This window comes from Nuphar pumila, chromosome 2 (assembly GCF_984573655.1).
Source record: "Nuphar pumila chromosome 2, dmNupPumi1.hap1.1, whole genome shotgun sequence".
Classification (NCBI taxonomy): domain Eukaryota; kingdom Viridiplantae; phylum Streptophyta; class Magnoliopsida; order Nymphaeales; family Nymphaeaceae; genus Nuphar; species Nuphar pumila.
Window position 1 is genome coordinate 101,519,634 of NC_143250.1, and position 70,008 is coordinate 101,589,641.

A 70,008-nucleotide genomic window follows, 5' to 3' on the forward strand; every position below is an offset into this window, starting at 1 on the left:
CTACAATTTTAGGGATGACTCATTTTCTCTTGCTAATTCGTCCCAAAATTACGATAGATTATTTTCGTCACCAATTTCCATTACTAATTGACTTTTTTCTTGTAGTGTTAACGACACATCAAAAGTGCCTCTAAAGCCTTTAGCGATGCTCAAAAACTGCCTCTAAAGCCTTTCACTACACTTCAAATGTTTATTGTATATGTGAATTTAAAACTAACTATTTTTAGAATTAATCACATTATATATTTGCTTTTAATTTCCTCAGTTTCAGCATTCTGCTATCATGGATTATACATATTGATTTTCATATACTTAAAAGTAGTATACTTTCGACATAATATTGTTATATAATTAAGAGTGTAATTAGATAAAAAAAAATCTTGCTTGTATTTTAATTGTAACTATTTATAACTTTTAATGTGATTTATTTCTGATGTTGTCGATGATACACGGTTTGCGATTTGTCGTTTAATCACGAATTGGTGAGGAGTTGACATTATGGTGTTGGACTGATTTTTCTCTTGATTAATCACAGGAGGAGAGTAAGCCCTGAGTAATTGCTGAGGACGAGTTTGGCTACTATGATCCACAACGTTTGCAGATTTCATTGTTGCTTTGCCAGCTTCCTCGGAGAGCTTTCCAATTATGTCAAAGGGACGCTCCATTTTTGTGGTATCCGATTTGACATGATTTCCTCTCGGATCAGGTTTGACATGATTTCCTCTCGGATTCCAATCCAAATGAATCCGAGTTCGAACATAGAAATTTAGTTAATTGGGTTGGGTCCCAAATATCTAACTATTGCATGTACTTGGATTTGATTTATATAATCTCATGCTAGACACAGGTCTGACTTGAGTCCGTGTTATGACCTGTTGTTTTTCATTGTAAAAAATTGTATTTAAGATTGTCCGGGTCTGGTATGCCTAAGCCAGGTCTGTTACTACTAGGATATGGACCCACACGCAAGCACATCTAAATCAATCAGACCCTGTCAATACCCACCCAAGTCAGGTACAAATCTGACTCCTTTACCACCTAGTGATGCAAACAGTATGAAGTTTCATCCAGGGCCTGAACCAGATCCGACCCATATCATTGGATCCTGATGCTATATATCTTAATCTGGGTAGGATCAAGAACGGATACCCCTGGGCACCTGGGTATAGGGGCCATAATCGGATAACAATACCGGAAAATGATCGTACTGTATGGATAATTTGACCTAATTTCCTAAAAACTCTACAATTTCTTATATTCTCCCGATATTCAAAATCACAAATATCCGATATCATTAGGATTTTTTACCCTTTGCAACTGTGAATTGATGGCTTATTCCGATAAAATTGTACCGCACTTCAGCTAGGTCCAACTCCCATCTAAATCCAGAATCGCAAGTTTTTTTGTGCCGACCTCACGAACTCGCATAAATTTATTTATGAATTTTATGTAAAACTAAAACCACCTAAATCGCAAATATCCTATACTTTCGTATACCTTTCAGGAAATCAAATAAATTTATGTGTAAGACTCTACTTAGCACTAAATTTACAAATATCCTACTGTTTCACATATACTTTTCGAAATCGCATAAATTTATCTGTGAAACTTGCCACTAAATTCATAAATATCCTAATTTTTTCATATACTTCCAGAAAACACATAAATTTATCTGCATAACTCCACTTATCATATACCACTAAATTCACAAATATCTTACTTATTCACATTTATTGCACGATCTCACATAAAGTAACTAAATTTATAAATTGCCTTACATCACAAATATTATATTTAAATATTTGCATAATTATGATAAATATATGATATTTCTTATTATTTATGAAATATTTTCTTGAATCATATATAAATTTGTTATAGTCCCCAACCTGATTGTTGTTGCATAATCTAGGATTTTTCTTGTCTTTTGTCCCCAACCAGCGGTCCCCAACCTTCCTTCCTTCTGACAATTATTTATAGGAGACACTTCATCGTTGATGAACCATCGACGACATACTTTTTCAATAAGCACAATGTTTCCTTTTGTTTAATGGTTGAATCAAACATTGTTCCCTTTTGTTTAACAATTGAATCAAATAGTGTTTTCTTTTGTTTTGTTTTTTGAAATTGAATACTTTTTTAATATTTTTGATAAGCACAATGTTCATTTTATATTAAATTGTTTTTAAAACACAAATAGTTTGTTTGTTTTTTGCAATGTTTGTTCAATATTCCTTTTTTGTTATTATAAAAAAAATTTAATATGTTTATTAATACAATATGGCTAATAAGAATAAGGCCACGAAGGGGTCCACACTGATATCAACTTCTATTGTTGTAGCACACGAAGACCAATGAGTTGGGTCATCCTGATAATTTGGAAGCACGATTTAATGTGCAAAAGTGGGTAGATAAGGCGCTACATCCAAAGCAAAAAATATGGGTGTTTGACGTACGTTTTTCATAAAAAATGCACCCTCGATAATCACATGCAGATGCATTCAAACAATGAGCGTTGAAAGAAAAACCTGAATTATCGTACAATGAATCTCTACAAATTTCAAAGTAGCTCGTATCTAAGGCAGAATGTGCAGAAAAAGTTGAGCAGTTTATAGGCACAATCTTGTGTTCCATCCCATAAGCATCTAAGGAGGAAAATGGTGACCCATTGACTAGCACTGAGGTTGTTGCTAACTTCAATACCCAAATAAATGAAGCTAGAGATGTGGCCACCTGTAATGGCAACAGCGAGAGGGTGTAGGAGGTACCTGACCAAGGGGATAAGTTTAATATGGACCATCCTCAAGAATTAAATGTAAGTGAGGGTCATGTGGTTGGATCAGATGTAAACAATGTTCATGAGTCTGATGTTGCTCTTCATGCGGAGGAGAAAGTGCTAGCTCCGATGAAGAGGTTACATGGGGGAGAAGGTCTCGTGCTCATAGACAAGTATTGCTACTAACCATGAATGCAATTGAAATTGAAATTGAAATTTCTACAATACATATATACATTCGATAATTGACTAGTTTAATGTTGCTATTAACCATGAATACAATTGATTATTTTGTCATGTATGTGTAAAACATGTAGAAATTCATTGAAATTGATTGATTTTATTGATTAAATTAAGATATATATTGCTACTATCCATGAATGCAATTGAAATTGCTACTATATATATATATATATTCAATCATTAATTAGTTTAATATTGCTATTGTCCATGAATGTAATTATTTAGTTTATCATGTATGTGTGAAACATATAAAATTTATTGAAATTGATTAATTTTATTGATTAAATTTGGATATATATATTGCTACTATCCATGAATGCAATTAAAATTGCTATTATACATATATACATTCAATTATTAAAATTCATTGATTTCAGTAAAATTAATTTGGATTACAGGATTCTCAGACAATTGATTTAGAGAACCAACATCCTCCATGCACTAGTTCTACTTGAACCAGGAATACCAATGGTTTTAATACTAATGGCAAAAGTGAAGGAGTTGTTGGATCAAATGCATTTTCGCAAATTTTTAGAGATCACACCATGAAACATAAATGACCTCTTCTTAAAGGTCGTTGTGCAATTTTAGAATTCGACAACCAACACATTCTAGTTCAAAAATTTTGACATGACCATCACATTAAAAGACGTAGTGTGAATCATCATACTAAATGTAACACCCCAAAATTTCTATCCTCAAAATCGTGTATAATTTTTTTTAAACGGTTTTAGAAATTACAACAAAAATTCGAATGTGATAAAAATTTTAGCATATTATAGATCTATCCTATCATTTATATATAAAATTTAAAATATAACATCTACAATTAATAAATGTCCATTACAAACTTTTAAATTAAATAATATCAAAGTCTTTGAACAATTGTGAATGCCAATCCAAAACACTATAAAAAAAGAGAAAAGATTTAGCTTGGTTCCCGCTGTAACCTCCCACCATCATATGGTCCTCTATTCGCTACCTGAAAAAAAAATTAATAATAATAAGGTGAGAATTAATAAGTCCTCAGAAGAAAAGCGTTGTTCAATACACATAAATTAAAACAAGTATGCAAGGGTATATTCTGACATTCACACACATTAATATCAAGCAACACATTAAACACAAGTATAATAAAATGCTCACAAGATTTTCAATCAATCATATTTACATATTTCTTTCAATTAGAAGTAGACAAATATTTAAACGTGCATAAATAGTTAATAATGCATGCACTTACCATTACAGAATTCTAATTGTATGCATAAGTAACTTTAACATTTTTAATTAAATTTTCTTTTTAAATGATGCATGTTATACCTAACTAAATGCATAGCCAATTTAAGTTTCAGTTCTTAGCCCTGTAAGTATTAACATGAACAGTAACTTGGATCAGAGCTATGGCACAAGCATTAGTTTTATACATTTGTGGTTTTAGCCTAGCTAGGCACCATTCACCAATGTCGGGTGAGGGATGACTAAATCGAGAGAAGCTCCTAACACCACCATCCCAATCCATCAAACTTTACTCATGAGATTTTGTCCACCATGTTGCAATTTATTATAGAAGGTTTTCCTATCTTCGTGGTTGGAGAGGAGCAACCTTTTGTTCTCAAATATAGTATAAACGAAGTTAGAAATACCGTTTACCCTCTCCTTGTCGGCATCAATGTTTAGTGTTACATGTTTAACTCTTTTTAGTTCGTTAATTCTATGAAATACACAATTTGAATAGATTTACAATATTCATGCCTCTTCAAGGCTCATGAATGCACATGTTTTAAATGCAAGATAACAACCATACATCAATGCACTTTTAACTTTAACATTCATTCATAAACATGCAGTGGTTCATAACAATTAAAGCATCCATAATCAATTTCAATTTGTACTCAGTTCATTAAGTTCAATAGCAAATGGTGATAAATGACAATTTGTGTATAATCACTTTATTCAATTTGTGCCCCATGTTGGGCACTTTTTTGGAGCTCCAAAAAACTAAATTGGGACCAATAAACACTACATAGCCTCCAGTAAATTTTCTGTTATTTGGGCAACCAACCCAATCAACATTGGTAAACACCGAGACATCAAGATTCATGGACTGAACCATGGTCAACCCATAATGAATAGTAGCTTTGAGATACCATAAAATCTGCTTCATGATTTGCTAATGCTCAATAGTGGGCTGGTGCATGAACTGACACACTTTATTAACAACAAATGAAACATATCGCCAAGTTAGAGTGAGGTATTATAAGGCATCAATGATGCTTCAATATAAAGTGGGGTACTCAAATTTAGAGTCAGCAATGGCCAACAAAGATATATTGGTGGCCATAGGAGTCCTAACTGACTTGGATCCCACCATTTGAACCTTGTTTAAGATATCCAAAATATACTTTTGATGACATAAAATGAGACCATTTTGCACTAGCGGAACTTCAATACCAAGAACAAAATGCAGTGAGCCCAAATCTTTAAGAGCAAACTCATGACCCATTTTAGTGATAAGAGAACAAACCCGAGAAATAGAGTTGTTTGTCTCTATGATGTGATCTAACATAGATCAATACAAAGATAATAATAGATGCATCATGATAAAGAAATAATGATGCGTTAACTTTTGAGCCTAAAAAACCAATGCCCAAGAGAAAGGAGTTGAGCCATTGAAACCATGATCTAGGGTTTTGTTTAAGTCCATACAATGCTCTTTGAAGTTTATAAACATAGGAGGAAAAATGTGGATCTTGAAAACCAAGTGGTTGAGACGTATAAACTTCTTCATGAAGAAGTCCATACAGAAAGGCATTCTAAACATCAAGCTAATGGATGGGCCAATTATTTCCAACTGTTAGGGCAAGAATATTTGAATGGTAGTGGATTTAACCACAAGGCTAAATGTTTTGAAGTAGTTGATGCCTTCTTGTTGACTGAATCCCTTGTTAACAAGACAAGCCTTAAATCATTTATTCAACCACAAGCTCACTAAATTAATGATAGAAATCCAATATGTAAAATCTGATCGATGAAAACTTGATCATTGAAAAAAGAATGCCATCGATTATCATCGATTGTAGATTTTGGAGACACACACACATGGGTAAATATTGGCTACTAATGAAGGTACAAAACTAATAAGCTAGAAATCATAGGTGTAAGTTGTATTGACTCAATCTAACCACATAGATGTGTTCAACATGATTTGTTTGCTAAGAATCAAGCCTTGAATTGTGCCTTTCTAATGTAAAAATGTGATCTTTTCTGTTATGAAATTTTGGTGTATTGTGAGCCATTGATTTTTTACCCCTTTAAAAACCTAATTACTTATCATAATCATATGATTCAAAACAAGTCTCTTACTAAACAAACCATGTAGATCACAAAAGTAACATTTGATCTACAAAAAAATGGAAATTTTGAAAGAAAAGAGTGATTTCTCCTCATTAGTTATATACCTTCATTAATAGCCAATTTGAATAGATTTACAATATTCATGCCTCTTCAAGGCTCATGAATGCACATGTTTTAAATGCAAGATAACAACCATACATCAATGCACTTTTAACTTTAACATTCATTCATAAACATGCAGTGGTTCATAACAATTAAAGCATCCATAATCAATTTCAATTTGTACTCAGTTCATTAAGTTCAATAGCAAATGGCGATAAATGACAATTTGTGTATAATCACTTTATTCAATTTGTGCCCCATGTTGGGCACTTTTTTGGAGCTCCAAAAAACTAAATTGGGACCAATAAACACTACATAGCCTCCAGTAAATTTTCTGTTATTTGGGCAACCAACCCAATCAACATTGGTAAACACCGAGACATCAAGATTCATGGACTGAACCATGGTCAACCCATAATGAATAGTAGCTTTGAGATACCATAAAATCTGCTTCATGATTTGCTAATGCTCAATAGTGGGCTGGTGCATGAACTGACACACTTTATTAACAACAAATGAAACATATCGCCAAGTTAGAGTGAGGTATTATAAGGCATCAATGATGCTTCAATATAAAGTGGGGTCCTCAAATTTAGAGCCAGCAATGGCCAACAAAGATATATTGGTGGCCATAGGAGTCCTAACTGACTTGGATCCCACCATTTGAACCTTGTTTAAGATATCCAAAATATACTTTTGATGACATAAAATGAGACCATTTTGCACTAGCGGAACTTCAATACCAAGAACAAAATGCAGTGAGCCCAAATCTTTAAGAGCAAACTCATGACCCATTTTAGTGATAAGAGAACAAACCCGAGAAATAGAGTTGTTTGTCTCTATGATGTGATCTAACATAGATCAATACAAAGATAATAATAGATGCATCATGATAAAGAAATAATGATGCGTTAACTTTTGAGCCTAAAAAACCAATGCCTAAGAGAAAGGAGTTGAGCCATTGAAACCATGATCTAGGGTTTTGTTTAAGTCCATACAATGCTCTTTGAAGTTTATAAACATAGGAGGAAAAATGTGGATCTTGAAAACCAAGTGGTTGAGGCGTATAAACTTCTTCATGAAGAAGTCCATATAGAAAGGCATTCTAAACATCAAGCTAATGGATGGGCCAATTATTTCCAACTGTTAGGGCAAGAATATTTGAATGGTAGTGGATTTAACCACAAATCTAAATGTTTTGAAGTAGTTGATGCCTTCTTGTTGACTGAATCCCTTGTTAACAAGACAAGCCTTAAATCATTTATTCAACCACAAGCTCACTAAATTAATGATAGAAATCCAATATGTAAAATCTGATTGATGAAAACTTGATCATTGAAAAAAGAATGCCATCGATTATCATCGATTGTAGATTTTGGAGACACACACACATGGGTAAATATTGGCTACTAATGAAGGTACAAAACTAATAATCTAGAAATCATAGGTGTAAGTTGTATTGACTCAATCTAACCACATAGATGTGTTCAACATGATTTGTTTGCTAAGAATCAAGCCTTGAATTGTGCCTTTCTAATGTAAAAATGTGATCTTTTCTGTTATGAAATTTTGGTGCATTGTGAGCCATTGATTTTTTACCCCTTTAAAAACCTAATTACTTATCATAATCATATGATTCAAAACAAGTCTCTTACTAAACAAACCATGTAGATCACAAAAGTAACATTTGATCTACAAAAAAATGGAAATTTTGAAAGAAAAGAGTGATTTCTCCTCATTAGTTATATACCTTCATTAATAGCCAATTTGAATAGATTTACAATATTCATGCCTCTTCAAGGCTCATGAATGCACATGTTTTAAATGCAAGATGACAACCATACATCAATGCACTTTTAACTTTAACATTCATTCATAAACATGCAGTGGTTCATAACAATTAAAGCATCCATAATCAATTTCAATTTGTACTCAGTTCATTAAGTTCAATAGCAAATGGCGATAAATGACAATTTGTGTATAATCACTTTATTCAATTTGTGCCCCATGTTGGGCACTTTTTTGGAGCTCCAAAAAACTAAATTGGGACCAATAAACACTACATAGCCTCCAGTAAATTTTCTGTTATTTGGGCAACCAACCCAATCAACATTGGTAAACACCGAGACATCAAGATTCATGGACTGAACCATGGTCAACCCATAATGAATAGTAGCTTTGAGATACCATAAAATCTGCTTCATGATTTGCTAATGCTCAATAGTGGGCTGGTGCATGAACTGACACACTTTATTAACAACAAATGAAACATATCGCCAAGTTAGAGTGAGGTATTATAAGGCATCAATGATGCTTCAATATAAAGTGGGGTCCTCAAATTTAGAGCCAGCAATGGCCAACAAAGATATATTGGTGGCCATAGGAGTCCTAACTGACTTGGATCCCACCATTTGAACCTTGTTTAAGATATCCAAAATATACTTTTGATGACATAAAATGAGACCATTTTGCACTAGCGGAACTTCAATACCAAGAACAAAATGCAGTGAGCCCAAATCTTTAAGAGCAAACTCATGACCCATTTTAGTGATAAGAGAACAAACCCGAGAAATAGAGTTGTTTGTCTCTATGATGTGATCTAACATAGATCAATACAAAGATAATAATAGATGCATCATGATAAAGAAATAATGATGCGTTAACTTTTGAGCCTAAAAAACCAATGCCCAAGAGAAAGGAGTTGAGCCATTGAAACCATGATCTAGGGTTTTGTTTAAGTCCATACAATGCTCTTTGAAGTTTATAAACATAGGAGGAAAAATGTGGATCTTGAAAACCAAGTGGTTGAGACGTATAAACTTCTTCATGAAGAAGTCCATATAGAAAGGCATTCTAAACATCAAGCTAATGGATGGGCCAATTATTTCCAACTGTTAGGGCAAGAATATTTGAATGGTAGTGGATTTAACCACAAGGCTAAATGTTTTGAAGTAGTTGATGCCTTCTTGTTGACTGAATCCCTTGTTAACAAGACAAGCCTTAAATCATTTATTCAACCACAAGCTCACTAAATTAATGATATAAATCCAATATGTAAAATCTGATCGATGAAAACTTGATCATTGAAAAAAGAATGCCATCGATTATCATCGATTGTAGATTTTGGAGACACACACACATGGGTAAATATTGGCTACTAATGAAGGTACAAAACTAATAAGCTAGAAATCATAGGTGTAAGTTGTATTGACTCAATCTAACCACATAGATGTGTTCAACATGATTTGTTTGCTAAGAATCAAGCCTTGAATTGTGCCTTTCTAATGTAAAAATGTGATCTTTTCTGTTATGAAATTTTGGTGCATTGTGAGCCATTGATTTTTTACCCCTTTAAAAACCTAATTACTTATCATAATCATATGATTCAAAACAAGTCTCTTACTAAACAAACCATGTAGATCACAAAAGTAACATTTGATCTACAAAAAAATGGAAATTTTGAAAGAAAAGAGTGATTTCTCCTCATTAGTTATATACCTTCATTAATAGCCAATATTTACCCTATACATATAATCACTAGAATACCAGAACTGAAATATGATAACCAAAATATGAGAACTGAAAATATGAGCATTTCCAACACATTTTTTGCAAATTCGACCATGTGGATGTGCTTGGCATAATGAATTTGCTAGTAATCAACCTTGTATTTTTTATGAAAAAATATGATTTTTGAAAGATTGAATATTTATGAAGAATATGAGCCATTGATTTTAAAGCCTTAAACAAATCTCATTTATTCATCAAAATAGTGTTCTCATAAAACCAAGCATGTAGATCACATCTATAGGATTAGATTCAAGAGAAAAGAATAAAAAAATCATGAAAATTATGGTTCACACATTAGTTCTCATATTTTAAGTTCTCATATTCTAGTGACTCATATATATATATATATATATATATATATATATATATATATATATATATATATATATAGTGAGTGGTAGCTACCTGACCACTTTTTGAGCCTACCACAAGCCTACTAGGCTTTGGAAGGATTATTCTTATTTTTTCTAAAATCTAACTATACAAATATGACCTACATGCTTGATTTTATAGGTGTCGACTCTTGGATGGTCTGACTAGGATACCCAGTTAAGCTTTTATAAGATTTAAAAATCAACTGTCTACAATTTTGAAAAATATTCAATGCTTAAAAAATCATCTTTTTTTATCAAAAAACATTATTCAAGTATCATTTCTTAGCAAATCAACCATGCCAAACACATCTGCAGGGTCAGATTTGCAAAAAAACATCCCCAAAACCCCAATTCACTAGTAAGAGCCTGACAGTTAGACTCAAAAGTGGCCAGGCAGCTACCACTATATATATATATATATATATATATGCCTTTATTTTTATTTTTATTTTTATTTTTTATTGTTTTTCATGAAACCAACCTTACAGTGAAATCTATGTGTTTTGTTTAGTGGGAATGGGCATTGAATCATCTGATTACTACATGTAGGCAGGTTTTTATATGGCTTAAAAAATCAATGGCCTACATAATGTGCGATACTGTCCCGGGTCATAAAATCATGTTTTTCATCAAAAAAAACATAATCCACTGGTTCCCACTATTTTTAACATGCTGAATCCATCCATAAGGTAGGATTAGATCAAAACAACTTGCGCATAGAGGTTCAAAGACGTTTGTGCGTAATAGCATCATTAATAAAGCTAGATTTTTTAATGCATGGCGAGATTTTCTCGATAAAGAAGTGTGCTGCTAGCATCAATAATTAGAACTGACGTGGTTAAGAAAAAAAATTACTTGATTACCACCTTGTTACATTTTTAGATCAAAGCCCCAATTGTTTTGATGGCATGTGTTCCGCTAGAAGCATGATATAACCTAACAAAGTAACAATATTTGTTTAAATCCTCATTTCCGTTGTGCCATTAATTGATTTTGTAGATGTGGAAGTACTTTCTTGATGGCTTGATTTTAAACGTTTTTATAGTTTCAAAATGGAACTCTCAAGCGGACTGGATACCCAGCTAAACCAAATCCGTTTACTCTCTCTCTCTCTCTCTCTCTAGATATCTCCCCCCCACCGAAATTTGTGGAAGAATTATTTCAAGTACTGCAATTTTATTAGAGTTTTACGTCACCACCATCACTTCTTCGCCCATTAATCTATCATTATATTGGATATCTAAAACATGTTTCTGTTTACTATTTTCAAGTTAGACTCTTAACATAATATTTTTTACCATCTGTGAGCCATCTTCATCATGAATTCTGAGCAGTTGATTTTCTTTTTACTATCTTGAAATTGAATCTTGTGGTACATTGGAGATGATTAAACTTACTACAGCACAAGTAAACCCTGCTAAACATATCTATACAGTTAGATCCAACATTTGGTGACTAGATCTGCACAAAAAAGTGTATAGCATCATATCGTATAGCAGTTCATAACCCGCCCCATCGATCTTGTAAGATTGGCGAATTACTGCTGTAAGATTGCGTTTGGAACACTTTAATATATTTTAGAAACTGTTCTTAGACATCATTATACAAAAGTTCAATCCTTCCTTTTGTCAAAAAAGAAGCTGTAAAACTAACATTTACAATAATTGCGCAAGTTTGCCAGTGCTCATTTCATGATCACTGTGTTTCCACCAGCTAACCTAGGAAATATGTGGATATGGTTAATGATACTCAGTGTTCCATTTATGCAGACCAATTCGGTCATTTTTATGAAGTTTTCAATATGATTAATATATAAAAGGACACGGTAGGGGCGCCAAAATGGATGATGGCTGATCAGGTGCAATCACATTGCACACTTTAGCATGCTCCTGCGCCTGATCTGCCCTCCATCTTCTGTTGAGGCCCACAACTGACAGGCTGCACCCCAGAGATGGAGGGCGGTCAGGTGCAGCCACACACTCAAAGTGTGCAATGCGATTGCGCCTGACCCACCGTCAAAATGGAGTATCCATGTGACATAGGTTCTAGTCTGTAAGCTACGTAATGTTTCATGTCATGCCCAAGTGCACCCTTCCTCTTTTTCTTTAGTCAAGCGTTTCATCTAACCTTGCTGTATTTCAGTTGAACTTTCAAAGAAAATCATCATTGCCTTGCCGTAGAAGCAGAAAAACTGTCAATGTTGTAAAAGGAACATAAGGTTACAAACCTATGACAGCAGATACAATAACAATAAGCCAAACAGATATCCCTTTGATAACAAACAGCGAACTCTGAAATTTCACTGCAAAGACATCCCTTATACTCTTTATGTCAAGCGTCCAAGCTTGCTAAGATAATACCATTGGTTGATTATTGATTGTAAAATTATGATAAATCATTCAATATTGTACATACTCTAATCGGGGTTGTCGAATCATGTCGTCTGCAAGAGTAAATCTGCACAAATAAGATCTCCTGGCCTTGCCGCCTCATTTCCTCGTATCAGTGATTCAGGTGAGCACTGAGCAGCAGTAGCCTGAATCATGAATCAACTTCAAACCGCTGTATCTTTGGATGGGCGACTGGATATTTCGCAAGAACTTGACCTATCAGACGTTCTTTTACGCAGCATGGGATCAGAAAAGTTCCTCTTGTGTGAGACCAGTGGAGAAGCAGATAGTCTTTTGCTCTGTGGTGTTCTTGAAAACTTTGAGCTGAAGCGATCATGAATTGGCATATCTGGGTGTACCAAATTCCGTTCTTCAGTTCGAAGCTTCTTGGCATTAAGTCTCAGTGATAATCCACCACGCAAACTTGACTTAAAATTAAAATCAGATTGGAAGAGCGTACGAGACCGTGATAACTGAGAATCCATTTCAGTTGGATATTTTCTGCCTGATCTGTATATTTTAGCTGCTTTGGCTTCAGTATCAGTATCAGCAAGCTGCCTCTGTCTGCTGCACATGGTTGATGTCATGAATCGAGGCACAGATACAGAACCATTTCTCACCGTTGCTCTATCAGAAGCTTTAGGACTCTCAAAAAGTTCTCTAGGAACAGTTAAAGGACATCTTGGAGACCCTGTTTGATCTTCTAGACCATATGCTATTGAAAACATTCTTTTGTTTTCTTGTAACTTGCTTTCAACTCTTCGGATATGGTCACTGACCTTTTGGCAATGTTGCTCTGCATCTTTCAACTCTTGATCGAATTCTGCAATCTTCTTTTTCCTTAGATTCTTCAATTCCTAACGGAAACACAAAATTTATTCATGTAATTGTACAAAATTCTATGTGATGGCTATGGAGCAAGAGGAATGAGCGTTGCTTCTTTTAATCACTTGGAACATTTCATAACAGCAAAAATGCTCGTGAACACCAGAATTACCTCAGAGAGCTCCTTATGGTACTCAATGCCCCGTGCCCTTTGCCCAAAATTCACAGAACATGTGGTCTCGTTGATGTCATCCTCCTTTGGACTTATATGAATGATCATGAGAGCCTTTGAATTATCTTCTATATTCAGAATAAAGTTCGTTACCAATGGTTTTATCATAATTAGGAAAGACAGGTTGTGACTGGTTAATGAACTTGCCAAAAGGGAAAAGAGACTAATGGGATCAGACCAACTTACCAAGTGAATCTTTAAGAATTTGAGTCAGCTTGCTATTCCTGCATGTAGTAGGAAAATCTAGTGACATATATACTATATGATCAACTACCAAGAACGATGAGCAGCTCCTAAACATTTTATATCCTAAACTGTCCTAAACACTTCCAAACACACAGTTACACATGTTTTTTGCTTAATCCTAACCTGTAGATGTGTTCATCAATGCTTATTCACTAGAAACCATGCTTTGGATCAAATCGATTCGATGAGAAACCTTGATTTCTATTTCACCAAGTTTTGGTGCAATATGAGCTATCAATTTTCGATAGCTCCCGTCACATGGATACAACTGAAGATATGGGGATACAAATATTTTTGTGAAGTTTTTAATGCAATTAAATACAAGAGGATACAGAACGGCAATCAAATGGAGTATCTGTGTGACACAGGATCGCTCTAAATATGCATCTAAACACAAAAAATGCTAATTTCATAAATGTTTTCTACCAAGTAAGCTACAGAGAGTACATATATGAGTTCAGATTAAGCAAACACCAGAAACTGTCGTTTGAAAACGATTAGGATGGTTTAGGAGATAAGATTGTTTAGGAGCTACTCATTACTCCAACTACCAAGCTGTAATAGGTATGGACCCACAATGATATAATGATGATTAAGATCCCAGTCATAACATGAATAGAACATAAATATGTCAAAGAATATACCTATATGGAATATGATTACGTTTTCGTCTTAATGCACAGATAACATCAGCAAGAGCTGAGAGAGACAAATTTATTGCTCTTCCTTCATCAAGAGTCTGTCCAGTAGCCTTTGTTTTCAACAGCCGCTCACTTCCTCCAAGATCAACCATCCACAATTTGCTTGATACTGTTTTGCCACCGTCATGGCGTGTAATGGTTATTCGAGTTAAGCTACACAAGTACGAATTGCGAAACATAAATGGCTGATAGAAGATATCTAAGCTCTAATTTGATAAAAATATGGATGAAAATTTGCAGCTGAATCAGGAATTACCAGTGAGATCTGCTGGATGCCTCATTGACGTTTGTCCAACATGTAGATCGGGCCTTCCTTCCCATAACATAATTCTTATTTGCTTGTGCAAAATCGGTTACCAATACTTCAGTGAGACCATCGATCTCCACAACACCATTTGAATCTGTTTGCATATTGAGACCACTGTATAACCAGCCAAGTTAAAATAAAATGAAAGGACAAAAAAATTTAAACCACATAACCGCTTGAAATATAGATCAGAGATTTCACCTTCTAGAGGTACAAGAGGACTCCACCATTCTTGTGGGTGACTTATGTGCAAGCAGATCCTTTAGATTCCCCATGTAAACCTCCACCATGCTGAGTGAGAACTTGAAAGAAACTGCATTGTCGAGCGAAGCTTGATGAAGAAGTGCCTTGATTGCCCGGGGAACGATGCCCGGGCAATCTGATGTCCCCTCCTGAAGAATTCCCCAGACCCAACTGTATCAGCTCAAAAGTTGACACACAAAAAATAGCACACAAATGCAAGGAAGCAAAACCAAATAATAGGAAGCTTGTATTATGTTCCTAACCATTGTGAATGTCTTGCCAGTTCCCGTCTGCCCGTAGGCGAAAATGCATACATTGTGGCCATCGAGTGCAGATCTGAGAATCAACTCAACCTCCACAAACACATCTTCTGCAAAAGTCAATTGCTAGCAATTATCAATTAGAACAGATTAGAGACTTCTAAAGCTTTTTGTTGGTTTACCTTGTGATGCCTCTTGAGGAAACACTCTGTCAAAGACATAAACTTTCTTCTTTCCCATTCCCTGAATCGAAACCTTCTTTGATCCAGGAGTAATGAGTGCAGGTTTGCTCCTCCTCTCTGCCTGCATGAACGGGCGAATTCGACAGAAAACCCTGATGCTGCCTGAAAACAAAAGCAGTGCAAATGCTGGTGCCTGAGAAAGATTTCTACAAGATCACAAGCATGGTCTGAAAATAGATCCCAACAATTCACCACCTTTGAGGTCCAATAACTTGTTCAATGCTTCTCGCCGCTTGCCATCAAAACACCTCAGTTGGGATCTCAATTCCTCTACCTCTCCTACAAAACCAATCAATGGTAAAACTCAGTCCACAGAAAGAAGTTCATGGTTTGAGATTTTGTGCATGAATTCCTTCCGAACTTGCCTTCAAGCTTTGATATAGTTTTTTCCAATTCCTTCCTCTCATGCTCAGGAACCACAACTACATCTGTGAATACAGGAGGAAAATCAGAAGACTCTGACCCGTCAAGCATTTCTGCTGCTTCTAATGCCTCCGGAGTATAAGGGGCACGTTGGGATGATTCCTCCATGGAAAATAACTTAACAAAGAGCTGATCTATGCTCAAAATACCACCGCCATGATGCTACAATCTCCACAAGTTAGGGACCACACCAGAGACCAACAAATCTGTCATAAGAATCACAAACATTCATCAAAAACTAGCACCAACATTATCTAGTTCAAAAAGCAAATAAAATGGTTTGAAAAGCAGGTTTGTCAAGAATCAAACCGTGTTCTCTCTACTTGCAAAACATTCTTTCTTCTGGCTCTGTAGAAATATGCAACTGATTCAACCCTTTGATATGCATTCAGTGCTAGTTAAAACTTAAATAGTTAAAACACCACCCTGCTCTGAAACTGTGCCTATTACCAGTTGAGACGGTCATTAAAGAAAACCTTCAGAAAAAATCACAAAAAGTAAATGAGACCAACAACCCAAATTGTACCGATAAGAATCCAATGAGCAGCCTGACACATACACCCGAGTAAAAAAAACACAAGATTTCAGTTTTAATTTCTTGTAAAAGTAAGGGAGTAAGAATAACAGAACCTTCAATAAAGTAACAATAAAATATCAGCTCATAGCTTCATACACCTCAAAGAAACATCAAAATAATAGTGTGGAAAAAAAAAAAAGCAGTCACTCCCCTGGATGTTCTGCCATCTACTCCAACAAATAAAAGAGAAAAGAAAACAAACAAGTCAAGAACACCAACATCAAAATTTTGCATCTCCTACCTTCTTAAAAACTACCCAAGTGAAAAAAATCAAGCAGAAAGTTGAAGGACAAGACCCCAAGTAAAAAAAACTTCTGACAGATCCACAGAAAGGTACCATTTTTATGAGAGGGTGACATTTCTATGAATTCAGAACAAGGACAATGGTACACCTCAGAAGCCGAGAAAAGGACCAAATAGAAAATTGGATGTTGGTGAATTTTTTTCAATAAAAGAAGGGCCACCTTGCTTCTGTTTCACTGCCATGAATGATACTCTTGAGACAATGAAAGGAGGCTTCTTAGAGTAAGCCGGAAACCCATCTCAACGAGATGCCAACGGCCGGAATCCAAACGGAAGCCTCGCCGGAATCTTGGTGGAGAAGGTTGGGAAAAAGAAGGGAGTGTTTGGTGTGTTAAAATGATTGTTGTTGTCAGGGTTACAAGAAAAAAATAGACAAAAACAGGATCTTTTTTTTAGAAAAAATAAAAACAGCAGGTAGTTTTTTTTTATTTGATTTAGATCCGTTACCGGATTTAGTTACCTTTTCTCCCCCTGAATTTAGAATAAAATTACCAAAGTAACATAGAAAGTTGGGCTTGAACCCTGAGAGGAGTAACTTGGTTCAGTAAAAAATTAGGGTCAACTGAAATATGGATGCCTGGTCAAGGCCATTTTGATTTAGAATCAGTGTAGACCAGCTCAAACCATTCCGAGTCGAGTCTCGGACCTCTCGGTCAACTCGACCATTAAAACTTGATCCCAAAAAAGACTATTAAGATTTGGCCTTGATTGCTCAACTTGTCCGAGCTGCTTGGTTTGTAGGTTCGAGAGTCAAATGCATCTTTTGAAGCATTGTCCTCTGGTGATGATACTGTAGTTGGTCCAAAGAACATGACCCACTTTTTTTGGATTTATAACCCAAAGAAACTGCACTCGGCACCAAGACCTGGTTCAGCCTGCCATACCTACTGTCGTCGTGCCGAAAGCGTAAAACTTTGAAGTTAGGACCCCTGCCCTGGGGCTTATGCTGCAAGGGTGACACCCATGAGAATCAAACCTTGACTTTCCGTCTAGCAGCTAAGGTCCCACCCCACCATGCCAACCCCCTTGGGGCCAACATGACCCACTCAGAGCCAACAGGATTAGATCTCTGATCTTGAGGGTGATTTCTTCATGTAAATATAAAAGAATGACTAGTTGGTTGGTCATCAAGAATGGCTTGACCTACTTAGCCTAAATTCTAGGTTTTAGGACATCATTCGTTCAGTGAAAGTAAATTCTAACACAAAAGTTGAAAGTAGAATAGAAAGTTTCTACATGCTTTTATCTTAAAGCAAACACAAAAAACAGCTAAAGTGGGCCAATCCACAACACTTTTGATGTAATCATATGCCTTGAAACCTGCTAGAAAAATTAATTTTATAAGAAAATAATTGACAAACATCACTTTCCAATAATAAGTGCACTCATTAAACTAGAAAAATGAGATCTTCTAAATCAAGCTTGTTCACAAATCTTGTAGCCTTCATTATCAAAGCGTTCAAATTAAGAATTTATGTTGGAAATCAGTTATTATGACGACCTGTTTTTGTTATATGATATGAAAAAAGTGTTTATATTTCATAGCAAAACTTTTAAAATTTAGTTATGCATTTTTATGCCATAATTATATGTGGGAGTAGCAAACTGGAAAAGAAAAAGAGGAGGGCTAAAAGATAGACTTGGCGTCAACGGCAACCCTGAGGGTATGGCGCGAAGCACTCATTTCGGACCGTTTTAATATTTTTAAAAAATCCCAAAATAACTCAGTGAATCACGGAAACCCACTCGAATTTTTCGTAAATGACGGAGAACCCCAAGTTCTAGAAAAATCGCTTTCTCTCTTCTTTTCTTTTTTTTTAAATCGAACTTTCGTCTTTCGAAAAAACCACCTAAAATGTCGTACCAGAAACTTTTCTGGCCTGGGACGGTGCAGAGGGAATCCTAGGGGTGTCAACGGGTCAGGTTTGGTTCGGACACATATGAAACCTGACCCAAACCTGACTTGAGATGATGGTACCGGGTCTAGACTTGGGTCTAATCGAACCCACCATAAGAGAAACTATAAAGATTACATCAACCAAACTCAGACCATACCCGAATATTTTTTATCAATTTTACATTGAAAATTTGCAGATCTTGATTGGAACTCTGGTCGGGCCCGAGTCTTGTATGAAATTTCACAAACCATACCCGGATCTATATATTAATCGAACCCTTCGGGTCCGACCCAGATTCTAATCGGGCCTTCTTATTTATCACCAAACCCTAACTCTATAGGATTTTGTACGGGTTGGGTTCAGGTTAAACCTTATCCATTGATACCCATACTAAGGGATAAGGGACAGGCGGTGAACGAATCGGATATGCCAGACCCTGCATGTAGTTGATTTGAACTGAATCTAGGGTTGTCAGTGGGTCGGGTTTGTATCGAGTACCCTATCCAACCCGAATTTGAATTCCCAAGTAGGGGCATGAAAAATGCCAACCCGAGCAATATGCTGGCCGGGTTTAGATCATGTTTTTTGCTGGGTACCCGACCTGACCTGGGTTTTTTGCCGGGTACCCAACCAGACCCTGAGTATTTTTTTACGTATTTTTAATAAATTTTTTTTTTGAAATTATGTGGCTTTAGGTTTGGGATTCCATTTTTTGTGACCTGACAAAACCCGAACCCCAATCCGATAATTTGTTGTTTTGGTGGGCTTAGATATACCTTAATGGTTCAGGTATGCGACTCAAATGACAGCCATATCTGAATCTGACTGCAAATCCAAATCAGATCCAGTCATAGATTGAATCTGAAACCCAACTGTATATGGTGATACTGGATTCAATAAAAGTAGACCCAAATCAAAGCTCTCGCTAGAGATGCAAATGGTTGGATCCAAGATAGAGGTTTGCAAATTTTAGCTGTTCCGGATCCAACTTATCCATGTATTTAGCTGTTCCAGTTGCCAAAAATTGTTTTCTTCATGTAAAATATGCAAACGGGTTGTATTAGATTCCTATGTAAACATAGATCCGATATAAGACACTAATTTGAACTAGAAAATAGTCAGCATGTGTGAATCCATCCTACACATGTTTTGCTAAATTATAAATGGACTAAAGTTATTTATAGTAAAGAAAAATATTAAACATAAAACTGTATAGTAATCCTATTCCTAATCCATGGTTAAGATCCACTAATCCATAACATAATCAGATAAAGGAAGGAGAATATAGAAAATATAAAATCGTTAAGATATTAAAAACATAAAACCCAGAAAATTTAAATTTAATACCATTGCATTATGAGGATGATTAAAACTGTCTAGGAAAAAAATTAAACATGAAAATAATAGTCAATTACTCCTAAATTTTTAGGGAGTTAATGCGATCCAGAGCCTAGACCATTCGATTTATTTATTGAGAGCAATAAAAATGGCGGCACCTCATGAAAAAATAATGAGTCTAAATTGTTGGGAAAATTTGTGTCGGCCTACATATGACAAACCTTACATTATAGGTTGTTTATGGTTTCGGCCCAGTTTACGTGATCTGATTAGGTTGGGCCATATGATATCTCATATGGTATGAACTTCTTATGTGAAGAAACCTCTTATGCTCTTATCTGTCTTTTTTTTATTCTATGATGGGCTGAGTTAGAAAAAGACTCCCAGGTGATTACAATTAGGTTATGGTCCTCAAACCATATATAATGACTCTCTCTTTAAACTCTCCATCAAGAAAAGGGAAATAAGTTTTTCTCATAAGGTTCAGAGAAAAGAAAAGGGTCTGCATATACAGGTTTTATAAGATCATACCCATCAACGATCTACCAGAGTGTCAATGGATTCAGGTGTGCTTATGTATTAAGATGTGGTTTATGTCTGATTTTCAACGATTTAGCGTGAACATGAATATCGATCCTTTTAGTTTTTTTTTCGGTGGATTTCAAATCCTACAATTGGTATCAGAGCGACATGTTCTCGATGAATCATTGAAAATTTGATTTTTATTGCATAAGTTTTTTTTTATATTTGGTGGTGTCGATCCGGTGCAATCGGTGGTTGGGCGTTTCAGTGGCACCTGATTGGATGGAAAAGGTCGCACGACTCTTTTCCCTTTGGAACACCAGACTGCACAGGCGGGAGGGCTGATTGCCCCCCCCCCCTTGGTTTTAACTAAACGCAAGATGGTGGATTACCGTTGTTTTATTCTTCTAGATATCGGACGAAGGGAGATATCACCGTTCAGCCCTCCGATCGTCGGACAAGGTTGTCATTGATCAGATCTCAAGATGCCGGACAGGAGGGATGTCGCTTGCTCAAGCCATCCGGTGGGATAGAGTTCTCGTTGCCACATTTTTTAAATGATGGACGGTAGAGGGCCATCCTCCCTCAGGTCTTCGGACGGCGGAAGTGCATACGCCATTTTTTTTATCATACGTTCCTAGGTTTCGGGGGCAATCCAATGCCATTTTCAGCCATCGTCGACCACTTTCAAGGGTTGACGGTTGTAGGCATTAAGTTCACCCTTCTGGTGGTGGCTGACGACATCCAGTTTAGCCATCGACCGACGGGAACCGACACACTTTCCCATATCCGACCACTGTAGTTTTTGCAAGGCCAGTTTGTGCTTCGTGCTGACCTTGGGGTGATTCGAGAGTCGTCTAATTAATCGTCCCAGGCTGATTCAACCATTCATTATGAGACGATTCTGTAACTCGGTTCTGGCCAGGAGCGATTCAGCCTTGAATCAAACCACCTTACCCGGGATGTTTCGATGTGCGGCCTATTCTGTCAGCTAGGCCAATTCGGGCATCCTGTCTAGGTCAACTCGGCCTTCAGTTGACAGAAACCAAGCTGGTTCAATTGCCATCCGACCGAGTTCGGATCGGTTCAGCCCCAACCTGCCAATTCATTCAGACAGGGTGATTCGAACGATGGTCTCGAGCCGGATCAAACTTTCATTTCAGAGCCAGTTCGGCCATATGGTTCTGGCCGATTCAGCCTCTGTGCACAAGGCCAGTTCGATCCTACGTTTTGACAAGATGGGCCTCTGTGCACAGGGCCGGTTCCACCCCGATGCACATGGTCAGTTCGACCCTCTGTCATGCAGGGTGCTGGCCTCACCAGCGACCCGAGTCAGTTCGATGCCCAGTCAGGGGCCGAATCGGCTGAGGTTGCATTCGGAAGGTGACAGGGTCTGATGACCCGGTTCAGCCCCATTTGGTTGTGGGGCTGAATCGAGTCAAATGGAGTACTCTGTGGGTCAGGCTTGTTATAGACCCAACCCACTGCACGGGTCAGCACCCGACTGTGGATTTTAGGGTCTGACCTGATCCGAGTTAGACGAATTTTTAGATCCAGTGTTGGGTCTGACCAAGTCTGATTGGTTGGACCCATGCACTAGCTATAAAAAAAAACATGAGGATCTTATTAAGGCTATTTGGCGTGCTTCATGGGTAATTTTCGGTTATTTTTTAGCCCCATGCATATTGTGGTTTTTTTATATTCATGTGCATTAATTAATATGCTTGAACATTGGTATTCTTTTGATTATGGGTCTGATATTCTAAATTGAATTGATTGAATTAATATATTGCCAAAGTAACATCTATTGTATAGAGCTCATTTTATAATATTGTGACATTTATATGTTTGTGGTTCATGTGAATAGTGATCGGCCCAAAGAAAGATTACTATTTAGTTGAACCTAAATATATATATATATATATATATATAAATATGAGACAATTGTATGATTTTTCATGTGAATAACGAGTTGGTCCAAAGAAAGACTCATTGTTTGATAGGACTAATTGTTCATGTTTGATTACTGTTTTGAGAGTATCACTTACAAGTTGATATTTCTGTCAAAAGACTAAATATCAATGTTGTGCTGGGTATCTTGTGATTGGGTTGACCACTGTTTGAATATGTTATTTTAGGTTAATGAATGTGAAAATGTGTATATTAATTGTGAGCTTGTTTTGTTATTGATTCAGTTAATACCTTTGCTTCTATGATATTTGCAAATATTAATTCAATCCCTATTTTGAGCGATTCTAATTTCAAAAACTGGAAATAGAATGTTATGATGGTTCTCGGATGTATAGATTTGGATCTTACACTTCAAGAGGATCAACCATGTGCTCTTACGAATATGAGTGCCGCTGAGGATAAAAGAAACTTCAAGCGGTGGGATCGATCCAATCATATGAGTCTCGTGATCATGAAATGTGCAATTCTTGAATCCTTTAGGGGCACTATATCCGAAGAGGTAAATGTCAAAAAAGTTTCGTGAAGAAATAGAAAATTATTTTGCTAAAAGTGAAAAGGCTGAGACAAGCACTTTCTTTTTGAGTCTTGTTTATATAAAGTATAAAAGAAAATGGAACATTAGGAAATACATTATAGAAATGTCCCATCTTACTTTAAAACTAAAGGCACTAAAGTTAGAGTTGTCTGAGGATTTGCTCGTGCACTTAGTTTTAATATCCCTTCCTGCATAATACAATCAGTTATAACTGTCAGAAGGAGAAATTGACTCTTAATGAACTCATTTCACAATGTGTGCAAGAAGATGATAGGTGAAACAAAAAAAAAAGTGTTCATTTGGCAGTAGCCTCTAAAAACAAGTTTAAGAAAAAAAAAGAACTAAGGAGGCTGTAGTGGACCCTTAATCGCAAATAAAACAAAAAAGACATCAGGACCCAAAGTCTAGTTGTTTCTTTTGCAAAGGGGAGAGTCACATGAAGAAGGATTGTACAAAGTATCATGTTTGGCATGAAAAGAAAGATACACTTCTTACTTTGGTTTGTTCTGAAGTTAATTTAACTTCTGTGCCCGAACACACTTGGTGGATGAATTCTGATGCTACCACTCACATAAATGTGTCTATAAATGATTGCCTAAGTTGTCGACCTCTGATTGATGCTGAAAGATTTATTTATATGGGCGATGACAAATCAGTTCAAGTTGATGCAATAGAGACATTTAGGTTGCTTTTAAAGACTAAGAATTATTTAGATTTGAAATAAACATTTATTATGTCATCTTTTAGGCGGAATTTGGTTTTTATTTTTACTTTAGACAAATATAGTTATTCTTGTTTATTTAGAAATAATAAATTTAAATTGTTTCTTAATTCAAATTTTATTGGGACTAGTTCTTTATCTACGGTTGATAACCTTTATTTGCTTAATATTACTGCTTTATATAATGAAACCTTGCATTTAAGTTCTTGTGGTACAAAATAGAAATTAACAAATAAGAATTCTGCTTTATTATGACATAAGCACTTAAGTCATATTTCTAAATAAAGAATTGAAAGACTTGTGTCAAATGAGATTCTTGATTCCCTTGATTTCACCAACTTTCAAGTTTGTATTGAGTAAATAAAAGAGAAATGAACAAACATAAGAAAATTAAGAGCCGAAAGGAGAACAAACATCTCAAAACTAATTCATACATATATTTATAGGTCCTTCTCTACGGCTTCTTAGAATGGTCAATAATATTTTATTACATCCATAGATGACTATTCTCGTTATGGGTACCGATATTTAATTCATGAAAAGTCTCAGTCCCTGGATGTGTTCAAATCTTTTAAAGCTGAAGTTGAAAACCAACTTGGCAAAAGAATTAAGGTCATCAGATCTGACTGTGGCGGTGAGTACTATGATAGATATGATAGATCAAGCGAACAACGTCCAGGGCCCTTTGCTAAATTCCTAGAAGAGCGTAGGATCGTCCCTCAACATACCATGCCATGCACTTCTAGCATAAATGGTATTGTTGAGAGACGAAATAGGACCCTTAAGGATATGGTAAGGAGTATAATTTCTCATTCTACCTTACTAGAGTCCCTCTGAGGAGAGGCATTAAAGATTGCATCTTATGTTTTGAATAGGGTATTACCTAAAGCAGTAACCAAGACCCCATATAAATTATCGATAGACAAAAAGCCTAGTATGAAACACTTTCATATTTGAGAATGTCCAGTTGAGGCTAGGCCCTACAGGCCATATGAAAAGAAACTGGATTTCAGAACGGTTAGCTGCTACTTTGTTGGGTATTCTGAAAGATCCAAGGACTATAAGTTTTATGACCTTGCAAATAAGTCATTTTTTGAAACAGAAAATACTTATTTCTTTGAGGGTGCTGAGTTTGGGGGTAGTGATAAGTTTAAAGACATTGCTTTTGATGAAGAGTCTCTTTCTCTTCCTACAATTGTGGTTGATAATGATCAAATTTTTATTCCTAACATTGTTCCCACAAATCTAGATCAAGGCGATGTTTTAGATCTCTCTATCCAAAATCAAGTTTTTACTCTTGAAGTACAAACTCAATAAGATAAGATGGTCCAATTAGCTTTCATCAAGCTACACAAATTTTTAACTCTCAAAAGTGCATTAATGCAATGCATGAGGAGATTAAATTCATGAGGGACAATGACGTGTGAGATCTTATCTCATTACCTAAAGGTGTGAAACCCATTGGTTGAAAATATATATTTAAAACAAAAAAGGATTCAAAGGGTAATGTGAAAAGATATAAGGTTTGTCTTGTTGCAAAAAGATTTACTCAAAGAAAATGCATTGACTACACAGAGACTTTCTCTTCAGTTTATACGAAAGACTTTTTTAAGATTATGATGACACTTGTAGCTCATTATGATCTGGAGCTACATCAGATGGACGTTAAGACTACATTCCTTAATGGTGACATTGATGAGACAATATATATGGTCCAACCAGAATATTTTATTTGAAGCAATGTCAAGAAAATAGTTTACAAATTAAAGAAATCCATTTATTGACTTAAGCAAGCTTCCCATCAGTGGTATCATAAATTTTATTAAGTTGTCCTCTCATTTGGTTTTGAGATGAATATGGTTGATGAATACATATACCATAAGTTCAGTGAGAGTAAATATATTTTTCTAGTTTTATATGTTGATAACATATTGCTTGCTAGTAATGATATAAACATACTGCACAAAACCAAGAGATTTCTGACAAAGAAATTTGAAATGAAAGATCTTGTTGATGCCTCTTTTGTATTAGGAATCCAAATACATCGAGACTATTCTCGGGGTATTCTTGGATTATCATGAAAGAGCTATATCAAAAGAATTCTGGATAAATTTGTTATGAAGGACTGTAAACCAGGTGATACTCTTGTTGTTAAGGAAGACAAGTTTAGTCTCGCCGAGTGCCCCAAACAACAATTTAAAATTAAGGATATGAAACATATTACCTATGCATATGTTGTGAGGAGTCTTATATATACTCAGGTATGTACATATCCGGATTTAGCATATATTGTTGGGATGTTAGGCAGATATCTTAGTAACCCAGGTATGGATAATTGGAAAGCAGCCAAACGGGTTATGCGGTATTTATAAAGAACAAAAGATTACATGCTCACATAAAGAAAGTCAAATACGTTGGAGATCATTGAATATTCTAATTCTGACTTTGTTGGATGCCAAGACAATCGCAGATCCACGTCAAGTTATATTTTTCTGTTAGTCAGAGGAGCTATTTTCTAGAAGAGTGCCAAGCAGACACTCGTTGCTTCTTCTATTATGGCAGCATAATTTGTGGCCTGTTATGAGGCATCCAATCATGGAACACAGTTATGTAATTTTGTCATAGGGCTGTAAATTTTAGATAATGTTGAGAGACCGCTAAAGTTATTTTGTGACAATAATTCAGCAGTGCTATATTCTAATAACAATAAAAGCTCATCGAAGTCAAAGCATATTGATATTAAATTCCTTGTTGTTAAAGAAATAATACAGAATAGTCAGATATCGATAGAACATATTGACACAAACTCCATGATTGTGGATTCGCTTACTAAAGGTTTGACACCCAAGGTCTTTCACGAGCATACTACTCGGATGGATGTTTTATCATTTTATGATATGCTGGTTTAATGAGAGTTTGTATTTGAACGTTCTATAATATAATAAAGTTTCTTCAGAATAAAGTTAAAGTTTCGGTTTCATTCTGTACTCATGTTTTAATCTCACTAAAGTTTAAGGAAGGACCAATTGAAAATTGGCATGTTTGGATCACATTACATGTAATTTTCATGCTTTACATTCATACTTGATCCATGTCATTTGATTATGTCAATATACGTGATCATTGATGGGTCCAATTACATTAATTTGTAATGAAGACCGCTTTGGTTCTATGTTGACATGATCAATAGACCATATTGGTAGAGATATCAATTGATAAGACAATTTTTTTTTGAGCTTATAAGGTTATAATGTGTAATTATAAAGTTATATATGTGACCCAAGTGAGAGATTGTTGAGAAAAATTGTGTGAGCCTACATATGACAAATCATACATTATAAGTTATCTATGGTCCAGGCCCAGTTTACGTGATCTGATTAGGTTGGGCCATATGATATCTCATATGGTATGAACTTATGTGAAGAAACCTCTTATGCACTTATCGGTCTTTTTCTTATTCTATGATGGACTAATTGGAAAGAGACTTCCAGGTGGTTACAATTAGGTTATGGTCCCCAAACCATATATATTGGCCTGCTCTTTAGACTTTCTATCAAGAAAAGAGAAACAAGTCTCTCTCATAAGGTTCAGAGAGAGGAAAAAGGGGTTGCGTATATAGGTTCTGTAAGATAATACCTGTCAACAATTTACCGGAGTGCCAATGGATTTAGGTACACTTTCACATTAAGATTCAATTTATGTTTTGTTTTCAATGATTTAGCGTGAACATGAATAGCGATCATTTTAGTTTTTTTTTTTTGGTAGATTTCAATTCCTATGTAGCATTCTTTAATTAAAGTTAAACCAAACAGAATTAAAACATAGGCACCGAGGGCAAGGGTCCTAGCTTTGAAGTTTTATGGTTATAAAACAAAGACCGTAGGTATGGCAGGCTGAGCTAGCGTGATTAGGTGTTACTGCCAGGTGCGGTTTTTTGGGGTTATAAATAAAAAACAGAATTAAAAATGCAGGGTCTTTTAAATATTTAAATTAATAAAATCACACGCAAGGAAACCACTGAAGTTCTTGGCATTTGGAGTTGTAGTTTTCAACTTTAATTACTATCGATGTTTCATGTCTAATAAGTATTTTTTACCTCTTTAAGGCCATCGTTGCCACTTAATCACACTACAAGAAAATTGTTAATTAGCGACGGAAATTTGCGACAGATTAGCTAGAAAAAACTTTCTTCATGAATCTGTCGCTAAGTAGCGACGGATTAGCGATGAAAAACTTTCATCGCTAAACCGTCGCTACTTAGCGACGGATTAGCGACACCAATTTTTTTGTCGCTAATTCTCAATATAAAAAAACATTTTAGCGACGAATTTCGCGAGGGAATTTTTCCGTCGCTAATTAGCGACAGATTAGCAACAGAAAAATTCCCTCGCGAAATCCGTCGCTAATTTTCGATTTAAACCGAGCGCGAAATTTTCCCTCTCCCCATTCGAAATTTAAACTGACCTCGCTCGATTTAAACCGACTTCGGATACTGAAGCAAGGAAACGAGAGAGAGAGAGAGAGAGAGAGAGAGAGAGAGAGAGAGAGAGAGAGAGAGAGAGACTAATCCGGCTTCAGACTCATCGGTCTCATCGACGACGAGGAACTCCACGACGCCGAGTCAGAGGTGAGAGAAGAGGATGAGAGGGAGCTCGTGATCGGCCTTCCTCGCTCTTGGGGTGGTTGGAGCGCTTGACCTCCTCGGCACCGAAAGCCACATTGTAGAAAGCGACGGCATCGGCCGACCTTAGCGCCTGAACCACGAGCTTCGGCCTGAGCGTCGAGAACTTCGCAGCGGATTCGCCACCGTTCTCTGCTCCGCTCCCGTTCTGGTGCTCCCCTCCTTCATGCGTCATCTCTCACTTTCCCCTTCCCCCGAATACACGAAATGAAACCCTAGAAATGGAACCACAACAAAGAAGAGGTAAAGCGAATGCACAAAAATGAAGAAGAAAAAAAAAATACGAACTAAGCAAACGCCGGTTCATAGAGGACGGCGACGCCGGAGAGCACACTACTTAGCGACGGATTTTTTTTTTATTTTGTTTTTAAAATTTAGCGACGGATAATGTTCGTCGCTAATCTATCGCAAATTAGCGACGACAGTAACGACATATAAGGTTTTCCACTAATTAGCGAGCAAAAATTCGTGATGGACGCTATCCATCGCTAAACAGTTTAGCGATGACTTAGCGACGGATTAGCGATGGATACCGTCCGTCGCTAATCCACGATTTTCTTGTGGTGTCACCATCATCATCATCATCTTCTTCATTATTATCATTATCATGACCATCATCCCTTGCCCATCTAAGAGAAATCTGGTATTATGATGATACGTTTCTTATAATTATATGGTCAAGCATTATCTTTACAAGAGGGTGATCCCATGTTGTAAATCTGGTAGGGTCTGCCCTGAATCTGTTATTATGATGATATGTTTCGTATAATTTTATGGTTATTTACAAGTGGGTGATCTTGGGTTTGAATGAGCTCATGATGTGAGTGGGCTATGCCCATGAGACATGCACCTGGTTGGATCAAACCCAACTCAGACCTAATTGTCAGATCCAATAAGGTATAGAAATGGATATGTCCAGGCCATACCTGATCCGTGCATATAAAGGTTAATTTACCGCAGGGCTAGTCAGGGGCTGTCAATGGATCAGATATCTGACACTAGAATGTACCAGAATCAACCCCAATAAGGGTTCAGGTCATGTCGGGTCGGGTGGTGAAAATGGGACCCCAAATACAACCCATATAATTTAAAGTGTGTTCAAAATGTACATTTTGATTAAGAACATATGTGAAGCACTCAGATCAGGAATGGGTGGGGTCAGATATCCAATCTGAATTGGATATTATTGGTGTTGGGTTCTGGATAAACCAAATAATATTCGAATTGGTAGTTTTATGTCCATACCTGGAAATGTGGATATGAGTGGACGGGATGCTAGATGCAGATCCGATACTGATGTCTAGCATTCCTGATTGATTCGGGTGCGCAATGGATCAGGCAGCACAGTAAACCTATCGGGCTTGGGACATCTTATGATGGGTTTGGATCAGGATTTTAGGCCCTGACTCGTTTAATAACGAGTCAGGTCTAGGTTGACCTGTGGGTTAGTGATAAGTAGTATTGAGAAATTTCTTGGATGGTATCCAAGTCCACTACTACAAATATCTGGATAGGGTAGGAAAGTTAGTGCCAAGTAGGGTTTAGAAATTTCACACCAAATCTGGGTCCAACTGGAGGATCTGATTACGATCTACAATTTTAATGTGAAAGCCCTAAAAAATATTACTTTACTAGGTCCGGTACTATTCTGGCTAACGTTATCTTTATATAACCCGGGTATGGTGTTGCCTTTGATAGATACAATCGGACTCGGATCAGGACCCAATACCAGACCTTGAAGTCGGATATGCATTTGAACCCATTCAGGCCCAGTGAATATCCGGCCCACTGAGACCTCTACTCTATCAAGTAGGGGTGTCAACGGGTCCGGTTTGGTTCGGACCCAGGTATAATCAGAATTGGAGTAGATTTTTGGGTATGGTATCGGGTCCTCACCCGGGTCTAATCGGGTTCACTATAAGAAAAACCATACCCAGACCCGATAAGAACTACATGAACCAAACCCGGACCATATCCGGTAAAACCATATTTTTTTATCATTTTTGCATTGAAAATTTGTGGATCTTAAACAGAACTCGGGTCAGGTCTGGGCCTAGTATAAAATTTCACAAGCTATACATGGGTCCATGTATTAAATGGACCTTCAGGTCTGGACCCGGGTCTTCTTATTTATCACCATACCCAGACCCTATAGGGTTTGGTTCGGGTCCAGTCCGGGTAAACCATGCCCGTTAACAGCCCTACTATCAAGTGGCATTTGAGTGTTATAAAAGCAACACATGAATCAAGGTGGGGTAAGTTGACGCAGTGAAAAACCAAGGGTGTAACTGGGTCGGGTTGGGTCTTATCAGACCCAATTCTGAATTGGGTATAAAAGTAAGACCCAATTTAATTTGGGTTCCCGTTTGGTTTGGGGACAGCTAGAAACTGTGGACTCATATGGGTTAACGGGTTCAGGTATACATCAGGTCGGGTATAACCGGGTTGGTCTTTAGTAGACCCGTTTTGATTTGGGTCAGGTATAATGGGGTTGGGTCTTTAGTAGGCCTGTTTTGATTTGGGTCTGGGTATGGTTAAAAAAGTAGATCCATATAGGTTAATGGGTTTGGGTCTTAACATGTTCAGATTTCAACCATACACAGACCCGGTTATACCAGACCCATATAAGCTAACGGGTTGGGGTATTAAGTGTTTTGCCTTAAAACCTGTTCTTTGACAAACCTAGCTAGTTTGCCAAAGCCAGGTTTTTAACCTGTTTGGGTGACCAAAAACCTGAAATTTAGGTTTTTGGTCATTAAAACTTAAAAAAATAAGAAAAATAAAAATAAGACAGGCTATTTTCTGGCCCACCAGCCGGAAAATGATCAGAATATCAAAAATAAAAAAGTTTGGCAGGATGTTGGCGACACTACCCCGGCCATTTCTCAGCAGCTGGGTGGCTGGAAAATGTTTCTAAACTAATAAAGGGGAGAAAAAAGCAAAAACAAAAAAAAAAAGATGTTGAAGATTTAAATAAAAAAAAATCATGGATAGGCCGTTGGGCTGTGCTGAAATGCAATCATCTCTGACCCACAAGTATGGAAAGCAAGTAAGGCGAGAGAGAGAGAGAGAGAGAGAAATTCTCTTTCACAACGGCTGGGGGGCCAATCCAGTCATTGTGAGTCCACTTTTGGTGACATGTTTATGGCTGCTTCCAAATATTCATTTGTCAAGAAGTCAATTTTACAAGTTGGAATAAAGCAAGCATGTCTGTACTTTTAGCCTTTCAATAGCTAAGAGTAGCAGGTATGTCTGTCACAAGTCTCGAAGGTGGACCACATTTTAGTGTGCCGCTGCACTTGATCCACCCTCCATCTTCCGTGGGACCCGCCACAGCGGCACACTCAAAAGTGTACAATGTGATTGCACCCTGCCCACCTTTGCCAGTCTGTATGGCTTTAATTCAGTTAATTGTAGTATCGCTATGAAAGTTTTGGCCGACTAAGAGGCCAAAGCAAAAACCAATTTCATTTCATGCAATTTTCGAAGTTCTTTGTCAACTAGATGTCATATTTGCCCCAAAGGTGTTTGGCGTAGTGGGATGGGGGCCTAGGCGGATACGCAGGCAGTCTACATTCAATTCCTATGAGCGCAAGCCAAAGCATAGCGATTTCCCAGGGACATAGGACAAAAATCTTGCTGGGAACCGCGATTTTCAACAAACATTGGACGCGATGGATGGCGTTCTGCGTGTCCGCTGCATCCTTATACACATGAACTTTTCGTTCCACCCTCCCCCTGTTACAAAAGTAATGGGGATGAGGGGAACAAAATCTCCTCGATGGGCACGCCTCGACTTTGAAGCGGGGTTGCCATCGGTGCTTCGTCCAGGTGTGCCTCCATCCCTACTCGCCATCGTCACAGACCAACAGTATGAATTTTTTTTATCATCGCCGGTTTGTTTTGGGGTTTCACATCCCTCTCTCTCTTTCTCTCTCGCCATTGTTGCAAAGCATTGTGATTCCATGTGAGAGAGAGAGACCATCACCATTGTCGCAGACCAGGCTTTCTCTCTCTCTCTCTCTCTCTCTCTCTCTCTCTCTCTCTCTCTCTCTCTCGGCTTCTTGTTTTTGACCAATCTCAAAATTTAGGGTTTGTTCCCGGCCCTGATTCCATTGCTTCTGTTTTGAAATTTTTCAGGTTTCGAGAGATCGATCCTGGTGTTTCGATCAGGACAAACTTCTCCCGGTCGATTTTCCAATTTTGATCTGGCTGGAGTCCCAATGTTCCTCATTTCTCTAAACCTCAATTTGTTGCAGGCCATTCCTCACTGGAGTCGTCGTCCAGTGAGATAGACTTTGGATGTTAACAAGTAACAAACTCATATTACCCCTTTATTTTGAGTGATGCTAATAAGGGACATTTCTATAACAAAAAGGGAAAAGGAAAATGAATTGAGCATATTTTACTTTTTTAAAAGCAGTGATATTTTTCCAAGTAGTAGTGTGTTGCATGTGTTACTATTATTTTTTTGTTTTCCCTTGATGATGGTCTTTCCAACAATCCATTACTATAGAATTTTGTAGTATGTTAGAGTTAATAAAACTTGGTGAACTTGATCAGCATGTGTAGTGTTCATTATCAGAATATCATCCTTGCCAGTGATCAACATGTGCTGATGTTGATGGTGATTTCTTGATTTTTTTGGTGGAATACATCTTTTATTTTGTTGCGGCATGAATCTCAGTGGCAAGGTCGACAATTGGAGATCAACTCTGAGAACCTGATGATGGAGGAGCTAAGGAAACAACTAGAGGCTTACAAGAATGACAAATCAGTAAAAGATCTAGTGTTGTTGTTGTATAAGATGACTCTTCTCAATTTTGAATGTAGCCTAGATGATTCAAACAACTTCTCTACAAGGATTCATCGAATGTTGAAATTGGGTTTGAACATTAGAGAGGATGAGGTTGATGGGACTGACACAGATATGCCAACATTGGAGTAGGTTGAAAATGAGGATAGCAAGATGGAAGAAGTTGGTTGAGCTGAAAGCATAGGAGTCTCTGGCGTTGAGTTTTTTTTTCTTTTGTTATGGACTTTGGTATGTTACTTCTGTGCTTCTTTCACTTAGTTTTTCTTATCCATATGTAGTTAGATATATATTTGTATGATACATCTTAGCGACTTATGATTCATAATTGTGGTTTCCATGTTATGAAAATGGAATTTTTTTTGTCTTAATTATCAAATGTTTCCATATGTGATGAAGGTGGTTTGTTAATTTATAGCTCTAAAAACTAACCTATATTGTTTCATTTCATTGAGCCTATGATAGATATGACATATATGATCAGTTGGTATTGTTTTCATCTGTGATGAAGGTGGTTAGGTTCCATGGAAAGTTGGAATATGTTTGTTTTGTAGCCTTTTTGTCGTCCTGATAACTTTTTTCTTTTCAATCTGATGAATATGTTCAACATGTCAACAATAGACTCCACATTTTTTGTTGTAGATTTTCAAAAGTTCATATTTGCTTTCTTTTAGCAGTGTTCATGTGAAGCTTTTCTTCCAATATCCCTCCTCTCTTGTTTTTATCACATTTGATGAATTCTAATTGGAGCACACTTGAATTACAAACCATTCTGTTTTCCATTTGTATTCATATGGAATAACTAAATGGTTCTACTTTAAACTTATATGATGTTTGTTCTTTTTGAAGCTCAAGTCTGCAACAGACATAAATCAGATAAAATAGAGTCACTTACCTATTTGTTATTATTTTTTGCGCTCATCATTTTTATAAGTTGAATGATTTGCTAAAATAGATATAATTTTGCATTTGGATCCATATTTGGGCAAAAAACCATAATAAACTTGTTAAAACATAGAAAATGGTGGACGGATTGGTTCATACAAAGTAATTGACCCATTATCCATGATTGTTCAAGTATGATAGGTAGAGCCAGAACAACTAGGTCTCTAATCCTGAGGGCAGTTTTTCTGTATAAATATAAAAAAACAAAACAAAACAAAACATCAAATCTGCCTTGTAAGGGTCTTGCACACCTGGCTAGGTGCGGTAGCTTAATACTCTGAGTGTGCATCCTTTGCCACAAGACCTAAGCAACGGGTTTCTTGTCAGACAAGGAAGGTGATGGTGAGGTTTCAACCACTTTAAGCTAAGTAATAAAATAACATAAAATGATCATATTGTACGAATGATTTGACTCGATTCTTTAAAAACCTTATAATTTTTTATATTCTCATGATATTCAAAAGCACAAATATTTGACATCGTTAGAACCCTTTTATCCTTCGTAATTATAAATTTATGCTTTATTGCGATAAAATTGTACTGCCCGTCGGCTAGATTCAACTCTCACTTAAATTCAGAATCACAGGTTTTTTTTATGAGAACTCACATAAATTTATTTATAAATTTTTGGTGAAACTGAACCCACCAAAATCGCAAATATTCTACTCTTTCACATATACGTCAATATTTCACATAAATATGTTTGTGATTTTGGTGATTTTAGTTTCTTGCATAAATATATTTGTAAATATCCTACTTTTTTGCATATACTTCTTAAAATTGCATAAATTTATGTGTGAAACCACCTACCACTAAATTCACAAATAACTTACTTATTCGCATATACTTCACGATCTCGCATAAAGTTATTTGAGAATCTCCTTATATCGCAAATATCACACTTTAATATTTGTAAAATCATGACAAATATGCGATATTTCTTATTTTTTATAGATTTTTTAAATCATATATAAACTCGTTGCGGTCCTCAACCTACTTATTTTTGTATAATTTAGGGCTTTTTTTTGTCTTTTTTCCTTGCTTTCCTTCTGACAACTATTTTCGGCAACTATTTACAACTCATTTGCATATATCAGACTTTTTCACATATACGTTTCAAAATCGTGTAAAGTATATTTTTGAAAATCCTACTTATCGACAAAAATCTTACTGTTTTGCAAAACTTTTTCTCCATATATAAATAAATCAATATAATTAACATAGAACTAAATACAGTTGGTTTGTAAGAAATCATATAACTTGAAGTATAACAATTACAAAGTTACATTCAATACATGAGCTTCATTACAAAGTTACAGGTAAAGTTTAACTTAATTCATTCAATTACAAATGCAAGTTTAACTTGATCCATCCAATTACAAATGTAAGTTTAACATGATATATTACAAAAGTGCATAATTATCTACACAACTAAGCTAGCTGGACAAACTCTTTCAATATCTTTTTAACCGTTGTCTCCGCCTTTTCATTGTCTTTCACACCCTTGGAAGCTCTTTCTTTCATGCGCTTGTAGAACTTGATCATGCGATTCCTTATATCTGTGACATCTTGATAAAAATAATCCTTTATTAGCAAACAACTAACTACAACAAAAATCTCAAACTAGTGAACAATCGATATATAAATACATAGCCGCATCAAGTTCAATCTTCAGTTTCTGCCCAAGTATTGCATATAATGTATGATAAATATATCATAGTCATACTTGTAAAATGAGAAAATACCAAGTGAAAAATATGTACATGTACGAAGTGAGTTAACAAACAAATGCAAAGTAATTACTCATTCTCTTGTTAAGGAATACCCTCTGTGGTGTGTGTCATCCAATCTTTGTAATAGTCAAACCCAAATTATATTAAAAAAACACATATGCACAAAAAGGAGATAACAAACATATACAAAAATGCGAGTATATTATTGAGTAAGTTATGTTATCATACTATTTGTTTGAGGTTTTTATCTATTAAATATGTGTTTGGCATAGAATTGTACAACTTGAAATTTTTTTCTTTATGTTAATTTCTTAAAGAACACAATGCTTGTTGCTCTAGTTGAAAGGAATTAAGAGCTACAACATAAATTTAGTGTAATGTCATTGTATATGTAAAAATTTATTTGTAAGTATGAAAAGTTGTGTTAAAATATACATTGTCAGTATCAAGAAAATGATATAGCAAGTTATTGCTCTCCAAGCAGTCAACTGCCCTAACCTTGCTACCCTTTAGTTGTGACAATTTCCTGTGAACAGACAAGGTTTACCAGTTTGTTTTTTAATCGATAGTAAAACATTATAAACATCACTTTTCGAACTTGCAGAGAAATAAAGGGTAAGATAAAAGGTCTTCGACAAATTGTCGCTTTTTCAGTCCTCGTTGTGAGTCACTTTGGAGTCTTTCTACAAATCTTGCTAGATGTTATATAGTAAATTCAGTATGGTAACAAAAGAACAAACAAAATTATATGCAAACGTAACAAAAAAATAAACAAATTAACGTGCAAATCTAACACTTACATCACATGATCTTTTATATAACTGTGCTCTTTAAGAATTTTGTTTTATAATTATTCTTGATCACACGATCTTTCAAAAACTCACAATAATGTTGGAGATCATTGAACATTTTATCCAAAGCAATTTCTTGACCGTTTGAGTGCGTTAATAGCCATTGGAATTGCTCATAATCACTAAGCCTTTCATTACGCAATTGTTTATATGATTAATATAACATATACACACATGATTTGGGATATTGCTAATACCTGATGTACGACATGTTTTTTCATGTTGTTTAAACCTCATGGTTGTTTAAATCCCTTAGTACCGTGAGAACATTATGGCTATACATCTCGAACTACCTATATATACATAAAAAAAAATAACTAAACAACATTTGATATACACATAAAGAATCAATTTATTAAACAATATTGGATATACATACAAAGAAATGATTCATTAAACAATACTACATATATATACATTTTGTTATTTGTATTTTTGGCTATTGTGCCCAATCTCACCATATATACTATACTTGTATGGAACAATATTTTTGTATTTTGTTCTCTATCTATTAACCTTAGGTCACCCTTCTTTTGGTGGATATATAGCTATAAGAGTAGGTGGAGAGATGTGTGAGATATTATCTGTCATTGGGAAGAATGTGTATTAATTATATACAACTCTATATGATTCAACTTTGAAGAACTTGTTGTAGTAATCCTATGATAAGTTGCCCTCATACAAAATGCATGTGATCACATCTTCACAAGGAATTTCACTAACCTGCCACCCTTCACAAGAGTACAATCACCTCTGAATATCAACACGGTAGTCGTGAGATCGATCGTGGGCTCCGTACCATTGCCAAAGGGTGATGCACTACTTGCACATGTATTTAAAGTTCTCTGCTATATTAGGTGCTAATTAACCATATCTTTTTATTCAAAAGTGACAGTTAGTCCAATGTTTTGAATGCACGTCAGTGGCATTATAATTATATGCATATGTTCTTTATTCCTTAATTTTGTCAAGAAAATAATTGCATTGTTCTTTCGTGGTTGCTCGAGCTGCACTCCACCAAAGTGCACTGAGTGATGAAACAAATTTCTTTGAAAAGTCTTTCGTCAAATGTTTCATGCAAAATCCAATAAGACATATTGGCCATGTGTGGGGGACAACATACTTTAAACCTACATGCCTATCGGAGATAACTGTCAATACTCGTCTCTCTATAAACTCGTCGAAGGGTATGAATTTGTGTTTTAATACCTCTAAAAACCATGTCCATGAATCATTGAACTCCTTATCAACAACTACAAATGTTATTAAAAACATCTCACCACAAGGATCAATAGTATGGGCCAACAACAATATACCCGCATATCTTCTTTTTAGGAATATGTCATCTACCATAAGAACTGAAGGACATCTTTTTAAAAACCTATCGATGCTTGGCCAAAATGATAAGAATAAATACTTAAATCAATTTTTATGACCGATCTTAATATACCTTTGTGATCATCAGTTAGCCTTCATCAAATCGTCTAAATAGGTGAGAAGCATCTTGAAAGACTATTCGAATGAACCATATAATTTAGCTTGTGTGTTATCGTACACGCTATATTTATTTGTAAGTAACTTTCACACCTTCTTCGCGGCTGATGTCATTTGTGATTTCTCTTGAAGTTATTTTTGAGTTATCGTGCATGCATTTATGAATAACACCTAAAATTTATTTGGAAGACACTTTTTCCACTACAAGGTTGTCTAGTGATCCACCACATGTATACTCGCTATCATACATCTTCATTTGAAAAGAACTTACTCTGCGTAGCTTTGTGCATTGCATATTCTAGGAGCAATCAATCATCATATGAGCATTATTTCTCGTACATATGACAGTGACTCTGTTATTGCAGCCTTTTAAGAATTTGTTTTGTAGTTATTTCTGACTACATGATCTTTAAAACTTGTGATAATGTTGGAAGATCATTGGACCTTTTACCCAAAGCAATTTCTCGATCGTGAGAAGTATGTATGTAATGTCCTTTTAAAGCAGAGCTTATGAAAGACAAATCTTGACTTTACCCTTAATAGTGAGAAGTTGAGCCTTCCCTCCCTTCCTTCTCCCTTGCATGGATCATCATGCAATGTCCTCAACCCACTTATTGAAATGCTAGCATCCACAATTTCAACTTTGTGTTTCTCAAAGAAGGAGAAAACCTTGCTAGCTATTCCGAGTTTAGTAGGTGAATATATCCCCATGACACCAAAGTTGCTGGAAATTGTGATGCAGGAGCTGTTCGATACATATATAGGTTTACATCCTTTATTGGATCATTGAGATTCAGTTTATTTTAGTTTATGTATTTTTTTATTTGGGTCATTATAATGGATATTAGATCTCAATAATTGATTCATATTTTTTTAGTAGTTTAGTAGAATTAGGATTTGCTTTTTTAATTAGTGTTTATCAAATATGAAATCCAGGTTTGTTAGGATTAGAATTCTTTCTCCTATGAATATATGGAAGATCTATGGTTTGAAAAGTGTTTTTAATTAGTGTTTATCAAATATGAAATCCAGGTTTGTTAGAATTCTTTCTCCTATAAATATATCGAGATGACAAAAGTGTTTGATTGTTTCTTCAACAATCTCTGATCTTGTTGCTTATCAAGGCAAATTAACAACGATGATTAAAGACAACTATAACATTTATAACATACAAATATTAATGCACAATAATATAACCATACTAATGCCAACTATTTTCGATAATTATATATTTTTTAAATATATATATATATATATATTTATTTATTTTTATTTTTTTATGATGGAAAACAACCCTCACCATTGGTTAATGGTCCCACCTCCCTAAGAGTTAAAACCCTGGGTTGAGTACATGACCACCCAACTTTACGTGCCCCAACCATGATTAAGTAACAGCAGCCAAAATGCACCAGCAGATTAGATCCAGGGCCTTCAGCTTGACACAGGACCCCGTTTACCACATGGGTAACCACGGCGGTGGTACTAAATATATCTTCACTACCCATCATGGGACAAATAAATGATACAATTCGACGACTTGATCTGCCAAGTCACTTTTAGAAAAGTGATTCTTCATCCTCACCGTCCACAACATACAGTTAATTTTTTTTTTAAAAGCCCAGCCCTGATTCCATATGAAATAGATTTTTATCCATTTTTTTAGCTCAGTCCTAACCCAGCCCAGTCCTAGCCCAGCCCTGACTGCAGCAAATAGTTTGATTTGTCCATATGAAATAGATTTTTATTAATAATTGTAGCCATTTTCTATTTTATCTCAAAAAAAATAGGGAAATACAACAAATTCAAGAAAATAACTGAAAATTAATGAAATAATTAATAACTTAACAAAAGAGTAACTGGGATTCTCATATCAACTTTAAGAGCCTATCCAAGATTCATTTATAAAATTAATAAATGATCCGAATACTGAAAATATCTAAACTAAATAATATGGATCTCAAATGATCCAATAAAAAAATGAACCCGAATATGCATCGCTTCACTCTTTCATCAATGTTACTGGAGTCAAGTTTGGGTCAATCCTAATATTATAAGGGTCGACACTTTTCATGCCCATACATGGGGATTTGGGCTTGGGTTGGGTCAGGTACCCAGTTCAAATCTGACCCATTGACAGGCTTAGTTGCAGGCATGACACCTAAAAAGCGAAGAGTTTGTGAAAATGTAATGGTGAAGCCCTAACTCAAAATGCTAAACCACTAAACCACACATGGTCTATAAATTACTGTTGCTTCTGTTCTCAAAAATGTCAATGCACGCTTTGCAAATCTATAAAGGAGTGTGACCTGCACATTCTTCAGCCGTTTGTTAGTAACTAAACTTGCACAATGTACCAACAGGGGCTTGTTTGGCAGGAGCAGTTAGTTAGTGCACGTTATCTTGTGTTGTCGGTGCTGCAAGTTCAAATTTCAAAGGTATATGGCGTTTCAAAAGTTTTAAAATATAATTCATTTTATAAAGTCACGGTGCTTTATTGTTTCCACCAAAAGTGCTTGGAAAATGTGTAGTCCTATATCTAAGAGGAAAAAAAAACATTTGGTGGTTTAAATAGAGTGTTTGTTCTCTGTTTTTTACTTTGGTAAACCTTATGTGATAGGGTGACTTACGGATGTTGTGCTTTATGCAAGAACAAACACGTTATTCCCTCACACGTGCGTGTGTATGTGTGCAAGGGCGCTTTAGGTGCAATGTTGTATTTTGATGTCCCACTTTACACTTCGCATGCTCGCAACGACGTGTGTAAAGTGTTGAGGTTTGCTTTGACATTAACCTTTGACCAAGCCATCTTTGACTTTTTGTTTTCTCGAATGGTTTGACCGTTTGAAAGACTTTAAAAATGCATTATATAGTGTTTATGGGGCATTGTGACTGTTAGATGATTTTGGAGGTCCTTGATCGTTAGTTAAAGACGGATGATCGTTCATGATCATTTTTGTCCAATTTTTGAATCATTGAATTTATGGCCTTTAATTTCATTTATCACAAAACGTCTTGACCTTCCTAAAGTTTATAAATCTCTTCATTTTTTATCTTTTGGTTTAATCAAATTTTCTGACTCTCAAGCTTACTCTCGTTTTATTCTTTTGTTCTTGATTTGACTTTCCCAAGTTCACATGTGGAAGAGGTCACCTGATCTTGCGAAGCAGCGATGCTCTTGAGGTTCAAGCCTAGTTGTATCCTGAGAACTCAGTCGTGAACAATCACTTTTCTCATCTTCAAAAATCCTGAAGTGGGGCGATTGAAGTTCAAAAGATAGTGTTCTTAAAAACGTGCCTTTAGACTTGGGATCTCAATTTTCCTAAATCTTGTTTTGGTCACCATTCGTTCCAACAATTTTAGAACTTTAATATGGCCTTTGGTTCGACATCCAACTCAATCAATCTGATGAGTCATGACCTTGAGAAGCTTGATCGATTTGATGGGTCAAACTTCAAGCAGTGGCAATCAAAGGTCTCCTTCTTGTTGTTCGAGCTGCACATCGACTATGTCCTAAAAAAGTCTTGTCCCACTGTTGTTGCACGAGAAGTTGAGATGGAAGAAAAGAAGAAAGTGTGAGAAGTGGCACACATAAACTATCAATGCAAAGGGCATATCCTAAACACTTTAATTGATTCTCTGTTTGACCTGCATTCTCCTTTGAAGTCAGCTAAAAATAAAAGGTTCTCTGTTTGACCTGCATTCTCCTTTGAAGTCAGCTAAAAATAAAAGGTTCATCGTAAAACATTATGTTAATTTTTTTATTAATGATGATAAGCCTATACTTGCTCAAATTCATAAGACACAAATATTGACTTATAAGATCAAGAGAGAAGGCATGTATCTTAATGATGACTTTCAAGTTATAGTAATCATTAGAAAACTACCTGATTCTTGTAAAGAATATAGGAATCACCTAAAACATAAAAATGAGAAAATTATTTTAGATGGTCTTTTTAAGGATGTCCAAATTGAGGAGGAGACTCGTCTTTGTAATAAAAAGAATTTTGTGACCAAGTCGTCTAAAGAGGATTATCCTAAAGTAAATATTATTAGTAAAACGGGTGGTAAAATCATGAAAACCCAAAAAACAAAAAGAATTTCTTGAAAGAAAAAAGCTAACTGATAAAAAGAAAATCAACTACTATATTTGTAACAAGTTGGGCCAGTTTACTAGATAATATAGAGAATGGAAGAAGACTGATCTCAAGCCAAATTTGTCAAAGAAGAGTCTTATTGTTATAATCTTTGAATCCTTTATGGTGGCTGTGAATAAATACTGGTACCTGGATACTGAAAGCATTGTTCATGTGGCAAACAATAGAAACTTGTTCAAGTCGTATGAAGTAGTGGAGGATGAATGTAATTTCTTTATGAAAAACTCTTTCTCAACTAAAGTGTTGAAAAAAGGGAGTGTATAAATTAAGTTTACCTTCAAAAAAGTTCTAACACTAGAGAATGTCCACTATGCTTCAAAAGTTTGTAAGAATTTAATCTCTATAGATCTACTGTCACAAAATGATTTTAAAATTATTATTAAGTCTAAGACCGTAATCGTGACCAAAGGAAAACTCTTTGTAGGCAAAGGGTTTGCCACTAGTGGTGTGTTTAAGATGAGCATAAATGAATTTGTTACTTCTGTTTATATGATTGACTCCTATTTTCTTTGGCATTGATGATTAGAACATATTAATTGTCTCTGTATTCATAATATGAATAATTTTATTTTGCTCCTTTGTCATATTAAAATAAAACATAATCATAAGTATGAGACATGCATTTAAACTAAGTTAACTCGACTCTCATTTTCTAGTGTAGAAAAAAATTATAAATTACTTGAATTAGTGCATTCACATGTGTGTACAATGGATAATCTTCTAAGTCATTGTGGCAATAGGTATTTTATTACCTTTATAGATGACTATTCTAAATTCTGTTATGTTTATTTAATAAAAAATAAATTTAAAGCATTTTCTAAATTTCTTTTTAATCTTGTTGAAGTACAAAGTATGTTTAAAACTAAGATTATACATTTAAGAACAAATAAATGTGGTGAATACTTAGGTAAAAAATTTAATAAATTTTATGGACACAATAATATTATTCATCAAACCATTGCCTCTAAAACTCCTAAACAGAATGATGTAGTAGAAAGGAAAAATAAAACACTTGTAGAAATGATGAATGTTATGCTTCTTAATACAGGTTTACATCCTAACTTGTGGGGAGAGGCTTTATATTCTAAATCGTGTTCCCTATTCTAAATCTGATAAATCACCTTATGAATTGTGTTTTGGTAAGAAACATAATCTTAGTTATTTTCATGTTTGCGGTTGTTTAGCATATGTTAAAATTTTAGAAAATAAAAGAAAGAAGGTTGGACCTAAAGCATTCAAATGTGCATTTGTTGGATATGCTGAATATAGTAAAACATGTAGATTTATGAATATTATTAATGATGTTATTATTGAATCTAGAGATGCATCTTTCATAGAATATACAAATGCATTTGATTCTCTTCTTGATGGTAGTTGTATTGTAGTTGATGAACATTTGATTAATGACATGATTGAATATTCTAATAATTGTGATGTTGAACTTAAAATTGAAGTTACACATAGTAAACACATTAAAAAATCAACTAATTTTGGTTTTGACTTTTATACATTTTTAATTGATAATGATTTTATGTCTTTTCAAGAGGCTATGTCTTCTCAAAATACTGTCATTTGAAGAAAAGATATAAATGATGAAATTGACTCAATTATGTTTAAAAATTGGTAGATTTAGTTGTTGGTTGCAAAACTATTGTCTGAAAATAGATTTTCAAAAAAAATTAAAAGTTGATGATACAATTGATAAATTTAAATCTCGTTTGGTTGCAAAAAGATTTAAACAAAAAAAAGTGTTGATTATTTTGATAATTTTGTTTTTGTAACCAGAATAGCAACTATTAGATTTTTTACTGCCATGACTGCTATATATAAGCTTGAAATCCATCAAATAGACATGAAAATAACCTTTTTTGAATGAAGAATTAGATGAATATATATATATAGCAACCTAAAGGCTTTGTAGTGCTAGGGCAAAAATGCAAAATTTACAAACTCGAGAAATCCTTATACAGATTAAAGCAAGCTCCTAAGCAATGACATAAAAAAATTGATAGTTCTTCGGTAAATAATGATTTTAAAATACATGATGTTGATTAGTATGTCTACAATAAAGTAGATTGTAATTATATTATTATTATTTATTTATATGTTGATGACATGCTTATTTTGGGTTCTAGTAGTGAACACATAAACCAAACAAAACGATTTCTATTTTTCATATTTTATATGAAAGATTTGAGTGTTGCAAATGTTATTTTAGGAATCAAAATTATGAAAAATAATAATGGTATTACATTATGTCAATCACATTACATTAAGAAAAATCTGGATATATTGATTGTTCACCTGCATGCAGTCTATATGATCCAAACTTGAAATTGGCTCTTAATTATGGTGTAAGTGTTCAACAATTAAAATATGTCGGTATTGTAAGTAGTCATATATATGCAATGAATTGCACAAAGCTTGATATAGCCTATGCAATGAGCAAGGTGTGTAGATATACTAATAATCCTAGACATCAGCATTGGAATATTGTGAACATGATTGTTAGATATTTTAAGTACACTTTAAACTACGAAATCCACTATACCGAGTTTTCTGCAATTATTGAAGGATATAATGATGCAAGTTGGAACACTGAATTTGAAGATTCCAAATTTATGAGTGATTGGGTTTTTACCCTTGGTGGATGAGCAATTGCATGGGGGTCTAAGAAACAAACCTGTATAACTCATTGTATGATGAAATATGAGTTTATTGCTTTGTCATTTGCTTATAGAGAAACTGAGTGACTTAAGAATATGCTAGTGGATATTGCACTAAGTGAAAAGTTCATACCTACTATTTTAATATTTTGTGACAGCTAATCAACTATATGTAAAGCAAACAATATAAAATACAATGGGAAGTCTAGACATATTAGTCTAAGACACAATTTTATAAAACAAATGATTGATACCAATATTATATCTTTGAAATATGTGAAATATCAAAACTTGACAGACCCATTTACAAAAGGTCTTTCGAGAAATGTCATCATTAAAACATCAAGGAAAATAAAAATTAAGCTAATTAAGTCATCGTCTAAGGATAACCAACCTAGAGCGCTCGAGATACCACATGCCTAAGTTCAAAGGAAAACAAAATGATGATTGACAAGTATTGAGAACATTTATGTGAGTCCATTCTTGATGTGTACTCATGAGTTGTAACTAATGTGAGGGTTGAATCAATAGTTCTTAATGAGTTTGTAGGTCTTAAGGCTAGGGTGTGTGTTACAAAACACCTAGACAAACTCATTTATGTGAGTGTAAAAGTATGAGCCGCTTCTTATGATAATTATCAATTCTCTAGAGCACTCATGAATTCACGCAAGCACAAGGCTCTAAATGTGTCAACTTGAAATCTACACAATGAAACTTTTGAAAACCTATGTGTGATTGAAAATTCGGTTAACAATATAAGTAGCTAAGTTCTAGGTAATTCCACTTAGCACCTTGGTTAATTTAGGTTTTCTTTAATTAAGTGGAGGTTCAAGTCCTGCAGACACTCTCACTAATACATAAGTTTTCTATGCAAGCCAAGTATATTTTGAAACTAGTTGGGGGTTGCTGAAAAGTTTCAAAATATAGTTCATTTTTGCAAAGTCATGGTGTTTTAGTGTTTTCCATAAAAAGTGATTTGAAAATGTTTAGTCCCATATTTAAGAGAGAGAGAAAATTTTGGTGGTTTAAATAGAGTGTTTGTTCTCTATTCTTTGCTTTGGTAAATCTTGTGTGTTAGGGTAGTTTGCGAACGTTGTTTCACTTCACGCAGGAACGGATGTATCATTCATGCACACACATGCACGTGTATGTGCGCAAGGGTGCTTGAGACATAATGTGGCGTTTTGATGGTGCACTTTGCACTTCACACACTCGCAACAACGCTTGTGAGGTGCCGAGGTCCGCTTTGACCTTAACATTTGACCAAGTTGTCTTTGACATTCAGTTTTTCTCAAATGGTTTGACCGTTTGAAAGACTTTAAAAATGTATTTATGCAACGTTTATGTGGCATTATGACTGTTGGACGGTATTGGAGGTCCTTGAGTGTTAGTCAAATGTGGATGACCATTCATAGTCATTTTTGTTCAATTTTCAAACTGCTGAATTTATGGTCTTTAATTTCATTTATCATAAAAACATCTTAAACTTCATAAAGTATATAAATCCCTTCATTTCCGTCTTTTGGTTTAATCAATTTTTTTTACTCTCAACATCACTCTCTTTCTATTCTTTTATTCTCGATTTGGCTTGCCAAGTTCACATGTGAGAGAGGTCATGTAAAAACCCCCTCTGACGAACTCATTGGAGGGGATAGAGATAAAAAGGGGGGGGGGGGTATCCTCACAATGCGCCTCCCCCTGCATTCGAGTAAGAGAGGGAGATTGGGCATGGAGGGAGAGAGAGAGAGAGAGAGAGAGAGAGAGAGAGAGAGAGAGAGTTGCAGGGGCGTACCTGAATCCGGCGCCAAGGATGAGGTAAGTATCCTCCGCCTCTTCTTCTTTGTTTCTTTTCTGTCACGGCAAAGGGGGTCGGCAGCCATGGCTACCAATGAGCTCCTGCTGAAAAAAAAAAACAGAGAGGTAGCGAGAGAGAGAGAGAGAGGGAGTGAGGAGGGTCGGCCGACAGACCGACGCCGGTGCTGATCCCTTGTTGCAGGGGGGGTCGGTTGCCACCGACAGCCGGCCCAAACCCGGTGGGTACAGAGCGGGGGTCGGCCGGTGGCAGTTGCCCCTCTCTGTGAACGAAAGGGGCTTTGCCCCTTTCGACCCATTTTAAGAGGCCGGGATCGGTCTGGGTGTGACCTAGACCGAACCGGGTTGGTCTGGGTCACACCCAGACCGAGGAAGGTTAAAAAAAAAGGACTGGGTTTGGTCTGGGTCTGACCCATACCAGACCGAGTCGGTTTGGGTCCGATCGAGACCAGAACCCGAGTCTTGGTCATAAAGAAAAAAAATAAATAATAAATAAAATAGGAACTGGTTCTGGTCAAACCGGTTTATGAAGGTTGCTTCAGACCAAACCGGGTCTGAGCCGAATTAGTTGAACCAAATCGAGTCTGAGCTAAACCAGTTGAACCAAACCGGGTCTGACTAAATCGGTTCGACCTAACTGGATCAGGGTTCTTGGTTCAGATCCAACTGATCTGAACCAGACCTGTTCTAGATTCGATTGGATTAGTCTCGAATCTAGACCCAGATAGATAGGTCTAGATCCAATCAGACTGTCCTGGATCCAGTCAAACTGTCCTGGATTCAGTCAGATAGGTCTGGATCTAGTCAGACTGTTTTGGACCCAGTGAGGCAGGTCTGGATCTAGTTCGACAGGTTTGGATCCATGCTGACAGTCTTGGATCCGGGTGAGTAGCAAATCTGGACCCAGATGATCGGTCCTTGATCCAGATCATAGATGGATCTGGATCAAAAAATTCTTGAACGGTCCAAATCCGAAATGACCTAAATATCCTTTGGGATACCCGAGATCCATTTTGGTAAAATGGGCATATCTTTGCACCCCGAACTCAGAATCGAGTGAGGTTTAGCTCGTTGGACTCATATCATAGAAAGAAATCTACTATTTCATGAAATTCAGTCAAATTATTAATGCAGAAATTTAGGGTTCATGAATAAATTCGAGAAAGGGTATTTTGGTAATTTAGTAATAATATGTGAAGTTTTGTGCATTAATATGAGAATATTGTGTAACTAGATCATACTATTAGAGCTTCATGAGGCTCGATTTAAGGGAAATCACAAGATTTGCCTTCAAGGTAAGAGATATTATAAGTAATTTTAGAAGTGAATAAACATTTTACATTGCATGTTATTGTGATTTTGTGTATTAATATGAGTAGCATGATAGCTTTCGAGTGATACCATGACATACATAAAAATTACCATGCTTGATATTATGAGTCGATTTTATACATGTGGTTGTGATATTCATGTTAGTTATGGCGTGTCCTGCATGACTGAAAGAGATTGTATTTTTTATTGCATGTCTAAATATTCATTAATATCATGCATTGTGATGAGAGTATGTTAGATTGAAGTCTTATATAGTCTATTCATGTTGTATGAATAGATGTGTTGAGATCAGCATGCATAACCTCTTAAATCTCAGAAGTGGTGACCTGTGGCAAGCGCTACCTGGTTCACGGCCAGAGTGCAACCACCATGGAGAGCGGGTCGTTGATGATTTAACGATGTAGAGACCTTACATATTTGTGTGCTTTAGTGAGAGATGTGTGAGTCCTAAAGTCATCATGAGATTTAAGAATGAGATTCATTGTAAAGTGTTCACAACATCACTCGTGAGAGAACGAGTGTATGACGAGTTTGAGAATATGGTTTAATGGGTTGAACTTAGTTATTACTTAGAGTTTCACTCACACCAGGTTGAGAGTCTGGAGAACTAGGGATGGTTGATAACCATCATGGTTAGAATGTAGCATGAATCATACCGAGATTGAGAGCTTGACCTCTCAGCTAGCTATCGGTGGGGTCCCCGTGGTGGTTCACTATAGTGCCTGGTGGTCCGAGGACCACTGGGAGTGTATGGTTCATTTTCTGGCCAACATGTAGAATTGGGGTATTTTTACGGGGTTACTACGCCCATAGACGACTATGACCAATATAGTCAACTTAGTAATAGTTGTGTGAGATAGTGTTTGAGAAAGTTAATAGGGGAAATTAAAATATACCAACTTGTGTGGTGTGTCAAAAACTAAACTAAGGCTGGGAGCTTAAAGCTCACTACAGTTGTAAGTTAATTGTTCAATTGCTTATAATTATTCTTTGTTGGGTTGTAGAATCACCCCCATGTTTAATTACAACTGTAGGTTCCAAGCATTAGACCAATCAGGATGTGAGCAACTTGTCCTTCTTCAGCAGAGCATTTGGTATATTTCATTTCTTTGTCATTGAATAAAATGTATTTGCTTTTTGTTGTCATGAATGATGAACCTTGTAAGGAAAAAATGTGATGATGGTAATAAATTAAAAAGTTTTTTTGTCACATTTTTTCTGTGTAAACTTTAAAATCTTCTCTCTAGGAAGTAATACCAACCGAACTCAGACTTCTGAGGTCCCAAATCAGGGTGTTACGGGTCACCTGATCTTGCGAAGCAGTGATGCTCTTGACATCCAAGCCTAATTGTATCCTATGAACTTAGTCATGAACAAACCCTTTTTAGATCTTCGAAAATCTCAAAATAGGACGATTTTAGTTCTAAAGATAATGATCTTAAGAAAGTGCCTTTAGGCTTGGGATTTCGATTTTCCTAAATACTGTTTTGGTCAATGTTTGTTCCAACATATGGTTGTATGTATAACTGGTAGAGGTCTGCCTAACCCTAGCTTTCTTTGTCAAAAAAAACTTGCACAATGTAGTTTGCCCTACCTGTCATGTGCTATTCATGTATATCAAACACAAGACATCCAGGGATGGGGACCACTCTGTCATGATGGATGCATCTTGCGAATTAAACATAGACGTAAGGATGGGAAGCATGCTTTTGATGCAGGAAGCACCACGCTTCCCTCAAAGAGGTGAAGCCTAGGGAAACTCTGCTTCTCGTTTGCGCAAAGCGTGTTTTTTATGTTATAAGAAACACGCTTCCAACTCACTTCTCGTATCAATTCCCAAACAACTGTTCTTTGATTTTCCCTTGTTTGTCCTTTGTTTTTTTTATGTTTTTTATATTAATATTTATTTATTATTTATTTTTTACTTTCCTCTCACTTCTTGCATTTTTTTTTCGCTTTTCATATGCTTCTACAATCAATTTTTCAAAAATGAACCCTGCTTTATGCTTCATAATACTATTTAACACTCATTTTGCTTTGCTTCATGCATCACGTCCCGTATATAGGTCTTGGCATAGGCGGAGCTGGGGGTGCAGAACTGGGTTGTAGCCCAGTCCTGCCTCCCGGCCCAGTTAAAAAAAAAATTTAAAAGCCCAGTCCTAACCCAACCCCGATTCCATATGAAATAGATTTTTATCCATTTTTGTAGCCCAGTCCTAGCCCAACCCTGACTGTAGCAAATAGTTTGATTTGTCAATATGAAATAGATTTTTATTATTAATTGTAGCCATTTTTTATTTTATCTAAAAAAAAAATCTTGAACCCCATACTATCACACCAATTTTTTTTTTTTTGCTACACCCCTGTTTGCAACCCCCCCCCCCGTTAGAAGAATCCTAGCTACGCCCCTGGGTCCTGGTAACCATGTTATAAACAACGACCAATGGAGGGCTTCGCTTGTCTGGTAGGGGTCTGCCTAACCCCAGCTTGCCTTTAAAAAAAAACCATGTTATAAACAGTGATGACAATAGTCATCATGATGAAGGTGATAATGACAAAGGGCTTTTAGAAATCCAACATCAGAAAAAAGTGACCATGCCTCAAAGTTCAAGCACAACAACAAAAACAAAAAAGCAATCAACAAGATAATAAGGTGGTGTTCAGAGTCATCTTTGATGAAGGCCAAAAATGGAGGCAACCATCAGGAGAAGAAAGGCTAAGATTCCAATCATGGAGACTGCAATGGCTGCGGTCACTTATGAACAGAACCTCCCAAAGTGATCACAGACCTTGTTCCAGTTCATGTGTGAGTTCAACTGCATGCCTACAATTTCGATGGCAGTGGCCGCACCGGTACCAGTGGAAACCAGGGCCACCATTATAAGATCAATGATGCACAATGCCGACAGGAAACTCTTCAACCTCGTCGCCTTCCATAAGCTACCAATGATCAGAGAGATGGAGGCGTATGCGCAAGCTATAGCGTTAGCCACCACAAAGTACCTGAAATGCCATTGGCATGTATTAGTCAAAAATGGCATGGCGCATGCTCCTTTAGAGATCAGATCCAGTGATTGGGGCCGAGTACTTAGCGAGGCACTTGCGCCCGCAAAATGCAACACGGGTCTTTTGTATCACCGTGACAAAGGCATTGTTAACAATGTTTTTTATGATCAATGCTTTAGGGTTTTCAAGAGAAAACCATTGTTATGTTAAGATCACCCGAAGACTGGCACCCTTTGTTGGAAGGGTGATTTTGTTACTGATGACTGTAATTATCGTTTATCAGTAGGGGTCAGACTAACCCCACTTGACTTCAAAAAAAATACAGTGGTTTTTGAAAATCATTGTTTTGTTTAGCACTATTTGGGAGAAAATCATTGTTAATTACATTAGGCTCTGTTTGAGGGCCGGTGTTGAAGAGATGAGAGGGGTGATGTAATTGTGGAGAAGACAATGAGTGATGAGACAACTGCATCCTTGTAAGGGAGGGGTCTGCCGGCCGTTCCTGTTCTGGCGATCTGAAATAAGAGAAGGGTCTGACGACACTTTCCATTCGGCAGTCAACAAAAGAGAAGGTCCCAATGGCCCCTCTCATCCGGGTGATCAAGGAATTGAACGACTGTTGCACAATGTCTGGCATCTAGTCAAAACTAAGAAGAAGGTTGAATGACCCTTTCCATTCAACCGAGTGCTACTGAAACGCCTAGCCATCGATTGTATAGGATTGACATCGACAATAATAAAAAACTACGCAATAAAATCATATTTTCAATTATTCAACGAGAACAAGCGCTTTGATACCAATTATTGGATTTTGAATCCAATAAAAAAAACTAAAAGGATTGTAATACATGTTCTTGCTAAATCATTGAAACCAAAACATAAACCGAATCTTGATGCGAAAGCGTACTTGAATTCATTAGTGCTCCGGTAAATCGATGACAAGTAATAACCTGTATACGTGACCCTATTCATTTTTCTAAACCTTATGAGAAGGACTGATTTTTCTTGATGATAATGAGGAGCCTCAAAGAGAGGATCACTATATAAGGTTTGAGGAACATAACCTAATTTGTATCCAATTAAGAGTATGTCTCCAATTCGGTCAATTATAGAATTGTAAACATAACATGTCTCTTCACATAGTGTACCAAACTATATGAAATATTATATAGCCCAACCGAAATAGAACACATAAATTGGGCCCGAACCTGAAACAGTCTTCTATAATGTATGATTTAATGTATGTAGGTCCACATGAATTTTTTTTTACATTACCATATTGTTGTGGTGTCTTTAAAAATTCCTAAGGTATACTCATTCAGAGTTACCAGATAGAACTTCTCTTAGTTATAGGCCTTGTCTCCAAAGAACCCTTGGACTTTTCTTAGTTATTGCGACGTAAAAGTTGACGGTGTCGCCAAAGTTAATTTCATCGGCCATCTAGTTTTAGCATTCCATGGTACTTGGCAATTAATAAGAGAATTTGTTTCTCATGCATTGAAGAACACAACTCGGAAACTAACAACAACAACCCATCTACGAGGCCATAATGCCTTGGTGTTGTTCAGCACATTCTGCTGGCCACGGCCGAAGGTGATCGCCGGAATCTTGATATTATCACGAGTCGGAGAGTGTCTCAGAAGCGATGATTCCACTCGTGAAATAATGATCGATATATGAATAGTATTCGCAGTGTCTGTGATTATTGCAAATTGGTTCACATATTTTCTTGCAGGATTTGGAGTTGCACCCCCTCATTCTCATTAGTCAAGTTACGAGGCACCCCTAATAACTAAGTGTTTGTCCTGGAGAGAGAGAGAGAGAGAGAGAGAGAGAGAGAGAGAGAGAGAGAGAGAGAGAGAGAGAGAGAGAGAGAGATGAATTAAGCCCAGGGAAGCCTAGCTTATAGAGTGCAGGAGGAAGAAGAAGGTGATCATGGTGGGGGAAACAATGTCAAAGAAATAAGAGGGTGATTGCTTATTGGTCTTATGTTAACCACAGGGTGCCGAAATCCTTCTTGTTTTCGGAAGATAATGAAGCTTCACAAATGCCAGATTTTTCCAAGTTTTGAATCTGTGACAGTTGGTCTAACATGAGTAGGAACTTTGGTATTCATGGTTTTCACCTTGGCAATAAGGCTAATGGTAGTGCAAAAAATTTTTAGGGGGATAAACCTTTAAGAGGTTCTCTCTCGCTCAGACATCAATATCCCCACATAGGACTTGTCCTTTTCAAGTCTAGTTTTAACCAGTCAACATCTGACCTGAGCATCACCATTTGGGACTAGTTGAGGAGAGGGTTGTGTATGTTCGCCCCCGATGATTCACTGAATCCCACGTCTGTGTTCGGGGCTTTGAATGAGCACCACGTATACAAGCACATGGGGCTCGTATTCCCGTGTATGTTGACATAACTTTGCATCGGACTTTGGTGTTGTTGCAAAGACTTAAGTACCCTTTATTGCTATTCTTCTCATAAAGTGATGGTTTGAGAAAATGACAAAAATGCCTTTCATTCAAAAAAGAAAAAACAAATAGTTCAAAAAAAGGACAAACATGTCCTCCATCCAGAAAGTCGAGGATGATGTTGACTCTTCAAAGTCTTCTTCTTTTTCTGTTCAAAAAAAGGACAAACATGTTTTCTTCTTCTTTCTCCGTAAAACACTGTAAAACCCTTTCTCTCTCTAGAGAAGAAACATGTTCATCTCGTTCCGGTGACGGGTGTTCTACGAAATGTAAATCCCCCCTTCTGTAAGGGCAAAAGGCCATGAACACGTTGGGAGGAGCCCTCAAACCCCCCTTCTGTAAGGGTAAAAGCTCTGAATCAGACTCCATAACTCTTCAAGTTGAATGATGCTACCCACACTGGGAGGAGCTCTCAGACCCCCCTTTCTGTAAGGGTAAAAACTCTAAATCAGACTCCACAACTCTTCAACTCCAGGGAACGAGATGAACACCCGTCACCGGAACGACGGCTCCCCTGAGACCTCCTCGCTAGAGAGAAGAAGACGACATGGTGGAGCTTCTGCTGGCCATCCTCAGCGCGACTGCACCGACTGGGTTGCTGTCGAGGAGGAGGGCGAGAACGGTGACTCTTAGCTTGGGCAATCTTTCTTTTGATGATTGTGGTTGTAATGTATCGTTGAAGTTAAAATGGGGAATGAAATGACAATAGAAATTGCTGAAAATTTACAGAAATAAACTAGACTCAATAACGAAGACACCACTTTTTACGGATTTGGAATATGACCTCCGGTTAGGGAGATATAACTCTGACAAGTTGGTCCTAATTTGCGGAAGACACTACAAATCGCTATAGCGATTTGCGGAAGACACTACAAATCGCGGATTTGGAATATGACCTCCGGTTAGGGAGATATGACTCTGACAAGTTGGTCCTAATTTGCGAAAGACACTACAAATCGCTATAGCGATTTGCGGAAGACACTACAAATCGCTATAGCGATTTGCGGAAGACACTACAAATCGCTATAGCGTTTCGCGATTTACGGAAGACACTACAAATGCTACAAATTGCTGTAGGAAAGCCCGATAATACTACAAATCATTGTTGGAAGGCCCAAAAAATTTTTGGTCCGGAGGGGGAGCCCCCGGACCCCCCTCCTGTAAGGGCAAAAACTCTAAATCAGGCACACAAGTAGAGAGAGAAGGGAGAGAGAGTGAGAGGGTTGGTGTTCATGGCCTTCTCCAGGAGGAACCCTTTACCTCTCTTGATTTCTTCTCTACAGAGAGAGAGGGTTTTACAGTGTTTTACGAAAAAGGAAGAAGAAGAAGATGACGATGCAACAATGTAGGATCGTCTGTTGGATGTGCACAGAAGTAGAGAGAGAAGGAAGAGAGAGTGAGAGGGTTGATGTTCATGGCCTTCTTCAGGAAGAACTCTTTGTTTCCCTTGATTTCTTCTCTAGAGAGAGAAAGGGTTTTACAGTGTTTTATGGAGAAAGAAGAAGAAAACATGTTTGTCCTTTTTTTGAACAGAAAAAGAAGAAGACTTTGAAGAGTCAACATCATCCTCGACTTTCTGGATGGAAGACATGTTTGTCTTTTTTTGAACTATTTGTTTTTTCTTTTTTGAATAAAAGGCATTTTTGTCATTTTCTCAAACCATCACTTTATGAGAAGAATAGCAATAAAGGGTACTTAAATCTTTGCAACAACACCAGAGTCCGATGCAAAGTTATGTCAACATACACGGGAATACGAGCCCCATGTGCTTGTATACGTGGTGCTCATTCAAAGCCCCGAACAAAGACGTGGGATTCAGTGAATCATCGGGGGGGGGGGGGGGAACATATAACCTGCTTACCTAGTTGGGACTAGTTGGCCTCAACATCTGTCCATGAAAGAGCCTACTTTCGTAATTAACCAAATCTAGTTCTCGAACCAAAAAAAAAAGAGGGCCTATTCAATGAACACGGATCCCATCATTTAAAATAGGATGGCTAGGATTGAATGTAGATGAAACCCATCCTATTTCAAACGATGGGATCCGTTTCCCGGAGTTGAGAACAAAGAAGCCTGCGAGCAGAATGCGTGGTGTTTGTCCTGGACTGGCCAATCACACCCCATGCGGGCAAACGCTTTATAAAGCGTCATACAGGATGCAGAGGGTGCTGTCCTGGACACCGCGCACTACGTGTATCAATAGTGGGACAGCACCCTGGCAGGGACCGGTGCGTCCCGCGATAAAAGCCCACCCTAGGAGTTCGGCATTGTAATCACAAATAAAGGCGTTATCAGTTGAAAGGGATCGTCCAAAGCACTCACAATGGAGGGTTTGAAAAAAGTTTGTCTACACCATCATTTGCATCATAATTATTTAAAGCCGGACCCTGTGATTAATTATGCCTAAAACCATGAATGATAATAATAATAAATTCCCAAGGGTAGGATATAGGAAAAGCATGACTGATTATGACATAGATTGTGGTGCTGCATGGACGACTCATTATCTACATAATAGATTTATGAATTCACTAAAAAAGACTCATGCCATGCTTGACATTTTATACTAATGACAAACCAGCCCATGCACATTACATAGCTAAATCTTGTGGTTTTTCTTAATCAATTTATCAACAACCGAAAAAATATATGCATTATAGTTGGAAACTGAATTTTTGAAGATCAGATCAGAGGACAAGCTTTGCCTTTAAAATTTAGGAGGAAACAAGAATGAAGAAGTCAATGTAGCCAAAGACAACTTGCCCAACAACCCAAGCTTAAAGGCTAATTGGGAAATTTTTGCCTCTTGCTCTTTCAGGTGTAGGGCAGGTCATCCTTGGCTGCAAAGCTTACTCCATCCCTTCATGTAAGGCCCTTTTCTCCCACATTGATAGAGGTGTGAAGGGTGTGGTCTCCTATTTGTAAGGGTTACAAGCAAAGTGCATGGAGAGGAGGTAAGGGGGAACAAACTGACTCAATTGGAAGTCCACTTGTCCCAACAGATTCCATTCCCACTTGCCTAGTCAAATAGGCCCACTATGATTTGCCAAGTTTTAAATGAAGAGCAACAACCATGTGATTTTGCCAAGTTGATTTTAAATGAAGCTCATCCAAAATACAAGATAGTTGTAGCTAAATTGGCTTCTGTTAGTTAAGATCGCTTTTGCATATTGATCTAAAAACCTAGGCAATGTTATTAAATGGACAGGTTCTAGCTAGAAAGGCAAAAGTCAAAGGCCAAATTTCCTCTTGAAAAGGAAAAGATAAGGATACCAAGGCGATGAATGAACCCTAACATGCATTGACTTTGTTGGTGGACATGTTGAGTGGTGTTCTCGTATTGGCATATTTGATCTTTAAGTAGCAAAGAAGAATCTCTCTTTCTCTCTATATATATATATATATATATGGGAATGAAAACCAAACCACCAGAAAATATACCAAATCTAACCACTAAGAAACATTATATCAGATTTTTGATGTTTTTTTAAAATTCTGACCTTTTTATAAGGTTTCAAAAATCAACGGCCTATACAACAACGACGCCTTCATCCCAAAACAATTGAGGTCGATGATATGAACCAAAAAAGAAAATCATTTTGGGTCTTCCACATGAATCCTTTTCCTCCAATCATTTCGATCCAATGCCATGTCCTTCCTTGATGAGGTTATATATATATATATATATATACCAAACTTAGGCACTTTGACTGCATTCCCCCCATTTATCAATCTCAAAAAGTGGAGCTAGAGGACAATTTCCTCTCATTGAAACCAAATGAAATTTAGAAAATTTCCTCACTTTTCCTCCGAGATGAAGGTTGCCCAACTTGGAAATGACACCAAATGAAATTTGCTCACCTACAATACTAAAAAAAAGGTACTATTAGTGCAAGAAGCAACAGTGGTGATGATTACTTGTACTAGCAAATACTTTTAGTTGCCGTCATGTGATTATAGTGGTACAGGAATATAATCTCTTTATCTTCTAATGAAGGAAAGCTAGTGAATAGTATATAGGTTAGCGAACCACCATCGTATAGCCCATTACCTTGATATTCTAAATATTACATTGGAATGACTCCTGTCAGAAGCATCCATCAAATTTTGACGGCAGATCAGGTGCAATCACATCCACAGTACCGGATCTGCCCTCCATCTTTCGTTGGGCCCCCACAGCTGACAGGATAGAGAGCAGTCAGGCTGAGTGGCACACTCAAAGTGTGAAATGTATCCGCCCTCTCAAATTTTGTGAGGCCGGAAGGAATCATTCAAGAAGATGGAGTAGCACATGTTTTTCGTGCAACCAGATTGCACCTGATCGCTACTCCTCATGTCAGGATAGAGGTCGGCATGTTCCCTTTAAAACACATATCTTAAACCCTCAAAAAAAAAATGAGAGCAGATCAAGTGATCTGCCAAATTACTTTTACAAAAGTGATTTGGGATCCTCACCGTCCACAATGTACACGGGGGTGAAGATCTCAAATCACTTTCTTTTTCTTAAAGTGATTTGTCAAATCACCTCATCTGATATCCAAAAAAAAAAGTGTTTTGAGATACACTGTTTGTCTCAATTTGGATGTGGGCCCCACACCACATATTAGCGACTCCCATGCAACATCAAATCCCTTGAATCTACCCAAACCCAACTCCTACCCAATCCAGCAGGGTCAAGGTTTGGTGATAAAGGAGGAGGTTTCATTAGAATCCAGGTTGGACTCAAAGGGTCTTATTAGTATATGGAGCCAGGTATGGTTTGTGAAATTTCATACCTGACCCGAGTTCTGATTAAGATCTGTAATTTTTTAATATAAAAAAAAATAAAAATATTATTTTACTGGGCATGATCGGGGTCTGTTTCATGTAGTCCTTATAGGACAACCCAGGTATAGTTTATCTTATGGTGGGTGCGATTGGATCTGAAACCAGATCCGGTACGACACCTTAAATCAGAATCAGGTTTGGTTTCACCTGAATCCTAACCAGATCCGATCCTTTGACACCCCTAGATGCTCTCAAATGCACCCTTATAAAACAAAGATAGTTTATCTTTTGCATAACTCGATCATCTGTCAAAACCAGCAGAAAATTGATGCACCCACATGAGGATTTTGGTTTTAGGAAAAGTGGGGATCAAGTTTCTTCCAAATTTGATATAAAACGGAAGGCTCGTAGTGGGAGAAATGGAGAGTGCCCAGATGAGAATTTCCACTTGGGTAACCAATTTAGCTGGAAAACAGAGTAACCATTTAGGATCTCGCCACAACCGATTCAGCAACGTTACCCTTGTTTGGAAGTAGGAGTCCTCAAGATATCAATGTTTTGGTTGTGGGTTCGACTGTGTATATTTGGAATTTGTTGTGAAGGAAATAGTGGAAAGGAGTTATAATGTGATTGCAGTAGCCACTAGCCAGAGAGGGTATTGGGGGGAAACAACAAAAAGGAGTCCCATGAACAGCTAAAGGGACTTGATGTTTGTTTATCTGATCTAACAAAATTGAGTTCTGCCCACAAGGGCTCCGCTCATCTGGTAGGGGCGACTTGTGAATGTTACCAAGTTGAAGGGACGTCACAAGTTCGAATCCAACATATGGCATCCTTTGCCACAAGGTCGAAGCAGGGTGTACTCCCCGGTGGGCAGAGGGGGGCTCAAGGGTTATACTAAACCGGAGGCCAGCCAATGCATGGTCAATGATGGAGTTTTTCCCTTGGATTATACAAAAAATAAAACAAAATTGAGTTCTTTGGTAAACTCCCTGAAGTTTTTGGGAACCAGAATTGGTGTTTCCATTTCATGCATTGCGAGCCGGTCGACTTGTGCTAGGGATTCTTGGAGGATTGATTCACGTTTGAAAGTGAGAAAAAAATCTCACAGGAAAAGCAAAATTTTGCCTATGAGAAGCTTCTATGCTTTTTTATATGAACAATTTTCTCCTGTTTTTGTGACATGAAAAAATTGGGCTGGACAAAAGTTGGAGTGCTTTGATTAGGGTCAAGGCTACCCTCAAAACTAAAAGTTGGAGTGCACTGACATGGAGAAAATTTTCCTGTCAAAATCAGGAAGAAGGAAGCAGAAAATGGGGATTTCACTTATAGTATTGTCAGGCTGACGGCTTTCTTCAAGAGTTCAGAAGGTAGGGCGAGTTGGAGAAGGTTGGGATGCCATATGTGATCTTTAGAGATGATAAATTCTGTCTGTGAACCAATTAGTGAAGAGGATCTAGCCTCTCTCTTTGTCGATTATATCTCATGTAGGAGTTGATTAACATTCTTCCTATTGGCAGACCGGATGAAGGTAAAAGTTAAAACATACTTGTTGTACATTTGCATGGACCATGGTTCCATCTTAGCAGGATTTATTGTTCTATTTGGTGTCCTTTTCTCGAATGGGAATGCTCAATTTTCTATCTGCAGATTCTGCACTTTTGACCACAAAGAAAACGAGCTTCTGAGGAATTTTTTTCTGCAACTGCTCTCTGGTGACCAGTTGAGTACTTCAATTATGATGTCTATCATCATTTTTTTACATGGCCAAAAAAGTCATCTTCAATTAATCTATAATCTGTACTATGTTTCACCTTTATTTTTCTTTTTGTTTTTAATTACTTGGAATTTATTCTTTTACTTCTTCTTGCATGTGTACATGATTTTGCTTCTGTTACTTGTCATGATTGGCACATTTTTCTCTTGGGTGTGATTTCCAATTCATTTGGAATCATATGGATTATTTCATATCACATTTGATGCGTTTTATTCTGGAGGCATAAGCTGTTTATGATGGTTGAAATGAACCATATAAGTATATGCTGAATAATCTAATTAGGCAGTTCTGTTCTAAACAAACCAAGGTAAGGTAGGGTGTAAATAATAAATTATGCTTCAGCAAATGAAACACAACCCTAAAGGTACTCACGGGGGTTGTCACACTAGATAAGATTCTAAAGTGGCTGAACCATAACATTAGAGTAATCTAGTGTCTTCAGTCTTCAATAATTGATCTGGACTGCTGTTTTTTTTTTTTTTTGCCAAAAGGGGTAGCATGCAATGTTGCAGATGTGTGTGCTGTTGTAAAAGAAATGATACTGTTATAACAGGACAAAGGGTTCGAGTATTATCCTTTGTGAAGTAATTGCATGAGTGGCACAATAAATTAATGTTGATCATATTTACTGGTAGAGGGAAAATTAGTGCAAGTCCATGCCTAAAGAATGCTGCAAACAAGGACATCATCTGTTTATACCGCATTTCGCTGTCATCTCTTATCCTTGGAATGCAGAGATGGCTACTAAATTGAGTTACTCATGGATCTAACTCCAAGCATTTATTCTTAAACCGCAAAGTTTAATGAAATACAAATGTTAGATACTGCAAATCTTTTTTTTCATGTTAGAACACGATATCATTTTTCACTTTAGCCTGTGACCAAGAGGACTCTGTTATTCACACTTTGTGGTACCTCGTGAACAAGGAATTTCCATTTTTCCAATGAGCTATTATGCACACTTTGATAATTTAGTGAATCAAATAAACAAATTTTAATGCATATAATCACACCCTGCTTACAATTTGGAAATTACAGTCTATTACGGTCATATAGTTTTCATTATCTTTTTACACCCCCAACATTCAATGCTGTCACAACATTATGTGGTGCTGGAACATGAGCATCAGCTCCATCCTATGGCTTTGGTTCCTGAAAATTTGAGTACTCACATGTTAGCAACCACAGCTTCCAATAATTGAAGTATCAATTTAAGTCTATCCAACAGATATGACTCTGTTTGTTTCTTGTGATTGTTGTGGTTTACACCATTAACTTTTGTTCTTTGTTGATGTTGTTGTTGATTGTCCATGACTGGAGAGAGGGATGAAGATCATCCATGAACCGGTCTGTTCTGACATGTTTCACTGGTGTCTACCGCAGAAATTCCGGAGATCATTAGATGTCACTTAATGTCCCTGCTCAGTTTTTATCTTTTTCTCTTTTTTGATGTTTTCCTGTTGGGACTGGTAAGGATTGAAATTTTGCTCAATATCCATTTTGATAGGATGCTGCAAGTTGACCACCTGTTCACCCCAGTAATACACACTTTACTAGTCTGTTCTACAGACAGAGCTAGAAGTCAAGTTTAACCTCAAAAATCAACTGTCAACCAGAGCATCGGTGTTGAAGGAACAAAATGACATGGTTTTTTAGCATATTATTACCAACTACCTTGCTATAATAAAGTGCATTCAGAATCTTTTTAGTCGACAAAGGCTCAATAGGCATATAGTTGGTTAACTTTACTGGATAAATCAATTATCATAAACAGGAAGTTGGAAATTCTTTAGAATTGTCCAATGGATAGAACTTAATCTTTGATTCACACCTCTTGTGAGTCGCAAACACGTACTCCTCCCTCTTTCTCAGTAGTGGACTCCTCTACCAACATTGGCTCTTTCGAATCTGAAGGTTTGTTTTCATTTGCCTTCCCTGTATTGAAAAGAATTAAGATATTAACTGAATGAATTTGGAAAGAAGAATTTGAAGCTTTTAGACTTATTTATGTTTTGTGGACTTTAGGCATCTAAGCAAATTCTCCAAAATCCAACACCCACATATGTTCAACTGTAGACTACATTCATATTGTTAGACAACTGGAGGCTTAACCAAGTCAACACTGACTGGAAGCAAGCCTATACCATGTTCGATTTGTTCCTCTTCAAATCATATCAGTTTGTGTGTCCATTAAACTTCCAAAACAAAGATAGCATGGAACCTCCAAACCAAATGAATCATGGTTACATGAACTCAGTATGCTCATGTCATAGACTCATAACTCCAACTAAGCTAAAATTAAATTTGTGTACCTTCTCCCTCTGCTAAAGTTGGTGCTCCACCTTCCTCTGCCAAGTGCTCTTCATATTTCTTATCATCTGTGATGCTGCATGGCTGCTCTTCGTTCTGCTTATTGTTATCATTATCATTTCCAGCATTTGATTCCTTAGCAACTTCACTGCCATCTTCCTCATTCTTACCAACCTCACCTACTTCAGTACCTGGAGAGAAATAGTCCGAGCCTTCTGCAGCTACTATGTCGATAGGCGCGTCCTTCCTCGATGAGAAATACTGGTCTGGAGAGTCTCTGACTATCAACTTCTCAGTGTTAGCAGCATGCTCAGGGAGGCTGCCATTATTGACTGCACCTTCCTTCACTGCATTGCTCTCAACTATGTTTCTCACATCTGTCACCACTGCTGCTGGCTTGTCAGACCTGTTAGCATCCTCTGTTGGGTTCACATGTACTTTAGTAGCAGTCTGTTCAAGGCTTTTGGTTGAAGCATCAGATTTCTTCCTGATGACTCTGTGGATAACAGAGTTGCCTGTTGCAACATCACTACTTTTTGACCCCCCACATCCCATTTTGAAGATGAGAAGAGCTCAAGGGGAAGGAAGAAGAAGAAATCAGAGGGATCAAGGTTGAAACCAAAAGAAAAGGAAGAGAGAAGTAGCAGAAGGTACTGAGACAGAAGATGAAGGGGAGAAGGGGGTGTCCTTATTTATGCATCCTGAAGGGGTGTCCTTGTCTATGCAAGTTGTCAATCTTACTTCTTACCTTATTTAGTGTGGACCATTAGTTGGATTGAAACGGCTTCAGTTATGACCTTTTCTTTTTCTTGTGAGCTGTGTATGTCAAGGAAATGAGAGTGCAATTGACTAAATTTTACCTTGTTAGTTTAGTTTTATGACTGCCAGCTTGTTGGCTTTGACCCGGGTCCAACCCAATTTTTTATTGGACCTCACCATTTTTGGTATGTTGGATTGGACCTTGTGAGGTTGATGATTGATCATATCAGATTTGGTTGAGTTCATGCATATTGTGGGCCCAATCAGGAGCAAGGTCTGCATCCCTGAAAGCCAAATGGGACCCATGGTGTACACTCTGTCATATTGTGACTCCTGTATGTAAATGTTGATTGGTCCAAACCAATGTTGTCAGTATGGGTATCGGCCCTGAATCGTTTGGCCAACTATATGGACTCTCAAGTGAATCGTTCTAAATTGGCTAAAAATAATTAAAAAAATATTTTGTGTCAATCAGAACACACATGTTAAAATAATATCAAAATAATTTTAAGTATTTTTTTACATTTATTAAAACATAGCCGATCATATCGATTTTCTGCAGATATGATATGTATGGGTTGGTTCAAATGATTCTTCAATTCCTGCTCTTCAGCCTGCATCGCCCTCAACCCTTGCATCTGCCCTTTTGTTTCTGGAAGATGACAGAAAATCTAGCCACGGGGAGACGATTCACAGTCTTAGATTACTAAACGCTAAAGCAGGTATAGGAGTTACGACTCATGTCACAGGGACACTCCATTTTGGTGGTGAGATAGGATCAGGTCAGAGCACCTCTGGATGCCATTGATCTCAAGATGAACGGCATCCAAAACATGTAAGAATGGGATGCCCATCACTTGGATGGGCCCCACTCTTTTGAATTTCGGATGGATGGCTCACAATGAGCATGTTCATTGTTTTGATGGGTGCCATTCATTTTTTAGATGAAGGACATCCAAGGTGCCTCTGTCTTGGACGAGATCCTCTTTTGTTTGTGTGTCAGTATCGGCATGACCGGACATGCTTGGACACGATGAAAATGGACAAGTATGATACTTTTTCAAAATTTTAAATAATATTTCATTAAAAATGCATTTTATGTATTAAAATATAAAAAAACTGATTTTAGATTGAGTAAAACATTAGAGAAAACCATGTCCTTGTGTCCTGAAAAAAAATCAAATTTGTGCACTGTACTCACGTTTGTCTGGTGGTCGGGTGCAAGCACATGGCACTAAATTTGTGCATTAAGCACTTGATTGCCCTCCATCAGGCCTTGTCCCCTGCAACTGATCCCCAAGATGGAGGGTGGTCAAGTGGTTAATGCACAAATATTTGTGCAATCGTATTGCACCTGATCTTTTCACAGTAGCACCCGTATCTTGGTGACATTTGCCCAGGAGTTCACACACGTGCTCTTGCAAGTTTGGACCATTATGGTTGATTGGTTTCTAATAACAAGCGGTGACAAACCTTGACAACTTCTACTTTTTTTTTTATGACGAAGATCGTTGATGAAGGGAGTGAAAACCCCGAGTAGGGCTCCACGATCACCTTGTCTCAGGTGACCCACCTCTGAAAGCTACGGACGAACCCGTGTACCCAAGATATCATGAGTCAAGATCAGGTGCCATCACATGGTACACTTTGAGTGTACCTCTGCACTTGACTGCCCTCAACTGACAGACTGTCAGCCAAAGAGGGAGGGCAGCCAGGTGCAACGGCACACTCAAAGTGTGCTATGTGATGACACTTTATCCTGGCTTGGATATCAGACACTTGCTCTTGCAAGTTTGTACCATTATGGTTGATTGGTTAAGTGGTGACAAACATTGACAACTTTACTTTTCTTTTCTTTTTATGACGAAGAACCCTTGTTGAAGTGAGAGAAAACATCACCTTGTTTCATGTCACCCACCTCTGAAAGCTACGGACACACCTTGCACCAGCAAGGTTTGATCTGGAGTCTTCAATTCAACACCTTCACAACCACCCGGCTGGTCATGCGGGCGACCCTTGCAGTACCTTGAAGATCGATTTATTGGAGACTACCAACTAACTGAATTTGTATGGTACACTTTCAAACATGGGAATTCATCCTCCAGTTGATCGGTGATCATTATGATTTTATGTCCACTCTTTACATATATTTACAAACATGATTATGAGATTTTCAAGTGGTGTTATATTTGAGGTGTAACTAGACTGAGTCCAGAGTGCACAAAATTTTGTGCATTAAGCACCCCATCACCCTCCATCAGGATCTTGGGGGGAAGGTGATCAGTTGCTTAATTCATAAATATTTGTGCAATCATATTGCACCTGGTAGACTTTAGTGTGCTCCTTTGGAATGTGTAATTGGATTTGATGTTCAACTCACTCTTCTTTTTATATTTACACTAAGAAACCACCCTGAGGATCAGAAACCTAGCCATCAAATTTGAAAATAAAAACAATAAAAAGAAACAAGCCAGCTCGTGATGGGCTCTTGAGCCAAGCCCGAGCAAGGGTGTACCCAAGGTTGTTAAATGTGATGAGGCGAAGCAAGGCGTTGAGCCTGCGCTTCGCCTCTGAGGCGTACACCTCTCACAACTGGTATGGAAGTGAAGCGGTGGGAGGGGAGGCAGGGAGCGGCGGAGGAGCAGTTGGCCAGCACGTGGCGGTGGATCCACCGGCACTTGGGGTTAGCACAGCCGACGAATCGGGCGGAGGAGGAAGACTTGGGAATGAAGGAGGGGGTTCTGGAGGTTGATGAGGGGCAATTTGCGCATCACAGCATGCCTCAGTACCTTGAGCGTGTGCCTCGCCTCTGAGGCGTATGCCTCTCACAACACTGGGTGTACCCTTAATGAGCTGAGTCCAAACCAGTCGAGCTCTGCTCATTCTGCTCGTTTACCAGCCCTACCAGTGACCATACTAGTGGTTTGCCTGGTAGGTGGCCTCTGTAGGCTAGGACACTCACTCAGGGTTTACTCTGCAGGAGGGGAACCATTAAGGGACTGTTTACTCGGGGGGGGGGGCAAGGGATAAGCCCATGGAGTTTTATGATACCAGACAGTGATCGTAAGGAAGGCAAGTAGAGCCAGCAATGTTATGAGAGTGAGGATCATCCTACTTTTTTTTTCGTTAGACTAAGCTAGGACCCTTTAAAAAGTGTACTTGCAAGTATTATTTGCTTATCTGAACAGTTAGACGTATTTATCATTGTTTCCTCGATAGAGAACATATATTTGACTGAGATTTTTTTATGCTTAGATGTGTATTTTAAAGAAATGCAAAAAATCAATGATTGATATTATACTGAAATTTGATGATAAAAATATTACATTTTTACATCAAATCACTCTAAAAGAAAACTTATTACTTAGTAAATAAGCAATGATGAACACATCTAATTAATGGCTTGGATCAAACAAAAAGTATGTGAAAGTCTGATTTTTTAGATGGTCCTAACGTGACCTAACAAAAAAAAAGGGGTAGGATGATCTCCATTCTCATTATATAATACATGTATAAAACCTATATAATGTATAGTCTATATATAATATACATGCAATATCTATATAAAATATATAATATATAAAATGAGCTTATATGAGCTAAGCTGAGTGAGCTTCCATTGTTCATATTTAGCTCATATGCTTAAACGAGTTGGCTCTTAGCTTGGGTCGCCCAGCCAAATTTACAAGTCAATCTGAGCCAAGCCAAACAGCAAGTTGCGCGTCTCGTTTCCCAGCCTCATTCTCAAGAGAATTGATCCCTTGTAAGATGAGGTTCTACAATTATATCAAGTTACCAAAGCATTGCTCTAACTACGAGGTTGAGCGCATTTGTTTGTGATCTCTTTTTGGGAGGAGATAAGAGAGCTGAATGAAGTGGAGAAGAAAATAAGAGATGTGGCTGAAGTTGTCAACTACATCCATCTCCACTCTCACCACCATCCTCATCCCTCAAAATGGGTGTGCAAACACCTATGGGGATTGGTGACATTAATTAAACCCTCATTAAAAAACCTAGAACCCAGTTCAAACCAGTTTTATCTAGTTCAAACCTCATTTTTCAGTGTCACTCTTCATCCTGCAGGGTGAAAATCATTTCTCAGTCGTTTTTATTTAGAACACCAATTTTGCCAATCTCCAAGCTGGGATAACTCACAATCTAGACTCAGATCAATTCCTTTATCTAATATTTTGCCTATATCCAAGATCCAATTCACATTTCAATTCATACTTGGATCAGATCCAATATCGGATCTGATATCTAATATCCAATTTTTATTCCAAACCTGGATCTTTTATTCAATTCATTCTACTACTTATATCCATGATCCAATTTGCTTTTTGAACCTAGATTATCTCATCAGATATCCAAAATCCAATCACTTATCATCTCGGATTCGTTCTTCGGTCTAAGATCTATTTCCACCTTAATTCTTATCTAGGACCCACTTTTTAAGTCCATCTCTGATCTGAGACTCAGTTCATCTGTTTTATCAAGATCCAAGATTCATTTTCCAATTTCATCCAAGATCTTTCATCATTTTCAAATATGGATCAGACTCATGGTTTGAGATCCAGACCCATTTATCATTTTAAAGCTTTGGATCCAGATTCAAATTCAAACTTCCTTCTAATTTCAAACCTGGGATTCAAAATTGATCTTTTAAATCTAAAACCCAGTGTTTTACATCTGACATTTTGAAAATGCTTTTCAGAAAAATATCTTTTTTAGTGTCAGTTCTGGATCCCGTTCGGATTTCTGATGTGAATTTTTATCAAATTCGAGTTTAAAATAGATTTTAGATCCAATTCACTTCAGAAAGGACCCACCTAGGTGGCATCACTTGTGGATTCATTTCTCCATTTTGTCTTTCTTTGTTATTTCATAATTTTTGTTGGTTTAGGACTTTATTTTATTTTTATCTTTCACTTTTATTTTCACTTATTTTTAAAACCTTTTTAAATCTTTCATTTGCTTTAAAAACCAAATGTGGGGGCCATATAGGTGGCACCACATTTGAAAAAAAATCCAATCCATTTAGGTCTTTAGTTAGTTTAGGACTTTGATTTTATCCTTTATTTTTAACATTTTTAACTTTTGCTTTAAAATTGTTTTTAAAGATCAAAAGTAGGGCCCACCTAGGTGGCGCCACATTTGATTCTAGAATCCCCCATTAGGATAGAGTCTTAATTAGACTTAGGTTAGAAAAGTCAAAATTAAAACCTAATTAGAATTCTAGGAAAATCGCCTCCCCCCCCCCCCCCCCCGTCTTGTTTATCTTCTTTAATTAAGAAGAGCTTCGATCAAATTAAAACTCTTCACCTTAAAGCCCCATTTTTTCTATAAATATGGCCTCTAGGGGTTGATCCTCTCCATGCTTTTCCAGCCCTCTCTAACTCCCTCTCTCTCCTTTCCATCCCTCTCAAGTCTCCTTCAAGCCTCTAAGGCAAAATCCCTTCTTTTATTATTTTATTTTCCTTTATTTTTTTATTTTATTGCTTTCCTACATTGCTGCCCCCTCTTTTCTTCTTTTCTTCCTCTTTTTCTTTTGATCTTTGTATGAGATCACCATGAATCGATCTAGCCACAGGTAAATCCTCGTTTTAATGATCTCTTTTCGTATTTTTGATGATCAAATATCAATTTTAGTTCAGCCACAAGAAAGAATAAGATTCGATCTCTCATAGATTGAATCTTTCTTTCTCATGGCTACATTAAAGTAAAATCCCATGTAGTTTCATTTTTCTGTATTTTTCTTTATTTTACATGCATATTAGATTTAGTTTTACATTATTTCATCCACAAAAAAATCAAAAAATATTGCATCCATGTTTTTCTTTTTCATTTATGCATGTTAGATAAGTTTCTTGAATCCTGTTTCACAACCCTGCGCAAATCTTGATTCTTGACATGACTTAACAACGTTATTTCATGTGAACTTTTTTGTCGTTTAAATCTGAATTTTTATGAGGGTTAGATACATATATTGGAATGAATTTGGCAAATGTTTATGATTTTTGGGTACCAGATGACCCATCTACAAATTCCAGAACTGAAGCCTATTTTTTGCACCATCAAAATGTTGTGCAGAATCAGGAGTGACTTGTCGAAGTCAAATCTCCCTAACCAAAGATCATATTTTAGATCCGTAAAAAACGATGTTCTCATCTGTGTGTCTAGTTTCTTATGTGTGATTTTTAAAAATTTTTACTGTCATTTACTATTTTCATTTACCCGAAATCAAAACATGTTTTTTTGGAATCGACAGACACGATTCAGATCTAGGTTCA

At 36.8% G+C, this 70,008-nt stretch overlaps 1 protein-coding gene across 1 annotated transcript; it reads right to left on the reverse strand.

Moving 5' to 3' along the window:
• Positions 1 to 12,853: 12,853 nt before the first annotated feature.
• On the reverse strand, positions 12,854 to 16,396 carry LOC149846418 (kinesin-like protein KIN-14U). Its single transcript, XM_089991198.1, has 11 exons — positions 16,231 to 16,396; positions 16,061 to 16,144; positions 15,806 to 15,967; positions 15,627 to 15,733; positions 15,322 to 15,512; positions 15,070 to 15,234; positions 14,757 to 14,966; positions 14,053 to 14,090; positions 13,807 to 13,934; positions 13,082 to 13,666; positions 12,854 to 12,955 (listed from the first exon to the last, which is right to left on the reverse strand). Exons 1-11 carry the CDS (start codon positions 16,394 to 16,396, stop codon positions 12,854 to 12,856), a joined length of 1,938 nt encoding a protein of 645 aa, XP_089847324.1.
• Positions 16,397 to 70,008: the final 53,612 nt, after the last annotated feature.

Coding starts and splice junctions, on each gene's coding strand:
- LOC149846418 (XM_089991198.1), bottom strand. CDS start 16,396: ATGGAGGAATCATCCCAACGTGCCCCTTATACTCCGGAGGCATTAGAA. Junction 15,734..15,805: donor TCCTCAAGAGGCATCACAAG/GTAAACCAACAA, acceptor TGACTTTTGCAG/AAGATGTGTTTGTGGAGGTT. Junction 12,956..13,081: donor GACTATCTGCTTCTCCACTG/GTCTCACACAAG, acceptor TTCATGATTCAG/GCTACTGCTGCTCAGTGCTC.